The 72089-nt window shown below is 34.4% G+C and overlaps 7 protein-coding genes across 7 annotated transcripts in view; 3 read left to right on the top strand and 4 right to left on the bottom strand.

The window, feature by feature from the left end:
• Positions 1 to 7710, bottom strand: part of LOC132047764 (uncharacterized) — an 8180-nt gene extending 470 nt beyond the window's left edge. The window contains exons 1-2 of the mRNA XM_059438762.1: positions 7276 to 7710; positions 5059 to 5359 (exon numbers count right to left, since the gene is read on the bottom strand). Coding sequence (XP_059294745.1) covers positions 5095 to 5359; positions 7276 to 7532 — 522 coding nt within the window. The 5' untranslated portion in view covers positions 7533 to 7710 and the 3' untranslated portion in view covers positions 5059 to 5094. The remainder of the gene's footprint in view (positions 1 to 5058; positions 5360 to 7275) is intronic.
• A 17410-nt stretch (positions 7711 to 25120) lies between these two features.
• LOC132047753 (uncharacterized protein At5g01610-like) lies at positions 25121 to 25976 on the bottom strand. Its single transcript, XM_059438755.1, has one exon. The coding sequence runs from the start codon at positions 25767 to 25769 to the stop codon at positions 25281 to 25283; it is 489 nt and encodes a 162-aa protein (XP_059294738.1). The 5' UTR covers positions 25770 to 25976; the 3' UTR covers positions 25121 to 25280.
• A 5899-nt stretch (positions 25977 to 31875) lies between these two features.
• LOC132047744 (uncharacterized) lies at positions 31876 to 32530 on the bottom strand. Its single transcript, XM_059438747.1, has one exon. The coding sequence runs from the start codon at positions 32481 to 32483 to the stop codon at positions 31977 to 31979; it is 507 nt and encodes a 168-aa protein (XP_059294730.1). The 5' UTR covers positions 32484 to 32530; the 3' UTR covers positions 31876 to 31976.
• A 1933-nt stretch (positions 32531 to 34463) lies between these two features.
• Positions 34464 to 37211, bottom strand: LOC132047733 (exocyst complex component SEC15B). The gene has a single exon (XM_059438740.1). It carries the CDS (start codon positions 37105 to 37107, stop codon positions 34717 to 34719), a length of 2391 nt encoding a protein of 796 aa, XP_059294723.1. The 5' UTR covers positions 37108 to 37211; the 3' UTR covers positions 34464 to 34716.
• Positions 37212 to 39842: 2631 nt separating this feature from the next.
• LOC132047723 (large ribosomal subunit protein eL18y) lies at positions 39843 to 42731 on the top strand. The gene is given in 6 exon segments (XM_059438729.1): positions 39843 to 39927; positions 40020 to 40109; positions 40886 to 40902; positions 40904 to 41012; positions 41980 to 42162; positions 42416 to 42731. Coding segments are annotated over 6 exon segments (561 nt in total). The 5' UTR covers positions 39843 to 39924; the 3' UTR covers positions 42575 to 42731.
• Positions 42732 to 60789: 18058 nt separating this feature from the next.
• LOC132047714 (uncharacterized) lies at positions 60790 to 65421 on the top strand. Its single transcript, XM_059438721.1, has 3 exons — positions 60790 to 61379; positions 64494 to 64735; positions 64913 to 65421. The coding sequence occupies exons 1-3, from the start codon at positions 60915 to 60917 to the stop codon at positions 65157 to 65159; spliced, it is 954 nt and encodes a 317-aa protein (XP_059294704.1). The 5' UTR covers positions 60790 to 60914; the 3' UTR covers positions 65160 to 65421.
• Positions 65422 to 71955: 6534 nt separating this feature from the next.
• The window catches only part of LOC132068668 (RING-H2 finger protein ATL2), a 1024-nt gene continuing 890 nt past the window's right edge, over positions 71956 to 72089 (top strand). Inside the window, exon 1 of the mRNA XM_059462338.1 lies at positions 71956 to 72089. This exon is cut by the window's right edge and continues 890 nt beyond it. The gene's annotated coding sequence lies outside the window, so the exon portion shown is untranslated.

The following is a 72089-nucleotide window of genomic DNA, read 5'->3' as shown; positions in this document are numbered from 1 at the left end:
TAAACACAGCCTCCCAGCTTATACAAATTCTATTTCCCTAATCATATCTCTTCTTTTTTTTGTTGTCCTACATGTCACTCAAATGATGAATAGGAAGAAAGTACCCTGGACCCCAAAGGATAGCTCATGAGGTGAGAGCCCAAGACCATATGGGGAGACAATAACCCATTTCCTCAACCAATGTGGGGAATATTACTACCCTCACATGTCCATGGACAATATAACACAGGGACCTTACTTTGGAAACCAAGAACATGAATGGATCTTGGGGCTAACTCAAGAGCAAAAGCTAGCCTCACTAGGTGAAGATCGCCCAACAAGATCATATAGAGAGACAACAACCCGTTTCTTCAATCAATGTGGGACAGTTAACAGTGTCAATACATTAGCAAGTTGAGACCTATGTTGCTCGGATTCTCCTAAAGTGTTGCCACATCTGTGTTGGATCCTCAAAAAATGCACTACTTTTTGGAGGATCTGAGATGCACCCATCCACATTTTTGAAGAGTCCGAGCATAGATTGAGACTACATGCAAGTTTTTATAGGACTAAATGGTGTTCTCAATTAATTTTTGAGGACCAGACATCACCCCCTAGGTTTGCCCATCAAAGTTTCCTTTACCTTATTCTTAATTCTGTTTTCCACGTAGAGATTTTTTTCCATATGGACAGTAGAAGGACAATCAATACAAACAATCACGAACCTATATCATGGGTACATACAGCTCTTTTCTCCTATCTCTCTCTTGGTGTCCGTGATGTTCTTATTAGTATTTTCATGCAAAAGCTTATCCAACTACATTAAAATCAATTGCTTGATGGCACTAGTAAACTAATCGCAAGACTCTTATTCTCTTGTTTCCAAATAAACAAACTTCAAGGAAGAACAGCAAGAACCAGAGATCCTTGTACTCATGCTTTTCAGCAGCAAATCATGGTCCAAAGTGTTGGTATACCAATCTGTATCAGTTGATTTGTTTTGGTAGCAGCTCTTACAGTTGTGATTTTGACAAATGGCACCATGGTGGTATGTGAAGTCATATAGTTGCAGTATATCAGCTACCGTCGCGGTGAACCAGCAGCAGAAATGTGTTCTGACTAGCATGTAAATACAGGGAAAGTTCTTGCAAGCATCAATAATTGACCCCTCATTTTTTTTTTTTTTGATGAAGTGGTTGTATTGAAAAGCATCAAGTAGATGCAAGAAAGTTACAGAGAAAAAGTAGGTGATAACTCCACAAAAAAAAAAAAAAAAAAAAAAAAAAGAGTAAGATCTGGGAGTTAAAACCTATAGCAAAAACTCAAGGCTGTCATTGAGAGGGAACTAATGAAATCTAAAAGGGAAATTGCATCATTTACAGGGGAAAGATTGCTCCAACTAAAAAGATTCAGTAAGCTTTTAGATCTCAGGGAGCAGTTAGGAGTTGAAATCCCATCAAAACACCTGCTGTTTCTTTCCATCCAAATACACCAAAATATACAGGCTGGATCATTTGCCAGATTTTATTGATGGATCTATCCACTTTCCTTAGACTCCAACTTGCAACTGCTAATTGACTAGAAGCACCAAAGAAGGGAGAACGCAACACTGAGGAGCAATCTATCGAGAATCAAATGCTGATCAATGCATGTTTCAGAATAAAGAATAAAGATCCGTTCAGCCCTCAGGAATAAAGTTTGTAGGTTTAACCGTGTCCTGTCCCTCTCCCGTTCCATGACAAAGAGAGGAAGAGGAGGGGTTTTTTTTTGTGTGTTTGGTGTGGGGGGGGGGGGGGGGGGGGGTAAGAAAGGGAAGAACAACAAGCTCAATAGATCATTGCACTTTTTACGCCGACAATGGAGAAAGAAGTCTTTTAATTGCTCCACCCCCAAAAAAGAAAGAAAATAGAAAAGCCAACACTCCCTGTCTGACTTGAGGGTAGGTTTCAATTGCTTCAAACTATCAGCATATATTGCAACAGGAATGAAACTTAACCTAGAAACTCTGTGCATTTACCATACGAGAGGTTTGGTTACCGAGACCCGGATGGTAATCAACAACATACCCAGTGTATTCCCACAAGTGGAGACCCGGATGGTAATCCCGGTATACAACTGGGGATTACATTTATCCCGTGTTTGGTTATGGGTATAAGCTAATACTGGTGAAATTATAATACCAGGAACCAAACGACCCCCAAGTGTTTTAGCTAATATACCCCAGGCCTTTGGTCTAGTGGTAAGATCACGGCATGTAATGTATGGGTTATTAGGCACACGTCACAAGTTCAAACCCTGTCATAGAGAAAAGCCAAGTAATTAAGTGGAGAATGGTAGAAGGGTGGACCCACTATCCAGCAAGTTTCGAATCGCGCACCATTGGCCCTCTGGGATTTCTTGGCTATTAAAAGAACGACCCTGCACCTTTTTATCTCTCCCGCTTGTTTATTCGTATATGTATTTTACATTTATGATGAAATTTTTGAAAATTGACCCACCATTTCTTATTCTGGACAAATGAATCCTATCCCAAAAGGCTTAACTTATATTATAAAGAAGTTTGAGTTTTTCTTATATACGGTAGCACCCCCTGCACTCCTTGTTCAAGTAGATTAAGGAAAATCCTTAATATCATAAAGGAAGTTTCAATCCCTTTAATTTTCTTGTTTTCTTTCATTTACTGAAACTTCATCTTCATGAGATCGTCAATATTGTGTTTGATAAGGTATCAAGAGGTATTTCCAGCATTTCGCTAATAAAGGAAAGCATGAAGCGGTGATAGAATACATGCTTAACTCATTGTTCCCCAAACCGGTCGCTGGTAGACTCCAACCAAGGAGGAATGCATGGTTCCCTGGCGCTTCATGGGACGTACATTCGCGGTTCCTTCTTTTCCTAGAAAACGTCCAATTAAATCTTAGCGCATTGACCTTAATCGAATTGTTTGGGATTTAGAAGAGGAATAGATCACTCTATCTACCTCAAGGTTGGAAATTAATAATTGTCTCTATCTATAAAGATTGAGGGGCTAAAATGAAAGTGTTCGCAACACATGCCGAAAGGGTGCACTTTTAAGTTCCTTCAATTCACACCAGCGTGTGGAGTCAGTAAGTCACTCGACTGAAAGGAGAGGGAACAACCACAATGCTACACCCAAAAACTATACGGAGCCTTCCGGATGACCTAGACTATAGTTTACTAGACTCTTTCTTTATTTGATTTGCATTTTCTCTCTTCTTTCACCGGTGAGTGGTGCCATCGCTCGTCAAGGGCCTAAGCTTTGTTGATTTCCCTTCCTTTAGCTACTAGGATGTTAACCTTGACTTTTCAATTGTAGATTTGTAGTCAATATCTTATTACGAGTAATTCGAATTCTCAAATAGGATTGAATCTAAGATGAACGAGGTTCTACAGTACGATGCCAGTAGCTTCATCTAGTGCCCCAAATCAATGCATTCCATTCTTGGCAGAGGTTCCTTCCGTAATGATTGTTTGTATACGCGAGCTAAAATACAGTTAGATTCAAGATTGGCTTTTTGTGCAAGTGAGGGCCGATTCCCGATTTCCCAACCCATTATTCATTCTTTCCCAGCTCGCTAATATGGAGTCATGGACAACGTAATTCAATTAAAAGAACACCTACATGATACGTGCTGGTAGTTTCACATGCAGGGCCAACGCAAGATGGTCTCACTTTTGCTTTATAGTCCATTTTAAAGTTGTTTCACTCTTTAAATAGAATACCCCCCCCTACCACCACATGCTTCAACTGAATGTTTCTCCACCAGTTGAAATGACCTGCTACCATCCTCAAAAATCTTAAACATGAATAAAAGTAATATGTCACTCTACAGGTGGACCATGTTTTCTCTACAAAACCAGATAAATGTAACTCTCGTATTAATCTATGTATCCTATTTTTTTTTTTTTAGTAAAACAATTAATATGTATTAATCTATGATGGGGACATGGTCTGTGGATTTTGGTCATCAAAGTTAGATCTTAGATCAAGCTCTTCTTTTGTTCTTTTTCCTTATCATCATTCAATCGAGTAAAATTCTTTCATTTAATTTCAGGCCACGAAGTATTTAGATGTTGACCTTATTAGAGGATTAACATAATTCACATGAGTGTACAGAACGTCACTACAGAGCACAACCAAGGCATCAGTATCAGCTTCAATGCTCACACCACTACAGATGATTTTGGGAGGCAGCAAATAATGCTTCATGGATCATTCTCACAAATTCCATGAAAAATCCAACTGCCTAATCTGCTAGAGTCCCGAGCATCTTCTGACCAGCGTACAGACGCAAAGACTTCTCACAAGAGAAAAGGAACACTCACAACTGAAAGTGATGAACCATCTACTGATACACACCCCACCACAAGATCAGGGATTCCAATCACCATCCACAATAAGACATGTTTATTCTTACTTGAGGGGTGGGTTGGGGCCGGGAAGGAAGAAGGTAGACAGTTTTTTTGGCACAGAAATTTAAATGGCGGAGCGATTGAAGAAACACTTTGCACTACCCATTTAGTTATAAGCAACTGTAAGAGTTACCCCGATTTACATCAGAAAAGGAAATCCCTTTCCTGGTACACACCTAAATGACATCATCATAGAATAGTATTGGATGGTAGATTAAACATTGATGAGATTTATCGTAAACATCTGTCTGCTGATGGATGAATTGAGGTTTACCAACAGACCATCTCTTTCCTGATAAGTGATAAGTGACAGTTTTATCTAGTTGACTAAATATGCGAAGCTTCAAAAAAATTGCTTCAACCGGTAACAATTTCACAAATCAAGGGACCTAAACCATATAAATATTCTTGAAACTAGTAGTGCTTCACCCCAAATTGAAGTATTAAACATCTAATAACTTCTCCAAGTGGATCAATTATCAGTTCAGGGAGGAACCAACTAGCATATAATCAGAAATATCGCATGCCTTTATAATAATTTCTTCTTTCATAAATGAGCAAGCGAAAGAAAAATTTACAACAAACGAGCAAATTATCATCATAATAAAAAATGCAAGGATCATATATTCAAAGCCTGAAACTGACCTCTTTCAGCAAACTCCCTAATCGTTTGGCATGCAGCTAAACCGAAGAGACAAGATGACTGTTTCGAATCTTTAGAATTTGTCCATTGCTATTGCAATTCAATCCACATCCACATTGCGGACAAACCAAGAAATTGTAAAGAGGAAAGCTTGCCGAAGCAATCCCAACAGAGAACTCAAGATTTTCACCATTCTTAACAACCTCCCCAATGTTAAGCCACAAAAAGAGAACTTTCACACTAACACCATATAGGCTTGTAAGCCTATCTTTAGCTATGTACCCGCCAATCCTCGATTTATACCTGTTGAAAAAAATAATTCAAAACTTGTAACAAACGAAAACCGGTTAGAATTTGGTATTTTATTTCATGTCTAGTTAGGATTTTAGTCAAATTTATATAGTAATAAGTTTTCCTATTTTGAGTTAAAGTAAGTTTCGTACTATTATAAATAGGGGTGCTGCTAGCTATTTTTATAGAGTGGAGATTGTAAAGAACTTCCCCTCTGTCCCAATTTATGTGATAGAGTTCCGATTTCGATTAGTCAAACTTCTTTATTTTTTACCGTGAATTTGTACTTACAATCTTTTACGTTTTTTGAAAAATTATTTACCTATTTGGAAACTACATAAAAGTACTACAAGTCATAATAATTAACAATTTAAAATATTTAAAGGGCATACGAATAAATCGCGGTCAAAGATTTTCTTGTTTCTCTCGAAATCCGAACTGTATCACATAAATTGGGACAAAGGGAGTATATTTAGAGTAAAATATTTCACATAAATTGGGACAGAGGGAGTATATTTACACTCGGTTTGGATGATCGTTACCCATCGTTTCATAAAGCACAGTATCGTATTGTATAATATCATATTGTATTGTATTGTGCTGTATAAATGAATACAATGTTTGGATAGAATGTATCGTTTGTTGTGGTTTAATACTAACATTTTTAAAAGTAACCCCACAAAAACCACCAAATCCGTGGTAACAAAAATTGAGCTTTTTCATGGTTATGGTTATATTTGGATGGTTGTTTCCCGTGGTTCATTAATGTGCAGTGTGGTATGGTACAGTATAGTGTCGTATTGTAGTGTACTGTATTAATAAACACAATGTTTGAATAGACTGTATCGTTTGTTGTGGTTTAATAACATTTGTATTGTTTGGTTTGACTGTATGGTACTGTATAATAACTTATAAGTTTACTAAAATATCCTGAAGTCTTAATTAGAAATTAGTTTATATATATTAATAAAACTCAGGTAAAGAATAAAATAGAAACTTTAAAAAATAAGTAGGTAGTGGGTGGGGTAGGTGGTGTGAGGTGGGTGGTTGTGGGATGAGGGTGGGGGTAGTGGGTGTAGGGTGGGGGTGAGTGATTGTGGGAATGGTGTTGGGTGGTGGCAGTGGCGGAGCCAGGATTTTCATCCAGGGGGTTCAAAAATTTCAAAAGGTAAATATACGAAGAAGTCAGGGGGTTCAACATCTACTATATATACATAATAAAATAATTTTAACTTTGAAAATACACTGTAATTTTTCGCCGAGGGGTTCATCCGAACCCCTGGACATAAGCTGGCTCCGCCCCTGGGTGGTGGTGCAGGGTAGTGGGTGAGGGGGTGGAAGGGTGGGTGGTGTAAGGTGGGTGGTTGTCAGATGAGGGTGGGGGTGAGTGGGTGTGGGGTGGGGTTGGGCGGTGGTGAGAGGTAGTGGGTGGTGGTTGGGATGGTGGGGGTGGGTGGCAGAGGAGTAGGGTAGTTAGGCGTGGGGGTGGATAGTAGGGCGGGGGTGGGGTGGATAGTAGGGCGGGGGTGGGGTAGGGTGGATGGTGGAGGGTGGCGAGAGGGTAGGGTGGGGTGAGTGGTAGGGTGGGGTGGATGGTGAAGGGTGGGTATAATGGAGAAATGAAATACATAACCACGGAAAAACCACCAAATCCGTGATTACAAAAATTGGAGCTTTTCATAGTTATATAACTATGGGATGAATCACGGATTTACAACACCATACCACATAATTTTAAGAGCAATGAAAACAAACATGGTTTCATAGAAAACCATACATTAATGAACCACGGGAAACCACCATCCAAACAGGAACAGTCTAACACCATACAATACTATAAAAATTTTAAGAACAACCGAAACAAACATGGTATCAATGAAAACAATACAATAATGAACCACGGGAAACAGAATATTTTCATTTAATACCTAAGTTGATAAGAACCTTCTAGAGCGAAACTGCACGAGCCGTTAAGGTAAGCACTCCATTTTCCGGTACTGTTATCCAGATCATAACCCGTAACACCCTTAGGAAGAATTCCAACAGGAAAATCATAGCTTGCCAGCAAGTCGTAAGCGGAGAGTGACGTGTCACCGTCGACGTCAACGGCGGTGATTAACGGCGTGAGAAAGATGATTAACAGAGGTAACGCGAGAGTGACTGCGATTTGACGTGTAGTAAACATTGATGATGCCGTTAATTGTGATAGGATTTGGATTAAAAGGATGTTTAGATGTGATTTGATTTCTCCGATGATAAGCCGGCGATGTATGCAATTGACTTTGGGAATGTTTGGCAAAGTCGGTTTGTTTTTTATAATTATTTTTCCTGTAGAAGACGATAGAAGACGTTATTTGGGTCAATGAAGTTGATGTCTGTCTTGCACAACAATTACCAATTTTCCCAATCAAGGGGATTATGTGTTTTGAGTATTACTCCCTCGTCTTAAATTATTTATCGCGATTATTAAAAATAATTATTTTAAATTATTTATTATTTTAAAAATTCAAGACATGATTAATAATTTTTTGTCATTTTATCCTTAGTGAAATTTTGTCACTAATGGAAATAGCACATGAATAGAATAAATATTTAATTGAGATAAATTATAACTTAGATATAAATAAAAATAAACAGGTCAAATACCCCCTACAATTTAATACCATACAAATTGAGACGGAAGGAGTATTATTTCTAAAATAGTTTTAAATTGTTGTGTCACCTGAAAACATACTCCAATTTGTTTACCACTGAATTTGTTAAAATAACAATTAAATTTATATAAAATGGATAAAGATAAATAAATCGTAATCTATTAAATTATTTTCTTATGGTTAACCCGAAATTATAAGTAAGAGCAAGAATATAAATGGCATGAACTAAAAAGGTAAGAATCTATATACAAAATAAAATTAGGTATGGACAAGGTGATGTGTCACCTATCTATGAACTCCATTGCTATTCTTTTTTCTTCTTTTTTTTTTTTGACAATTTCCCCCATTTTTCTATTTTCTTATTATACAAGAATAATTATGGCAATTACTACTATTCCATTCATTCCTATAATTTAATGTAATAATTTAAATGCATAAAAAATTAATACTTCACTAATTCCCTATAGGTGCTGACAGTCTGGGACGAATGGTCACAACTCACCATTAATGAGTTGAATGAGTCTATCACGTATATCACATAATATGAAGGAGATTTTTCAAATCATTAGACCTTGAAAACGTACTATATAAACAAACCTCCTCATCATGTGCTTCTATTTGTAAGTGATGAATACAACGCATTTCTATTTTTTTCTACATTCTCATTAAGTCTAAATTTTTATGTTTAATTCGTGCATTTGATTGATAATTTTCTGCTTTTTCAGGTGCAAGAAGAATGCTATAATCTCACACAAAGAAATAGTTGTGTTGTACGTTTGGTGTTGCGGAATGATGATCAACTCTTTTTACTCCAAGACGATGCAATATAAACGATTTTGTAACTATATACATTAGAAGTGTTTCAAAAGACTTAAGATCGGAGGCGGAATCAGAATTTCAACATTACACCTTATATTGCTGAATATTACAGTTAATCTTCAATCGAGATACAGTATTGCTGCATAGATTTTGAATCACATGTGAAGTAGTTAAGCTGTGATGGTCCCTACATGAATAAAATCATTCTTTTTCATTTTATATTAAAGTTACTAAAATTGCAGTTATTTGCTAACAAAATATGTTGCATTATCTTTCTATTCATTTTTTCTTTTCTAATTTGGAGTTTATTGTTGATTTTTAAAATATCCCTTGACTAAGGGGATCAGCCTGATTATTGGCAAAAACATTTATGCTTCGTTTGTTCCTTTTTTTTTTTTTTTTTTTTTTTTTTTTTTTGGAGTGCTTAGCCATGGTTTTTCAAACAAAAACAAAACAAAAAAGGTAATAGTCTTGCTCTTTAAAAAGGTTCAGCTGAAGCTAAAAGAAAATTAAATAAATAATAATGTTATTAATGAGTCTCATATTGAAATTTGAAATAAAAATTTGGAATTATCAAGTTTTATTACTCGCTAACGCAATTTGCCTACCAAAGTTTTCTTTTGAAATTGAAGATAGGGTGTGACGATTGAAAATTATACGTTAAAAGAAAATCTTTCAAATAATTTATCAAGAATATACTGAAAAATAGTAATTGTATTTTTGGAAAATAAAAGTGATTTTCACGATGGATTTTATTCATTTTGAAGTTAAAGTGACACTTTTTAAACCAAAAGACATATTTTTTACTTTTTTTTTTATTTTCTCATTAAAGCCCAAATAAATATGATTAATGATAGACTCACATTTTTATGATATTTAATTTTATTTGTGAAGAACTTTTAAACATGAACTGAATAGAGACGTCTCACTTATTTTTATCTCCATGGAAGAATCCAAATAAAATTACTAAAAGAATTATAATTTAAAATTACTAATATTCTTATGATCATTATTTAAAAGTATGGGAACTGGGAAGTCAAGATGATGTACATAAGCCCCGAAGATCTCTATGTACAATTACTTAACTTGTTAGTACAAATAATAAAATTACTAATTTCTTACTATTAAATTTCAAAAACTCTAAATATCATTAATAATAAATATTATTATTTACAATAACTAATAGTATTGTTTCGGAACAACAAATATAATTATCAATAATATTTTTCTTTATCCCGAAATTCCTAATACAACTAATGTCTTCTAACAATATTTACCTTATGATCGCGCGAAGCGCGAATAGTTAGAAATAAAATGGAGTGCTTGTGGTACTTCGTATGAGCTCATAATGATGTTTTGTTACAAGAGAATGAAAATGCTCTTTCTTCTATGAGAAGGTATATAAATTTATTGGGTCGAGGCTAAGACTTTTCAACTATGTAAAAGTACAACCCAACATGGCAAAAAGACTACTCAACAAGGTAAGAGTCCTATTAAACTGTCTTAGAATTGACACTCAGCTTCAGGTTGAATGAAGTCTGAAAGTCGTTGTGGTCCATACTAGTCGGAAAATGCTCCCCGGCTGCGGCTTTGGATCTGATCAAACCAAAAACTTCCACGTGCCGAATTCTATTTGGTTCACCTACCAAGGCCGTATTTTATGCCATATAATATTGTAGATAGTAATCTATAAAAAGTGAAACTAGTGGAGTACTTTAAGAGTAAATATAACTTTTCTTATAATTATTAGTGTTTATAAATCAATACTGACGCGATATTCCTTTTTTTTTTTTCCTAATAATCAAGTAGAAATACTAAGATATACAAAAGAGTTAAATATCTTTATTTTAAAAAAAAAAAATTAACATTGTAGATCTAACTATTAATATATGAAAAAGTTGTATGCTTTGCGATTTTAAAATTATTAGTGTTTTGCATTTTAATCAGTGTAAATATTCTAAAATGATATAAATAATATTAGAATACGTATATGATGAGTTACACTAATTTTGAAAGGAAAAAATTGACAAGTTCAAACTGATGAATAGTGAATCTGTTCGACCGGTTGGATTATTCAAAATAAAGAGATTAGATATTATTTGGACCAACGAAGTTGGCCAATTAAAGTTAGCTACATTAATAGAATACGTGTAGCGATATTTAATTTTGACATTAATTGTACAAATACATGACATGATCGTGTCTCAGCTAATACTTTCTTACAATAATGTTGATGCATTTATTATTACGTTCGTTTGTTTTGAACACTCATGTTACTCTTGAAATTGCAAGTCAATGTGATTGTATCATGACATGAAGTGTTTCAGCTAATACTTTCTTACAATAATATTGGTGCATTTAATATTACGATCGTCTGTTTTGGACACTCATGTTATTCTTGAAAATACAAGTTCATGTGAGATAAATTATGAAAATACAAGCTAATTTTGAGGTTATATGACCTTGTGATTTATTTATTATCATGTCAAAATATAAATGTATTAGAAAGTGCTTTCAACTAAATTTAAAAAAATATCCTTCATCTTCAAGTGCTAAAAATTACACTCCAAGGAAAAATAAGCATTCTTTAGTACAGCTTCAATCACTGTTATAGAGGTAGCTTCATACAACCAATTGAATTGGTATCACATTTTCTTACTAGGTTACAACTCAATGTATAGTATACCATTATGTGTTGTATTAATTATACTATTAATATTGTTTTTAATACGAAAAAGTAAAGTTTTGCTCCAATTATGCAGTCCTTCTAACATATCAATTATTCAACTTGGTTATGTTCTTATTTTTTTTAATTATATATTTCAACAACATGTAATTTACATATGAATATTAATTACATATAGACTTAGGAGTATTTATTGCTTATGGTCAACTACATTTACATTTAGGAGTATTAAAATGTCTTTAGTTAGTCACGTTCACTTTCAACTCTATTTTTGTTTAGGGCTAATAATATATATTATGAAAGGTTTTGTTTCAAATATATATATTTAGGGCTTTTGTTTTGTATCAAATCGAGATTTGCGATGATTAGTTTATGCATTATTTCTTGTTTTAATTTTGTATACTTTATTAGTCTTCAAGGTAACGAGTATTGACTTGATTCTTTGTAAATTTTATTTCAAGCGAACGTACACTAGAATCATTACCTTCTATTGATGGAGGTTGACCTTGATCAAATAATGGCGATGTTGATTACTTAAAATATTGATTTAGTGGCAAAACTATCAATTTCAGTTTTCTTCCATCGCAAATTTCAAGTTGTTATCTTCTACCCTACCATACTCCTTTCTGTTATTGTTAGTTTTTTACAAGTAGTTTTGTTCTATTATTATGCTCATATATAATGTAGTTTATTTTTTCTTTACCTTAATTTTTTAAAGTGTATTTGGTATATCAATACCAACGCACTTTTGACTTCTGATATTAATAGCAAAATTTTGTTTGTTGCATTTAAGTTTGCTCCTTAATTTTTAGGGTGTCAAGGAGGTGAGTTATCGTGTTCCTCTTTAATTGTAACCCTAAATTTAGGACCATACTCCTTTCTATTATTGTTAATTTGTTACAAGTAGTATTGTTACATTATTATGCTCATATATACTACAGTTCGTTTTTCCTTTACCTTGTTCTTTAGAGTGTATTTGTGTGTATCAATCTATATATATATAAAATCGGACAAATACATGTTATAAAAAGAAGATTGATATTTATCTTTTTCCTAGTTTTTTTGGATTTTCCTCCTAATTTCTCTCTTTAATTATTTTAAAAACCTAGCAACATGCCTCTCTTCGTAAGGAAAAAGACGCCTCTTTTACTTTTCCCAAACGCAGTCTGTCTCTTGCTCTACTTTCCCCCACGGTTTATTTTGCTATATCCTGCCTCATTACTCATTCACACCGCGTATCCATGTCTACCATTAAATAGCCCTCTCTTTTAAGTACCTATGATGCAAAGATTTGGTAACAACCAGAAGAATTCCATCACTTCTTCCCAGAAGATTTGCTCTTTCGAATGCTGCTGAGGGGAAAATTTTGTGCTCAATGAGTGTTAAAGGTATATTCTATGTCATCGGAATTCAGCCATGGGTTCTGGTAATACACAACTTCTCATCAAGTTCAATAGTTATGCGGTTAATGTTCGGTTTCGGTTATATATTTGGTTCGTTTTTGTAAATTTATGTCTGTCGCGTATGCGGATATGGAGGGTTATGGGTTTGAGTGTTCGGACGAGGGGCAGGACGAGCAAGACGTTGACTTTGAGAATAAATATTACAACTCCAAAAGTTTATAACTTCAATTTTGAGATTTTCCTGTAGAATTTTTGAATGTTCGATGCTGTAAGTATAGCGATGTCTTTAATTATTCTCAGTGATTTTCACAGTATTATTCTACTTGCTGAGTTGCGCTCATGGTGTGTTCCATGAAACGTTTCATTGTTTGGTTACCTTGTATTGGAAAACGTTCTCTCTAAGGAGATTGTTTCATTTTAAAAATATCTTGATTATAATATGTATCCTTGATTCAACTATTATTTTTCACATTGTTGTCAACATTTATAAGTTGCCATCTGATCGACGTACCCACGAAGATTCGTACTATAATTTTGTAGCAAATGCTAATTGGCGGAAAGTCTGATATACTATCATCTGAGTGAACCAATAGGTAACAAGCCATTGGATTTTACAAACAATAAACCTCAACTATTAGCAAGATGTGTCATGAAAAAATAGAGACATATTTCATTGCTCCACTGTAAAATAAGAAATCACATATCCAGGTATCATTATCTTCTCCTTCGTCATGTTTTCTCTTCCTCTTCAAAATCAATGAATTTGCTATTTATGATTTGTTGCTTTTGTCCCTATCAATTTAATCATTTACTTTATATCTATAAATGAGTTTCCTGATACAATCTCTGCAAGCGTAAATGACTTTGGCTCTCTCCACGTGGATTCCCAAGAAGCTAAATCAAACAATGGAATTCCACTCTTTTCCTTGCTCATGAAGTTCAGTAATGAGTACTTCATGAATTTTTTAATTTTTTGGGGCTCAAACATCTCAAAATATCGGATGATTTATTTAACAAAGAATTATATATAGATATATCTGGATTTCTATTAAATTCATTTCTTGGTTAATTTTTGAATGGTTTAGTGACTGGACCCATAACCCATTTATTTAAGAAATAAATCAAACTCAATTATGCTTTAAATCTGGTGTTTTTTAAAGTAATGTTGATCATTGCTTAAATTAGCTAAGTAAACTATGATGCGTGCATTTGTTGTGGCATGTAATTCTTGGCTTCAAGTTTAATTTCTTCTTTGGCAGTGCATTGTAGTGTTTACTGATGTTTATTATTGGATATGTTATTTGAGAGTTTGGTTTTATCCTTAGACTGTTAATGTTTATCTAGACCAGAATTCTCAAACTTGTAATAGAGCTAACTTTGATCCTTGTAGAGTTCCGAGTGCTTAAAAGAGAGACTTACTTTCTGAGAGTGATATGAGGGGGAACTTTGGAGGTTTTGTTTGAAATAAGCCTATGTATAGGAAATATATAATCTTGAGACCTCAATAACCGATAATCCACTTTGATCCAGCTACAAGCTTATTTTTTCTTACTCCAAATAATTAAAAACACCATGTCATATGCAATTAACGTCTTGATTTCCATGCATCTTTTACACACTTGAAGTAAAATGTGCATCTGCATTGGATTTCCTTTTCAATCCAAACTAGGTACTGGAATTATTTCAGGGCGGCAATGGCAAACAAAAACTCTGGGGATAATAGGACTTGGACCTCTCTATCAATATTTGTAATAGTTGGTCCATGCTGCTTATTCTATTTACTTGAAGCATGACAAAGAAGTGGTTTTCGGAAAGGAGAAAGTATAGCTCTGGCAGTACCAATAGGTGAGAATTGTGATATACTACCAAATCTCAATTTTGAGGCTCGACATGTTAACAAAGCAGGCATGTCGAGTAAATCAAGCCATGTCAAGATCAAAATATGCAATGAACTTCCCAAGGTAAAGTATGAACTACCAAGAAAGGCATTGTCCACCTCAACAAGAGAAGTTACAATTCCTTATTCCAGCACCTAAGGGATATGTCGGGATTCGTTCCCTATGCCAGTGCTATATATAAGAGCCTGACAGTTGAGAAGGCCGTTCAAAACAGGGTTCAGGAAGAGAGTAACGTGTTTAGGTTCCCAGGAGGCGAGACAGTTTCCTCAAGAAGCAAATATCTATATCGACTAGCTTGCTTCAGTAGTCCCAACTGAAATGGGACAGTTCAGGCTGCTTTGGACACTGGTTGTGGGGTATGCTCCCTCCTTTTTAAACTTTTTTTTTCTGAGTGTGACTTGAGTTATGAACACACTATAGCTTTGTAGCCTTGTGAATGCAATCTGCCGTAACATGTGGGGCCCAAAGCTTTGTTAGAGAATGTAAAGACTAGAAAGTTTTGTCTTGATCTTTGCTTTAGTCTTTTGCAAAGTTGGAGATTTATGAGCTACATATTCCTATCACAATCGAGGAGTGTGTAAGGATGGATAGGATGCCGTGTTCTTTTTCAAACGACCTTACATGGTGCAATAGTGAGAAGTTAATTTTCCGGATCAATGGGTTCCGAATAACGAATGATTACACAAACAAAACACAAACGCATACTATTAATATGGTTGCTAATGTACATCTCCATATACATGTCACTTTAGACTGTAATCCTTCCTCTAATTACTACTTTTCATTTTAGGATTGCTCTTCTTTTCTTGGACTTAAATTATGTGTTTCTTTTGAGAACAAATATCTCTTATTACAAAAACAATAACCTCTAAATAGATATACCAATAAACATTATTATATATAACAATAAAATTTATTTGTTGGACAAAATATAACTAGCAAGGGCAGGCTAGAACACTTGGTACGTATTGTTTTCCTCCATAAAATGAAGGTTCACTTCCCTATTATGTGACACTTTTATATGTATGTATTATTTTCATCCTTTCTATATCAACTAAATTTGTATCTTAATAACTAATAATATAATTTTGACTTCTAATATCAATGGCAAAATTTTGTTTGTCATTTAATTTTGGTCATTAATTGTTAGGGTGTCAAGGAGGTGGGTTATGATTTTTCCCTTTAATTATAACCTTAATAAAAGCATGAAGGCTCTTAGTGAAATTTCTTTCGCCTCTTTTATATCCTTTAAAAATTAATTCACACATGAGATAAAATAGTCATCTAATTATTTTTTAATAGTCTGCTAAAATTTTGATTATTAAATTTTTTCTTATTTAAACTATGTAGAAGTCCTAAAATAAAATAATTTTTTGCCTTATATGAATCCTTTCCTAAAATTTAGGACTTTAGGAATTTAACGTGTTGTTGCATTTGCTTAGAGTTCTGAAATCGATTTAATAGTAATTTGTTGTAGCTTCATTCTAAAGTGTTTTTTTTATTTTTTATAAACCATTCTAAGTCTAATACTAGGAGTTTATATGGGAATTTCATAATTATTACAAATTGGTAAAATGCAAATTTAAAATGACAAGAATATAATAGTAGAAAATAAAATATATTTTAAATGAATTGTCATGTTTTTTGCTACAGTTATTCTAACAAATTATACTATCAATATTCTTTTTTATATGAAGTTATTTCACTACTAAACAAACATGAATTAACGATGGAAAGTTAAACAATAAAATTCATTGCCAATCCTATTTACAGCTGGATTTAGCGATGAATTATATAAAAAAAAATGTTAGTTACAAGTATTTTAGGAATCTAGAGTTGCCTGTCGTTCCAACCCAGTTCCAACAATGCATTTCTCGGATCGAGAAAGAGGAACTGCTTGACGTTGCATATTAGAATTCATTAAAGCTAGATTCGCATCATTATGTTTGATAAAAGGAATGAGAATGGATTAACAACGAAGTTCGTAGCTAAGTCTAATTTTTTTTTTTTTTGGTAGTGTTTGTTGTCAAATGAGGTACGTGGTTTAGTCATGCGCAAAACGCGTACACTAAAACTAGTATAATAAAATAAGCCTAGGCGGCTTGAGCTCGGAAGAATCTCTCAATAAAGATGAATCCAAATCAATTCAAAGTCTTGAAAAACAATTTGTATCCGGAACAAAAATTAACGAATTGTATTATAACTTGCTTGAAGCGTAAAGTGTAATTTGTTAAGTTAGAATTAGATGTGATAACGCCCAAATCCACTCCTCAAAGAGAAAGTGTACACGGTTGTATACAATATAATTTACCCAACTATGAGTCGGGGTCGAATCCACAAGGAACAATATAAAGGCGATTAAAAAGTTAAGGATTTCTCAACAACTAAGCTAAGCCAAACACTTTTTCGATATTTGATTTTTTTCATTTAAAAACTAACAAAGATAAAACTAACTTGAAAGCGGGTAAAATGATCAATGGCCACAAGCATGGATACAAGGAATTTTACTCTCAAGTAACGATCCAATGTATTTCACGATTTTACAACTAAGAGCGAGTTTATGTTAATAAATAATGATTTCTAAAATCTCATTGAAAGTCTTCCAACCAAATCAATGAATTTCACTCTAAGTTTTTTCAAGCCTTAGACTGTGATATTAGGCACAATCAATTTAAACTCAAGTAACTATCCTATTTCTAGCTCAAGTTATTAGATGGGTTTAAAGTCGCGAATTCTTGTTAATTAATCTTTTCCAACCTCAATTTTCCTCTTCCGAGCTCAAATCGAAGTAAATAGGCGAGTCCTAGGGTTAGCTAATCCCTTAAGAAACATTAAAGAACAAGATTAATTAAATAAACAACGATCCACTTCATTAGAAATAAACTCATTCAATACATAAGCATAACAAGAGTTTCAATCCAAAACTTTAACAATATATATTTCCATAAACAAGTTTCAAGTAATGGAATAAAATACTACACACTTAGATATTCAATACATAACAAGGAATTGAAGAAATGAGTAAAAAAGTAAGAAATTTCTCATCAAAGTCTTCAAATCTTCAATCCCCAAATGTGAGTGTAAGAACCCTAGCTCTCCAAGACTTATATGAATGGCCAAAGATGACAATATTTTCTCTCATGTCTTGTTTATATAGTTCCACAATCTTCCCAATTAAGATATGACAAAAACAACCCAGATTTTCACATTTCAGATTTAGGATTTTAGCCACATTTTGCGCTTCTAGCCACTTTTCTCAATTTCTTCAATTTGGCCTCTTTTGACTTGTTTTTCACTTGGTTTCTTCCCGATCACTTCTCAATCACATCAAATCTGTAAAATGGGAGTAAACGACATTAAAAACACTATTTTATCAACAAACTTGGCAAAAATTTAAGATTAAATAAGAGATAAGTTGGTACAAGATGTCCTTTAACACTAATGTTAGGCTCCCTTTATATGTATCAATTTAGTAGCCAAAGGTCGTGAATCGCTCCCTCATTATGGACAATAATCAATAAATGCTCCTTAATTACAAATGCATAATTTTTGGCTGCATATCTGGTCCGGATATGTAACGTCTGACTCTCATAACTGCTCTGTGACAATTGATTCGGACTCTTTGCTTCGGACGCTTATGGAACAACTTCCTCTGGTTTCTCGACTAAAGTGCACCCTAATCACTTCTGTCTGCCAAATGTTAACACCATTCCTTGCCACGTGTAATGTCAGTTTTTACCCTATACAAATAGTCCCCACACTTTCCGATCAAATATTAATATGTGATCGAAAAGTTAAAATGATCTTATCTACGATTCGTTACAATTTAGAAACCACTAGTCTTTATGGCGGAAAAATGAAACGTTTCCACTTCCCTCTAATTTGATGTATATATCCTTTCATTACTAACGTTCCGGACACGTGTCGCATGTGCTTGGCCAATGTGGACGGTTCGGGTTTCAAACTGTTTCCGTAATGATGACAAACTTTTCAATAAGAACCCCCAATCCTTCTTATGTTTCTTTTACGTTCTTCGATCTTTAACCCAAAACTCTCTTGCTAAAATTTTCCTTGCTCCCATCAAACTATGAATTTCTTTGTTTCTTGTTCTTTGATCAAATCCGCAAAATGACAAGAACTAGACCTTCTTCTTCTACTACTCGTGATGTTCCTTCTTCTTCTGGACCACTACCGACGGTTGCCGGCAATGGTATCAAAGTTGAAGAGGCTCCATCCGAAACCACTGACACCTCCTTCTCGTTTCTCCCCGACTTGTATAATTTCAATAATGATTTTTCCATTCTTGCCGCAATTACTCAGAACGACCGGGGTGAAATGGTTAAAAATTACCCTTGTTCAATCACAGCTTCTACCCTCGAGATGTTCCAAAAAGGATTGTCACTGTGAATCCATTTCTCAAATCATTATTCCCGGCGAAAATTGTTATATCCCGTATTTTGTACGTTGGGACATTCCGAGCTAATCACGAAAAGTTAAAGACAAGATTGTCCCGGGATACGAAGTTAAGATTTTTGACATCCGACTTTGTTTTAAGGCATAGGTTGCTTATGATTTTATTGGTATGGAATATTAAGAAAAATTTGGGGTTAAAAGTGAATTATGGAAAGTTAATTAATTTTCATGAAATAGCCATATATGGCCATTTGGCCGTGTGGCATATAAGTGGGGCACCACCCATGGCTTGGCCAAATTAAATTCATCCAGTATTTGTGGGCCATGGCACACATGGATGAAATATATATGGCCATATTAGATGACAAGCAAGGCCAATTCATCATCTTTTACCTCTAGAAATTTGAAGAAACATGGAGAAAAAGAAGAGGCCATGTTCGGCCCAGGGAGAGCAAAATCAAGGTCCAAAAATCTTCACCAAAAAAATTATTTCTTCTAGGTTTTCAACTCATTGGAAGGTCCTAAACAACATGGAGCAATTGTTATAGCAAGCAAACCATTCATCCTTACAATTCTCAACCCAAGCCATGTTGAAGAACTAAGTGAAGGAGGTAAGTTTTAATCTCTTTTTCATATGTTATGGATGGTTTATGTGTGTTGTAGTGTGTGAAAATGGATGAAATTCATAAAAATAAGGTGTGTTGGAGTGTGGCCGTGAGGGCTGTTTTTAGTAGATTAAGATGAACAAATTTTTATTTAGCATTTTTGGTTGTTGTTGCATGGATTCGATGATGAAAATGATAGTTTAGTGATGCAAGTTGAAGTAGAGAACGTTTATGGGCTGTTTTTGAAGCTAATGTGAATTTAGTGTAGTTTCTTGTATTGTTGATGTGTGAAATGTTGGTGTAGGTTATGAATTTGGAAGAAAGAAATGTGTTGTTGATGTTCCTATGGAAATTGGAAGGTTTCGGATTTGGGGTAGGTTGGTTGAGTCGTTTTGAATATTGTGTGGATTGTTTGAAATGTTCTTGAGTTTTGTTTGAATGGTTTCGGATTGGTATTTGAATGTATGAGCATTGGCGTTGGCTTAATTGTATGTGGTGATTTGAATGTAAATGAAATGCCGTCGAATTATGTAGAAGAGTCATTGACGTTAGAATGCATTTTGAATTAATTGTTGATGTTGTTAGTATGGTTGTTGGTATTGTTGTTAAAGATTTGACCAAGTTGAATTCTCGGATTGTTGAATTTACGTGAAATGCTTGCCCAAATTTCTCGTAGATAAAGTGCTAGCTTAGAATTGGATTCTAAGCGCTTATGACTAATGTTTGGTATTTAACGATGTTGTTGTAGATTTTGGGAAGCCGAGACTTAAATTCGGATTAGCTTATAAGCTTTCGAGGTATGTGAAGCTTATCTTTTCTTTCTTTTCTTTCATAGATGGACTCGGATTGGTTTGATACTCATCCGTGAGCCCCGAGACTTTCCCTTGTAGAACACTAGCGACTTTTGAAAGGATTTAGTGTGATTAACGTCTTAACCTTCGAGCGTCGATTACTTACTTCTCTATCGAGTTTGTAATGACGATTATGCCCCTAATTTCCATAAGCTATTTCATATGGTTTGATACGTATCCATGATTCCTAAAGTTCTATTTGATATGTTCTCGAGCGACATTCGGAAGAAACTTGATTTGATTATCGTCTTGGTTTTTAAATGATGGTTCACTTTGATTATTCTATCGAGTCTTTGAAAATGTTTTTAAACTGCATATAGTTGCTCACGACTCTGCTCGTGCATATAGTTATTACCTCTTTTTAGTCCCGGCCGGTTATGTATCGTGCGCACTGGTGTTATTTTCCATTTGAGACACGTGTTACGGTTCGCCGAGCCCTCACTAGAGGGCGGTTTCCGTTTATATTTGGTGTTATGATGTGTTATGGCGTTATGACGTGTTATGATGTGTGACGGGATACGGAGATATGAAACCTTCCGGTGTGATGCTGTTATGGCGCTAACGATGACCATAGTTCACAGCTTCCCATCTGATTTATGTTTATATCCATTTTGATATTTTGGATATTGCATTTACTTTCGCACTTCGGTTTTGATTATGATCCCGTTTCAAACCGTTTTTTCCGTTTGCGTACCGACATATTCGTCTTAAGACCCCAATTCCTTTAGCCGCGTTTCATGTCGCGGGGCAGTAATGATACTTGTTTGGATCTCCAACCCAAAGGTTCTCTGTTCGGAAATTTTTCCTTGGAGCGCTCCCTCGTTCATCAAAGCCTATGTTTTAGCACTTTTCCGATGCATATGTATATGTCCGTTGATGGGTACGGCGGGAGCCCGTCCCGTTATATGATTTTGTTATGATTCTTGGGGTCCACATATATGTGTGGTATGGGTAGTCAATGGTCATGTCTGTGATTTGTGATTTGGACGTCCCCCGTATTCCGATCCTTCGTTTGTGCGATATCATATATATATATATATATATATATATATATATATATATATATATATATATTTGTGACGGGGCGACGTTTCTCATTTCGTATGTGCGAATGGTTATGCCGGCGGTCCGATGTTTGACTTTTGTATATGTCTAACTGTTTGTACGCTTGAGATGGTTAATGGGATGTGTGCCCGTGCTCGGCATTTCAAATCATTGGGTCGTGACAAAAATGATGACATTACCACCCAAGGCTTGGTTTCTCGAACGCGTACACATATCCGTTTGCACTTGGCTTAAATTTGGGGATCAATCCTGCGATAATCGAAATGGGCAAACGATACAACGTTTGCCTTGCTCAAGTCGGTCCATCCATATGGAGAGTGGTGGCTTGCATCCGGTCATTGGCCAACGAGGCCAAATTACTTTTCATTTTAAGCCATCTAATTCGTCTCTATACTCCTAAATTTTTTTCGAGGTGGAGTTATCACCATTTCGAAGCGAGGTAAAACCTCGTTCATCACCAGTCTAGACGAAGACAAACAGAGGCTGGATGGAAAGATTTGTCGTTGTTCCTACAACGAAAATTATTCCAAAAGAAGATATGCCCTTCCCAGAGGCATAAAACTTATCTCGTTAGTATTTATCTTTTATGAATTAGCAGACACAATTTTTCTGTGACTATTTCTAACCCATTGCTTCTTCCAGCTGCCAAGTAAACCCCTAACATTCTTATGACCCTTCCCGATCAGGTTCAAGCAATTTTGGACATTTCAAGTTACGAATCCTGAAATTTGAAAGAAATGCCCCGCGATGGATAGCAAAGAACCGCGATAAAAATACTTCCTTCTTTTATTTTATTATAAATTCATCATCTTTTCCTCATACAAATTTAGTTTACCAGGTTTGCCCAAAGAAACTGTTCGCCCGAGGGTGATCATGTCGACCCTATTCTTAACCTGGCGGCTTTCGCTCGCCGAATCACCCGCAGAAGATGATTAGTTTACAAGAAAACTTTATCTACTACATCAATAAAAGTTAGTTTTTTGCTATTAAATCTTTCTATGATGTAAAATCAATTCAAGTTTTGAGTTATTTGCTATTAAATCTTTCTATGATGCTAATTTTTTTTTTCCGCCTTTTCTTCTTTTATAATCCGTTTTTGTTAGATCACATCCTAGATCTAAGATCTGCTAATTTGTCATTTTTAAATCAATCAAGTTTTGTTATTTTTGCTATTAGTTCTTTCTACGAAACTAAATCAATTCTAGTTTTTTTTTTATTAATCTGATCCTGGATCTGAGATCTGATAATTCATCTGCTAAATCAATCTTTCCTTCATTGTCTTAACAATTTTCGGCTAGACATAATAGTGGCCGTCTCAGAGCACAAATTTGAAGCCTCAAAAGTTTTAATTCACAATTCTTGATTAGCCAACACCCATTGTTTCTTTTGCCATTGCCGCTTGTGCATCAAGAGTAAAATCTTATCTTGCCACGCAGGCGAAAAGGCACAACCCCAGGACCATTAGAGGGCTAGAGCCTTGTTGGAAACTTAAGCATATAGTTTGACACCTTTTTATTAAAAATAAATAAAAATTACTTTAATAAGTTATTTCTAGCGGATGACCATTTGAGAAATTGACTCGACATATAGCTTGTAGTTATTAATGTCTATTTACATTAGTAACAATTATTTCACGATAACAAGATGATAGTCGTGTATTCATAATATATTACATTGGACCGCATTGTCAAAAACTTTATTTATGAATATGAAAATTTGAGTAGCTTATTTCAAAATCTTAAAATATTAAGCGAATTTCTATGGAAAACTTAAGAAATTAAAATAAATAAAAACCATGAAAGGAAATTCTTATTACGTACATTCTTAATGTCACCATATACAAGGAAATAATTAAAGAGTGAACTGCTTCTAAATTCTGTGTTAGGTTTCAGCCACTAAGTACTTCTTATGTGTGTGTCCCATAAAGACAAGTACTCCACGTCTTAGTAGCGTTTGGCCGTCGGAATTAGAGAGTGTGATTTCATATTTTAATTTCAAATCAGCGCTTGTTTAAAAAATCTGCATATAAATTTCAACTTTAACTTCAAACCATGATTTCAAATTCCAAATTCTCTCAAAACGTAAGATTTAAAATTCAAATCGTCATTTTAATTTTTTTTTTTAAATGTAAAACTTGACCCATAAATTTATATTTTATAAAAAAAAATCACCATTTTATATTTTTTTAAAAAGATTCATGCCGACGTGAAGAGATTGTTCATATCATGTGGAAGAATTTTATTAAAGAGTAGTTAGTTACTACTCTCTCCGGATAAAACAAAGAGTCACTTAGCCTTTTTTTTTCTTGGATAAACAAAAGAGTCCACTTAGCAAAAAAAAAAAAAAAAAAAACTAACCTTATTTTTTCATATTTGCCCCTATTAAGTGTTATATGATCAAATTCCAATGCCTGTTTAATTAGGAATAGTTTAGTCAAATTACCTATTTTTATCTAGGAATTAATATATTTTTAAGGGGTGTGTAAATGGCTAAGTGAACTCTTTTTTTGATCCGGAGGGAGTACTATTGATGATTTTCTGAAAGTGAATCTTTATAAAATTATTTGCATTTGAAATTTTATAATAACATGTAATCGCGAGCATTTATTTACAAAGAAAATATGAAGATATGTAATTTATTAATGTAGCGGCTCAGGATATTTCGATACCTTATTTATGAACTATAATTTGCTCATTTGTGTAAATAAGAGTTGAAATTTTTTTGATAGTTTTTACAAATTGTGAGTTTTCATGTTTACGAGAAAAAATACAACTTAAGAAATTCAAATTGCATATCTAAGTAAAATTTTAACTGCAAATCAATCTAATTTCAAATCATGTCCAAACGGACCATTCGTATATATTTTTAAATATTAACTTTTTATGTCAAAAATAAAAAATTGAAGAATCTATTCCAAATTCGTTAAAGAAATTAAATAATTCGACCTTCCAAGCTCTGAAAATGAAATAAGACAAAGGAGTAATAATCACCAAAATAATCCGGCTATTTGTCACACCTACCAACATATCCCCGAAAAGCTTATAAATCAACAAAACAATAAAGTTTCTAAATGAATATGTTGATAGTGATTGAAATTGTAAATACGCTTAAACAGATCTTTTTCACAAACTCCCACAAAGTAAGGGGCGGTATCATCCCAAAAGAGCCAACGAATAAAAAAAGCATATGCTTCCGGTTCCGTGGGATTCTGAAATACTACAAAATGGCCCTAATTCCAAAATGGAGCATTATTGTGTTTTATTGAATTATATTTGGATTATTTTGATAAACACAATGTTTTATATCGCTGTGTGGTGTTACGGTCACATATCAGTAATTTGAAAGATAAATCTACGAGATAAATAGGGAGGGAGTAAAATTGTTATAAAAAATGATACAAAACTATAGAATTTAATGATACGATACAATAAAATTTAAATAAAGAATAAGTACAAACATTATTTTTAAACTAAAAGCACGATACGACAGGTAACAACCATCCAAACAAGCTGTTATTACAGTGACCCCAAACTTAACACTCAATTTGAAGAGATAAGCTGCTTCAAATTGAACTCACCAGAATTGACACAATCAAATCCACATCCACACTGTGGAGACTCATAAAAATTATCAACACGAAAATCAGCAGAAGCAATTCCAACAGAAAAATCAAGCTGATCTCCATCACGTGTAACTTCAATAATATTAATCCAAAAGAAAAGCACTTTCACCTGTACACCTTTCAAGTTCGCAAGCTTATCTTTGGAAATTTTACCAGTAATTTTACTCATATACTTTAAACTGTAACCACTTATACTAAAAGTGCACGATTTATTAAAGTAAACAGCGAAATTGCCTGTAGTTTTGTTAAATTCGTACCTTGTTACGCCTTTGGGAAGTAGTCCTACAGGAAAATCGTATTCCTGTAGAATTTCGTATGCTGTTGGGGATTGAGAGGAGTTACCAGCGACCAACGGAGTAGCTGCATAGATGAGGAAGATGCAGAAGGGAAGAGCTATAGAAGGCATGTTGATTTGTTAGTGAACCAAACTAATTTGAAATTGAGATGTTAGTCTTAGTTTTGGGTGGCTTGGATTTGAAACTTGTACTAATGACTAGCTAATGGTGTGAATTGTGAAACACGTTGGTTAAATTCGAAAAACTGTGAGGGCTCTCCTAAAAACGTAGAGGAGATGTGGTTTTATCTTTTCTTGCGGAGGGTGACCCAACTTATGCACTAGTTAGTCAAAAGAAAATGTTGGTGAAAATTTATTGGTAGTTTTGCAAAGTTTCCTTAAAAGGATATAACGATTTTTTTTCAAATTTGAAAAAGAAATCAACTTCATTGAAAACAAAAATGAGCACGGCAGTTTGGCGATGTAATTTGGATTAAATTTGGAATTTTGATTTGAAATTTTTATTTTAAATCTCAAATTCACCTAAAAGGGGGAATTTCAATGCCAAATTTATGATTTCAATTATCTTAAAATTTAAAACTTAACCAATGAATTTATATTTTGCAAAAAAACCCGATAATCTTAAATTTGCAAAAGAAAGATCCATACTTTACGTGAAGAGATTGTTTGTTCCATCAATCATGTGAAAAAATTATATTAACCACGATTGTTAATCTATTGGATCAATGAATCTTTGTAAAATTATGTGATTTAAAAATTAGTTCTGTCATGTAATCGCGATATTTGGTTATAAAAATAACATGTAGATATGTGATTCATTGATATGCGGTTTATTAATACACGCCTTAGGATAATCCAATACTTTACTTATGAACTATGATTTGTTCATTTAGTAAGATTATATAAGAATTAAAGTTTTGATAATTTTTATAAATTAAAAAATTTATTTATGAGAAAAAAATACAACTTCTAAAATCCAATTTGCATGCATGTGGAAACAAAATGGCAACTTCAAATTAACCCCACCTAAATCAATCAAATCACAACTTGAAATTCAAGTCCAAACGCCTCCTAATACAAAATACTGCTTGTGAGATGACTAATAATGAATGAATTAATACTTATACCCTCGTTAATAATAGCACAATTGTTGTACAAAGCTTACATACTTTAAGAATATTTTTACCTTTTAGTAATTTAACCATCGCTATCGATAATATATAGTTCATCACACATTTTATTTTATATAAAATAATAAAATTCTCGAATAACGAGTACTATATTATATTTAATGCGGTCAGCTATGGAGTAATTAGTATTTTTATTATGCAGGCAACCGACTTCGCATTATTCTATGCAAACTTTCGTGCTGAAATTAATTACGCCAATAACTTAACTTTTCTTAATTGGATAGGGTATTACGACTGACGAGTTAATCCTTTTTTTAAAAAAGTTCATCTGTTCCAACTTTTCTTTTTGTTTTCACGTGGCTTGAAAACGAGAAGTTCCCAAGTTTTGTGAAATAGTACAGTTTTGTAGAAAATATCAGATTAGTGTGTCAGTGTCTAAATGCAGGCTCGAGCTTATCCTCTACAATACAGTTCAATGGTTCTTATTTGTTCGTCATTTCTCGGTTATTAAATATAAACTGACAAATTATGCTCGTGCAATATACGGGATCTAATATAATTAATTTGATTACTTAATTTAGTTAATTTTTATGATTTGTATATTTTACAAATGATACTATAATTTTCTTTAGTGAGTTTTCATATTTTTTTTTCTTTTCCTCTTATTTTTTTCTTAATTTTTCAATTATTTTAAAATTTATGTACTTTTACAAATATTGAGTAGAATTTTTAAGGCTCGAATTCTAACCGCGTGTTCCTGGAGTGTACGTACTATTGCAGTAGCCCCAGGATGGACCAGTAAGTTCTTTCCATGATATTCATATGTATAAATTTCCAAGCAATTCAGCAACACATGTAGTGGTCGTTTGGTAGGTAGCTAAAATTATTTTGGAATTATAATCTTGGGATTAATTTATCTCATTTTTTGGAATTATTTTAGCCCATCTCTCAGATGGTATAAAATAATCTCAGGATAAGTGGGATAAGGCGGGATATCTCACCCTTAGGATAAGGCTTCATTTTGTTCCGTGTTTGGTAGGAGGTATAAATTTATCTCAGGATAAATTTATACCTCCTACCAAATACAGTATAAAAAATTAGTGCTGGGATATCCCAACCTATACCATGCACCAAACGGCCCCGTAGTGTCTAGCTGACTTTTTCTCCATATCATTCAAAGTTTTTTTTACGCCTTTTCAAATCTCGACCTCGTTGATTGAAGATGGACAATAGTAAGTTTATAATTACAAGATTTAAAGAATATTTTACTATATTATACATTTTTAATTTAGAATCATAAGATTTAAAAATCTAGCTTTATTTCTTAAACTCCGTATCTAGTCAAACGTAGATACTTAAATTGAGACAGAGGGAGTATACGCTAAATGAAAGAAATGAAAGGACAATTGAGACACGCGGAGACTTAAAAAGTAAACACACAAGAGCGATTAACGTTAAACTTCTGAAATGTACACATGTTAGTCCCGGCTTAGAGTACAATTTCATTTGTTTTTTGTACAACTTATTGTTGATGTGTTTGTCCACCTTGGGTGTTTGTTGTGTAATAAATAAAAAATTATCTTATTTTGGTTATGTTCGCTTCTTTTTATATTTAGTAAGTTGACAATTCAAATATCCTACATGTCAAGTTTATAATCACAAGATTCAAAGGATATTTTATTATATTATACACATTTTTAATTTTAAACAACAAAATTTGAAAGTCTATCTTTATTTCTTAAATTTCGTGTTTAGTCATACATAGACACTTAAATTGAGACAAAGGAGAGTATATGCCAAATGAAGGAAATGAAAGGACAATTAAGACACTACGGACCCGTGAGGACTTAAAAAGTAAACACACAAGAGGTAGAATTAATGTTCAACTTCTGAAATGTACACATGTTAGTTGCTGCTTAGAGTACAATTTCAGTTATTTTTTGTACAACTTATTGTTGCTGTGTTCGTCCACCTTGGACATTTATATATAATAGGAAAAATATAGGATAGAAAAATAGACATATATTTTTAGTAATGTGGTCAAGTAATATGGGACGAAGGGAATACTTCATTTATTAATTCTTAAAGAACGTAAAAAGTCAAGTAATTTAGGACGGAGGGAGTACTTCATTTATTAACGTGAAAAATCAAGAGTAAACAAGTAAAAGTACACGGAGGAAATAAATATGTGTCGGAGAATTAAAATTGAAGTGCATACTGAGAAAGGAATAAATATTCAGCAAGAACGTGAAAAGTCAAAAGTGAACAAGTAAAAGTGCACGGAGGAAATAAATATGTGTCGGAGAACTAAAATCGAAGTGTATACGTGTATACATGAGAAGAGAATAAATATTCAGTACTATGACATATGTCCACGTGGGATTTATTAATTCTTAAAGAACGTGAAAAGTCAAAAGTGAACAAGTAAAAGTGCACAGAGAAAATAAATTTGTGTAGGAGAATTAAAATTGAATTGCATACGTCTATACATGAGAAGAGAGTAAATATTCAGTAAGGACGTGAAAAGTCAAAAGTGAACAAGTAAAAGTGCACAGAGAAAATAAATGTGTCGAAAAATTAAAATTGAAGTGCATACGCCTATACATATGAAGGGACTGAATATTAAGTACTATGACATATGTCCACGTGGGATAAAAAAGTAGTTGGTTAAAGTGTACAAGTTATATAACTTTTGGTACAAATATTCATTGCGTGTACAATTTATAAAGTTTTTGATACAAACCGTCAAATACTGTGTTGATCCCTCTTTTACACTTATATAATAGAAATATAATGTTTGTGTTGCATAAACATTCATTACAGATAAAATGAAACGTTTAAAAATATTGATTGCAAATACAAAAATACGTGTATCTTTGTTACTAATAAAAATTTAAAAGTAACGTTACATATAATGAATTAAATTTTATTAGATGGAGTATGGATTACTCATTTTAACCCTATCACAACTCCTTCAATCGAGGGGATCAAAAACCATTCTCGAAAACTCCTCTTGGTGATGCCTCAAAAAGGTTAGAAGAAGAAAAAAGATATTTGGCAACAAAACTTTTTTTTATTGCTGCAGGTTAATTATTATTGCAAAAAGTATCTTTGACAATAAAAAACAAAAAAATGTTGCATAAACTTTTTCCAACGGCTGTTATTGCAACGACGTGCAATATTTTTTTTGTTACCAAAAGTACTTATTGCAACAATAATCAATACCATGACAATATAATTAAATTATTTGGCAATAAAAAAGTTCATTTGCCGACAATAAAACTAAGTTGTTGTCAAATATTAAATTTTTTGTTGTCATTTCTATACTTTCTTGTAGTGTGTGGTGGACGAATAAAAATTCTTCATTCTCAAATATAAATTCTATTTATTTTTAAACAAAACTTTTGAGATCAAACTTTGAATATTGAGAGAACGAAAAGATAAAAGAAAAATTGAGAGGAAACACTTCATAAACGGTGGAGGAGGAACAGATGAAATACGGAAAGAGACTGATTGAAGCCCTTCGGTAGAATGAATTGTTCTCATTAGTGTATCGTGTCTTCTTTTTAAGCTACAAAACAAAATTTAATCAAGAATTGCATCTTTAGGCCCCCACTTTAACATTTAATACTTGCACCATCACCATCTTTTCGCACTCAGGTCCACAGACTAACCAAAAGCTCAATTACTTTGGTTCACAACTTCACAGGTTAATTATACGAAGATTATAACGTAGAGATTTTTTGGACGAGATTATAACATCATGTAAATATTATTTGTACGGAAATGAAAGGATTACCGTGTAATCATTAATATAGGGATATTTTATAGGGATTATGATACACAAACGCAAAGTCAATCAACACTAAATAAAAAATAACCACAACTCTTAAACTTGTTCCTAAGTCACTTTACGATTGTCGATTCGCTTGATGTTCTGATATCCTGACGCAAGGTGACTATAAACTCTCTTGTTAGAGAGTTGTTGCCTACCTCTTATATTAGAGATTATGGATTGGATATCTAATTTATTGAACCTGAATCAAATGTTTACTTTTTCTAAGTGATAGAAAGAGGATCAGAATGTGACGCAGAAGACAAAAATGAATTATCAAGAACGTACAGGAAGTAGGATACGGAGGTATTCAGATGTATATCTAATAAATATGTGTCGGACATTTGACGAATGTTTTACTCGTTTCATGGTACTTTCATCTTACATGTGGGAAAGAGGTTCAAGTAAGCCCTGCAAACAACTTGATGTACTATCTCCCTTCAAATCCAGTTCAACTTGATGTACTATCTCCCTTCAAATACTAACTTGATGTACTATCTCCATTCAAATACTTTTGCGCGAAATACGGCAGAAGGAACAGAAGAAAAAAAACAATTCATTCATAACCCAACCCCATCATCTCCGCTCATAGGAACTACGAGACAATCTCAAGGCGCCTTCGAGCGAGGGGCCGTGACCGATCATAGAAACCCATTCAATAAATAGAACACATTAGAAGGGCAATGACTCATTCTTTCTCGCCTATCTTGCTTGCAACACAACTTAGTCCTAATATTATTGAATACTACCAACCAAGCACTACATTAGTTGTGCAGTGATTTTGGTTATGCATAATTATTCTTATATGACCAACCAAATACATCATCTTACGTGAATTTCATGCTAGGATATTATTTTTGTATATTCAACCGCATGACCCCTTTATCGTATACTGCAATTATTGGACTTGATTGCCCCCTTAGAGGAAAGATTGGAGTTAGAATATGGACTCCTATTTAACTTACTAGACCTTCCATTCTAGATTCCCACGTTGCCACATTGCCTCGTGTGATATTTGCCTTCTATGGATAAAAATCGTTTCTCCAAACACAAGCATATCTATCAATGCAATTACCGTTTCTCTTAATCTCCTTTTCTTCTTTTACTTTTGTTCCAATAGTTGGTTCTTCGAGGAAATGCAAGACTAAGTGATCAATAAAGCTCACTTGCATTTAGTATAAATCATGTATTCCGTCTCGTCTCGTCTCAATTTAAGTATCTTACTTTTCTTAAAAAAAAAAAAATGGATTAAAAAAAAAAGCCAAATTTGACAAGGCACCTGTCTTTGTTCTTATTTCTTGAAGATATTGTTACACTAATACAGTGACACATAGGAAAATCAGAGTACCTACTCTACGAAGAAGATACAAGAAAATTCTGCCCAAACTTGTTCTCCTCTTCATCAGTACAATCTAATCCACACCCACACTGTGGGCATTCCTCAAAGTTGTCAACCGGAAAATTCGCCGACGCGAGCCCAACTGAAAACTCAAGATTGTCACCTTTTCGCTTAACTTCAACAATGTTGACCCATACCAATAACACCTTAACACTTACACCACTCAGTTCTCTAAGCCTGCCTTTGGAAATAACCCCTTTTATAACAGGCTCGTAATTTAGCTGATACGAGTTCTCCAATCTGAAGCTGCATGAAGAATTAAGATAAGCTGCGAATTCACCTGTTTTTGTGTTTAATTCATAGTCTTTTACCCCTTTTGGAAGAATCCCCATTGGGAAATCATAACGCTGTAGCTCTTCATAGGCTGATGGCTTCTCATTTCTTGAAGCTGCTGTAGTTGAAAAGAAGAGGAAGAGGAGGTAAAAAATGTTTGTTAAAGACATGGGTATTTCTCTGAACATAAAAATAAAAATAAGTAATGAAGTTTTAGGTTGTTCCAAACTTCACCGTCTTATAAAAGAGATGACATGACATAAAATGGTGGCACTTGAGGTTGACAGATGTTTGCTCCATAAGTATGACAAACTAGTTTGTTGCTCTGTCTAGTTGTCCACGTGCAGATTGATGCATGCCCTTACTCTATTTAGCGATTTCTTTTTCCTTTATCCATAATTTGTTACAGCAATATAGTTCATTGGATTGGTAGTTGGAAGGACGTGGACATTATGAACGGTTTCATCAGTACATGGTTGAATGGACAAAGGAAATATGATAACATATTTTGAAAGGAGGTTTTAAAGGTTGTTTTTTCAATTGTTTTGAATTAGATACAATTTTGTCCATTTGCTCATAAGGATGTGCTCTAATGATTAATGAAAGAGTCGTAAATTGAGATATTTCAAATTTAAATTTGAGCGTAGGCAAAAAAATTTAACTAGTTAGTAATTTCTTTCAATCTATCAAAGCCCTAATATCTAATATTTATAATGGTGAGAGTTTTTTAAGTATTCTGTGAATTTAGTCAAGGTACGAGCAACTTGACTCGGACACAATTATTATTAAATAAAAAAAAAAAAAAAAAAAAAAAATATGCTTTCTAGGGACCGAAAAATCCGTCTAGCCTCTTTGGGCCAACCGCATCATTCAAAACTCGGGAATGATGAACCCATCTCTCCATTCTTCTTCACTCAAATATTAGATTCAGTTTGTTAAATATACGACTCAAACTTGCAACATAAAACCATCTTGTTCTCGTAATTCAATCTCTTAATAAAATATTATTCCAATAGGATCACAATAAATATAGAGCATTAAAATAAAGTACTTACATAATTGACCACAAACTTTTAGATTGAGGTTTCGTTAACTGATTGATTAAGAAATGGGGCACGTATATGGCATTTACAGGCGCACATATAATTTGCATATGATTCGGCAGAACTCAATAATTTTGATCCAAATTCTATAAATTATTTAATGTAGTATAAATTATAAATTTAGAACCTAATACTCCAAGACTAAAATCCCTCCACATTGACGAGAACAGTGAAATCTATTTATACAACATACCCAGTGTAATCCCACAAGTGGGGAGTCAGATCTATTACTACTGTTTAAGAAGTCTGTATCATCCTGTTTTATAGTCAACCCTAATCCTCCCTCCTCCCTCCTCCCTCACCCCCCCACCCCCAAAAGAAATCACCTTTATCAGTTCAGTAAGTAAGCAGCAGCGCTTTCCACACAGTGATTGACAACTCCACAAGCAATCTTCCCCAGTATCAAACATTTTTTTTTTTTTTACAATCAAGAAATTCGTCTGGAGCTGACCCTTTGGGCCAACTGCAGCCTTCAAAACTCGGAGATGATGAGCTCACCCCTCTACCCTTCTCCGCTTAAATACTAAAGTTAGTTCACTTGGTGCAAAGCCAATCAAACGTGAGACCTAAAACCCAAGTCCCTCGACCTTTGTCAATCATGCTAACCCTAGGCGCAGTATCAGCATTTTGCTTCAACATTATCTCCTGCTTCATCCCCACAGCTCCTCCTATTATTAGGAGAGCAGCTTCTCACTGACATGCAGAAGCCACTTATTTCAATCCTCTCTTTTCCTCCAGCGAATTCAATCAGTCAGCGGTTGAATTAATAAAGATACCTAGCCATTTTTTCCTTCTTGTTTCATTACATCTGGTGTAATTCTCAATCCAACTCCAGAAGAATATTATATGCCTAATGCAAAGTCTTGCAAAGTTAAACAGGAAGCGTTTGGTCAACCCATGAGGCACAGTAACAACAAATGATTGAAATGGTATAGATACAACAGAGCCAATATGTCATTATAAAAATAAAAAACAACAGAGCAAATAAGCAAACAAAAGATGTAATTATACCACCAAAAGAAAGCACAGGAGAAACTTGTGTTATGTGGAAACAACACTAGAGACTAAACAATGCAAGAAATTACTACTACATGAGAAAAACAGACTATATCTGAGTTGCAAAAGAATATGACCACAAAAAAGGAAAAGAATATGCTCTGAAGAATAATACAGCAATCATGTGGAACTATGGAAGTAACAAAAGTGAAAATGGAAAGCAATTTGCAGTAAAGGAAGCTAGATATGATACCAACAAGTAATCAACACAACTACAATATGGAGATCTCCCAAGGAACATAACATACAGAGATTTGCTGACTCAGTTAACATCCTTCAATCTTTTTATCAATGCATCAAGAGATTTCTTCTTAGTGTTCTGCTTAGATCCCCTTGTGCCAAAGGACCCAAAAAGCCTGTCAGATTGATCCTTCATCTTTTCTGAGATAGTCCCAACTTTGCGGTAGTCCAAAGCATTATAACTTCGCTCTCTAATAACTGGATTCAGGAAATTTTCTGGATGATTGCTCAAGAGTAGATTAACCAACTGCCTGGACTCGGCCAATGACGCTTTCAACTGACTAGCATCTGCCTCAGATAAGAGAGGAGCTTGGTTTTCAGCAAATGATTCCAACATTCGGATATCGACATCAAGACCCATAACAGCATTCACGTTAAACCTTTTAACGTTTTCCGCTAGTAAAGCCCCAACAATCATCTCTGATATATGAAAGAGAACATCTTGCAAAACTCTCTTGAGAACTTGAACAGGCAATATCTGCTGTGCTGTAGAAACTAGCGTTTCAAGAAAAATAATCACCTCATGCACATATTCATTTCCACCTTGTGGAGGATCATCGATTATCCAATTCACATTCTCAATCAACAAAAGGAACCCATCAACCTTTTGCTTAAGCAGACTTGAAAGCATCTCTTCAGCAGCATCACGCGCTTTAATCAAAGGAAACAGTCTCCTCCCCCTCTCTGCCATTCTCAATGGTATCCCCGAAAGCTGTGCAGCATGACGAAAGAAGAAATCACAAGCACGTTCAAACACAGCCATATTAGCCGCCATCTGCATTGCTTGGTTAACACCACCGATAGACGTATTAATGAGCTTCAACAAAGCTCCATCCAGGACTTCATTCAAAAGCCGATCCAGGTACTTCTTCACCACATCATAGAAATCAAGCTGACCACCATGTGACATGAAACTAACCGAATCCTCAATAAACGACCGTACAATCCTACAGCAATCAGGCACTGTACACGAAAACGGCGCAACATAAGGAAATGCAGGCATAATATTCGACGTCTGTAACTGAAACGACAACACATTCATGTTATACTCATATTCCTTTTTCATATACATTTGCTCAAATTTATCCGCAGCGAGAGCCTCAGTTATCTGTTTTCGACAATCAGATAAAAGGAGCTCATGATACTTATCCCTATGCTTACTCAACACATCAAGCAAAGCCTCCACAGGGTATCCATATCTACGCAACGTAACACCAAGCAAACTCACATAATCCTTAATTAACAACAAATGATTCGCAGTTTGCATTCTCGAAAACTGATCTTCCAAAACAGAACACATTTTACTCATAGCAGTATCCCATAAATTCTCAACTTCCATTTTCGAAACCAACCCACCACCAGTCCTCAAAACTCGATCTTCCACGATGAAAAAACCAGCAATTTGCGCGAAAAACGTCTGATGAGATTCTAAAAAAGGCGTCATCGATGATACCTGAAAATCCGAAGTCAATTGAAGCTTCCTATTCTCGAAATAATACTGCTTGAATCTTTCCTCAAGTCCTAGTGTTTGATTTATATGATAAGCCCTATATAACGGCGTTAAATCAAACCCTAACATCCCATTACCATCATCATTAATCCCATTAAATCCATCATCATCTTCTTCTTCAAGTGCATAAACACAATCCCTTAAACTTAATCTACTTTGTTCTTCAGCTTGTCTTTGTTTAATTCTAAGTTCTTCTTCTCTTTGTCTTGAAGCTGATGCTTGTCCAATAGCTAGTTGACCTAAATTACGACTAACAACACGGATCTCAACAAGCCAATCACCAAACTCTTTGTTGATTTTCCTTTCAATATGTGAACGAATCTCAGGGATCTGTTTCTCAAGCATTCGTTTAAGAGTTGAAGACGGTATTTTGTTAGTAAAATCTTGTTCAATTGAGTCAACACACTTCAACGCCATGTAGAAATTGTTCTCTTTAAGATGACGATTTGATCTAGAACAAAGCTCCATTATGTTAACACAAGTACGAAGAGATTGTATAGCAAGAGTGATGTTTTTACACTTATTTCTAGCTTCAACGAATGAATCGAGAGTGGATAACAAAGGTATAGCGACAGATTGAAGTTGAGAGTTTGAGTTTGAGAGAGATGATTTGAGTGAATCAACGTCGGAGAGAAGAGATCGGAGATCATCAACGGCTGTGATGAAGTCTTCATAATGTGCTCTACAAACATCTTCGATTTCAGATTCTTTGGATTTCGTGAAGTGACGGAGGTGATGAAGGACTGTTTCAGGTTTACCAGAAGCGAATGCCTTGCGGACAAAAGGGGCAACGTCTTCGCCGTTACAGATAGCGGCGGAAAGGAGAAGTTGGTCAAGTTTGTCGCCGGAATCGGCGGTTTCTACCGCCGGGACGACTTTCCGGCGCATCTTTGACGTGTTCATTGGTGACGGAGCCGTTAAAATAGATAACTGCTAGATTTGACGGAGGGGATGTAGGAAAGAGGAAATGAAGATGGAGAAAATTGTTTGACGGGGAGGCAGTGTTAGTTTTGGGACATTGAAATGAGAAAGTAATGATAAATGGTCTTTCTTTGCCTATTTTACCCCTTTCCTAAAGTCCAAAAGACAGTCAGCCGGTCAGCCCTCTCTATAAGATATATTCTCGCATAACACCACCTCTATATATAATAAGTAGTAAAATTTTAAGAATCGATTTTTCATGTTACTCTTATATTTTATTTTTCTTTAACAATTTTTTACCGATAATAACATAATTAATTTTAAAATAGTACGTTTTTTTTAAACTAACAACTATTTTGATTTTTTTGGTAATATAGTGATTGACATCATTATAAATATAGAAATTTTAAGATTATCTATCATGGGTCTATAAATTTTGACCAGATATTTTGATACTTCTATATACAATTTATAACAAACAATATTATATAAATATATATCTTCATCATCAAAAAAAATTTCTTCGTTATACAAAGTGTGATTAATTTTGAAATTTGGCAATGAAATAATAAAATTAGATTTTATGTATATTGTTTGCCTATAATAGCGAAATATTATTTAAATATCAATGTTATCATAGATGTATAACAGTCATTCATTATAGCAGCAATTTTTTTTTTAATCCAACGATAGTAGAAAAGTTTGACTGCATCTGGTTGAGAAAGGGTTATAATAGCAACTAGAGCCAATCTTTTTGTAATAATTAGACGCATGTATTTGGTGATTTATGGAATAAATAATACTAGTGCAAGTAATATCGTTTTACATTCTAATTTTAGGACGGTGCTTCCGTAACTTTTCGGCGCATCTTCGACGTGTTGATCGATACTCCGTTATCTAATCCGGTCACCGTTAATAAAATTAACCGCTAGAATGACGAAGCCGTTAAAGACGGAGTGGATATAGGAAATAGGAAATGAAGACGGAGAAAATGGTTGACAGGAAGATATTAGTTGGGACATTGAAATGAAAACGTAATGCTAAACGACATTTCTTTGACTGTTTTACCCCTTTGGTAAGTCTAAAATAGAAGGGCATGATAGTAAATACAACCAAATGGCAGACTTTTTGTAATAATTAGAGGCGATTAATTGGTGATTTATGGAGTATTATTAGAGCAAGTAACATCATTTTACACTCTAATTTTAGCTACGGTGCTTTCCATGATATAAATACAACGAATCTACAAATCAAATGATTCTTATCACTTATTACTAGTTACTAGATGACCCTTGCCCGAGTTGAGCACGGGCTATGCCTAACATTGCTGTATAAAAGAGGTCTGAAGTCTTCTATTGAAGGAGCAATCAATAGCCTCTATTGAAGGAGCAATCAATAGCCTTAGGTATATAGTTGGAGGAACTGCAAGCTGTGGAAGAACATATGTCATATTTTATAGTGAGCAACCAACAATAACTGGAAAATCTGCTAGTTTTTCGCCACGAGTATTGTCAATCCAAGGCAAAGTAGCTTTTGTCCACTGTCCAACTTCAAGATGAATACCAAGGTTGCTTTGTCAACTGTTGGCCACGAATGGACGAGCCCTGGAAAGAGAAATATAGATCTGTTATGAAAGGACAGTGATGTAACTATAACTGATTGATTTTATTTCTCCAAATAAAGCACATAGTAAGTTTTAATCAAAAGACAAGATATGATTCGATTGTAATTGTAATGGATTGGGAAACTATAGGTAGAGATTAATTTTATGTATATCCAGTGAAATTCCACAAAGTGAGGTCCGGTATGTATAAAAACAGTGATACATTGTTCAGTGAAGGGATATCGAAAATTTTCACTTACCAAAAAAGTTGTTCAATTTCCTTTAATATATATTCATAGGTGTTCAGTGGCCGTCCTCGTCTGCCTTGTCTTAGCTGAATCAGATTAGTTGCTATTTATGCTAGAAATGTATGAAGCAGATTTCACTTGTGACAGTGAATGAATTTAATATAAATAGATATAGTTTCTTAAAGCTATTTTACAATATTTGATTCAAGTCAATGACAATGAATACTACATGTGTGATCCGCCAGAGAGAGATCAAACACTTTGACCTTTGAAAATTATCTTTTTCTGATTTTTCAATTTTGATAACCACAAATAATTTGTCAAGACCACCTGATGGTAGAGCACAACAAATCACGAATTCACGTAATTTGTTGTTTTGGATTCAATAAAAGGTACACTAAATTGGAAAACCCTTCATATCCTACTTTAGAGATAGGGGTAGGTATGGTACGGTATTTGAAAATTCGGTATGATAATTTCGGTTTTTGATTTCTAACGGTTCGTCCGGCCATAAATACTGGTGATCTATCAATGTTTGTGAAAAGATAAGCTTTGCCAATTAATTTGAAAATTTATAGTCAAATTTTAGCGATCCGTCAGGATTTTATTCCAAATCCTGACGATCATTGCAACAAGACAAGTTTTATCCATCAATTTAAAATCATCAAAATTTTGCTGCCAATTGCTGGTTGTGAATGTTTTTTTTTTTTTTTTTTTTAAAGGGGACAAAATGGCACTGAAAAATCCTATTTTTATAAATCTCCCAGAGATATATAGTGCCTTGGGCCTATTGGGCATCGCCTAAAACTAAAGTTAGAGTGGTCCAGCCCATTAAAGTTGGTGGACTAGGGCTTGATTAAAAGGAGTTCCAAAACCTTTCTTCTTCTATCAGTCGAACACCTCAGCATATCAGTAGCAGTCGCAGCGGGAAGAGAAGCAGAAGCAGCCATGGTGAACACTTTTTTTTTAAGAATCTTCCGGTAGCTTCAACACATTATTCACAGACACCATTGTTTGACTTTGTTATTTTGTGTTCTCTTTAGGGTATTGATCTAGTTGCTGGAGGTAAGTCCAAAAAGACTAAACGCATTGCCCCAAAATCCGATGATGTTTATCTCAAGCTTCTCGTCAAGGTAATTTTTTCACTCTTTATAGAATTACTGCATTTTTTTTGTTTGATATAGTGTAAAAGTTTATTTATAAGGTACCAAGATGGTACGGAACGTTATAGAAAACAACCCAGAACACGAAACAAGAATTACATCCCACCTAACAGTTTGTTTACTGCATTTTTGGTTATGGAAAATTATGCTCTATGTTTACTGGAAAATAACATTTACCCGGTTTAGCCCAGTTTTCCCTTAATTACCCGGTTTATCCCAGTTTAACATTGTTTACCGTAAGCGTATTATGTTGTATAATGTCGTATACTGTTGTATAACGTGTGTGTATAAGCACTGTTGCGAAAAAAAAAGTTGGTTATGCGAATTTAAACTGAAAATATGGCTATGTAGGTGTTATATATTATGGGTATAATACATAAATAGACCCTTAAACTTGGTCTCAGCTGACAAGTATGCCCTCCAACTTTGGGTGTGCACAAGTAGGCGCCTCAACTTGTCTTGAGTTGAACATGTGAACACAAATGCTGCCATGCCACTGATGTGGCACACAAATTTTGGAGGGCCATGTCATTTCCACATAAGCATTTGTGTTTACGTGTTCAACTTTATACAAGTTAAGGTGCTACTTGTGCACACCCAAAGTTGGAGGGCATACTTGTCAGCTGAGGCCAAGTTTAAGGGTCTGTTTATGTATTATGCCTATATTATGTGGGGTTGTATATTTTTGTAAAAAATCCTTTTAGTTAGTGTATTGAGAATTGGATGGTTTATTGTGTAAATAACAGCTGTACCGGTTTCTTGTGGAGGACTGGGAGCAAGTTCAACGCGGTGATACTGAAGAGGCTATTCATGAGCAAGATTAATAAAGCTCCTTTGTCTCTATCACGCTTGGTTACTTACATGGATGGAAAGGTATTGTTATGCAGCCCTTTGAGCTCTGTTTCCTGGATTTAAACACATTTACTGTGAGTAGTTGTTACTAATGCTCTTTCTTATTGATTTTAGTGTGGTTTTTCTGGTATGAGTCAAATTGTTCCTTGTCCCGTTCCTTGCGTATTATACTTGCTGTGCATCAGTGGACCTTTGGTTCAAAGACTATGTGTATGTTTGGTATGGAGGAATTTTATTCCCGGAAACTGTTTTCCAATTTTTCCATGTTTGATTGGTTGGAAAACAGCTTCTCTAGGGAAATAGTTAACAACAACACACCCAATATAATCCCGTCAGTACTTAAAAAAATAAAATGACTTTCCTGATGAAAATAGGGAAAACAAGTTCCGTCAGTTACATTCTAAGTTTACCATTTCCTCTCCACCCACCAAACACCCCCACCCCCACCCCCACCCCCACCCCATCGAATATTCTACACCCGCCACCCCCGAACCCCTAGTCCCCACCCCATTACAGTCCATGGTGTTTTGCTAGATCAGTAAGAAAACCACTGGTTTTCCAAGAAAACATTTTTTAGGAAAATATTTTCCTTCGTACCAAACACACCCTAGTTATGTTAGCATATATAATAATGGAATTGCGAAAAAATAATTCGATGCGGTGAATAGAGTAATAAATTTCCATATCGAAGTCAAGAATATAGCTTAATCCTCATATTTCTGATACACGTAGTTGTGCTCCTTATTCCATAATGTATAAAGTAATGCATAGATTTGCGTATACATCAAAGTTATGTGCTGGGATTAGTCGCGCAATGCAAACTTCTCTACCTCAACCATACAGAGTTTTATATCAGAATCCAAATGTTAGATTGGTAATGCAGAGTTATATGCCAGGATTTTTCATTTTATACAGCAAAGCAAATAACCTCTTAATGTTACTGGCGTACTACATAGTTTATCTGAATTTGCTTGTGTATTATGATTAGGAGGACAAGGTTGCTGTAGTTGTAGGAACTGTTACTGATGATGTTCGGGCTTATGAAGTCCCTAAACTCAAGGTTACTGCATTGAGATTCACCCAAACAGCTAGAGCTAGGATTGAGAAGGCCGGGGGAGAATGTTTGACCTTTGACCAGCTCGCTCTCAGAGCCCCTCTTGGTCAGAACACGGTAAGGAACTTTGTCCTCCATCAGTTTTTGTATTTATGCTTTTTTTCTTGTATTTATAAGGTCAATAATTAGAGCGAATGCTATAGTGGTCTTTACTATAATAAATTGATGTGTCTTGAGATGTTTGGATCATTGCTTTCGGTATGTTACATATGAAATAATGCATTCATGGTAGAGCAATATTGCCATTAAACATTAAAGACCTTTTCACTGCTTCTGCGCTTTCTTGATATTGTTGGATGCGTTCTCTCAGGTGTTGCTTAGGGGTCCAAAGAACTCGCGGGAAGCTGTTAAGCACTTTGGTAAAGCTCCTGGTGTCCCAGACAGCCACACAAAGCCTTATGTTCGCGCAAAGGGAAGGAAGTTTGAGCGAGCAAGAGGGAAAAGAAATAGCAGAGGTTACAAGGTTTGAGGAGGTGCAGATGTTTGAATGCTCATTGATAGAATTTCTTTTAGAAGGTTTTCCCAACCTATTTTTGCCATTATAGTTACTTGCTGTTGGATTTTTTTTATTTCACCCCTGTTTCACTAAAACTCCAGCATCATATTGCTGATTTTTGAGTGTGTTATCCCATTTTTTTTTTTTCCTCCACAATCAAATAATTTCCCTTATGCTATAATAGTTGTGCTTGTGCGGATTAATTAGTTAGACTGGATTTAAGTCCAAAATATTTATTCCCGATAAAGGTTGCTTGGAGTATGTTGTATCGATGGGCAACTTGGTGGTACAACATTGGTTAATCAAAAGCAATAAGTTTATCTAAAAGGGAAAAGGGTCAAATATACCCCTCTACTTTATTTTATTAATTAAATATATCCTCCGTTAATGAAAGTTAATAAAAATACTCCTGTCGTCTCCAAGTTTCACACTTATATCCCAGATCCTCTCAAATTATCTAATTTTAAAAAAATTACCCACTTTTCTTTTTTACCCGAGCCGCCTTTCATCATCATCAAGCTTTAATTTCATTTTTCTTCACGGAGAAAAAAAAAAAAAAAAAAGCAAAGATATACTCAAATGATAAAATTTCAAAACTCACTTCAAATTTCATCTTTAAATTCAATTTCAAATTTGGTGCAGTCAATACTTGAAGTCAGAGTAATTAACAAAGTATAAATCTTTGAATCATAGAAAAAATCTATTCTTAAAAAATTAACACCGACAGTGAATACGAATTAAAAAAAAAAAAAGGAAGTTTGTCTATGTTTGACGAGGTATTATATTTTTATTTTTTATAATTATTTTTTTAATTCTTGATGTAATTTGGTATTCACTGTCTGTATTGGCTGCACTAAGATTTGGAGTTGGATTTAAAGATTAAATCTGAGATGAATTTTAGAATTTTATCATTTGGGTGTGTTCTTGCTTTTTTCTTTTTTTCTCCATAGAAGAAGATGAAACTAGAGCTTGATGATGATGCTAGGCGGTGATAACAACGAGGTTAGGGAAATGCTAAATTTATAATTAAAATATAAGAAGTGCGGAAGCAAATATAGAAAAGAATCTAAAAACTAGAAAATAAAAGATATGGGAAATTCGAAGGAACAATTCACGAATTTCCAAGAACGTTAGTTCTAAAGTCTTGACAAGATCCAAGTAACAACGTATTGATTTATAGGAAGAAATCTAACGCCTTTACTTGAGATAACAAATCAAAAACAGTAGATTAGGATCTTGACCGCTTTGTAAGTAACTTAAGACAACAATTAGTATTTAGAACTAATCGCCTTCGAAAGAATACCAAAAAGAAATCAAAGATATCAAAGAAGAAATTATCTTACTACCTTGAACTAAGAACTAGTTAGGTTGAAAGATAAATCCTAAAGTAATGCCACAAAGGTTCAAAAAAGAACTCTCAATATAATATATCTTCAAAATCTGATTTACAATGAATGACAATCACCCCTTTATATAGTTGTAAAGGAAGGAACTAGTCAAAATAAAAATAAATGGGAATTATCTTCCCTAGAAACATAGAAGACTTCCCACACTAGGACCAATGTAGTCAACATGGATTAAAAAACAACCTGAAAATCTACCCACACTTGGACCAATGCAAGTCAATATAGATTAAAACAACAATTAAATATTTGTTCTAGAAACTAATATTTGGGCCAATTTGGGCCTTTGGAAACTTCTTTTGGGGCTGATTTGGCCTATTTCATCTCACTGGACTTTAATTTGGGCCTCCAAATAGGTGTAAGACTTAAGATAAAAATATGAATAGGGTGGAGGTCTTACTTGCATCACAAGACAATTTTTTTAATTGCTAATTGAAGCCCGTTGATCTTGACATAACATTTCTTTGTCCTTCAATGGAATTGAGCTTCCATGTTTGCTATCATTCTCCCCCTCTTCAAAGAAGATTCGTCTCGAATCTTGGTGGTGACCTTATTTGCTATTTAATGCATTTGAGCCTTCATGGTTGCTATCATTCTTCCTCTCTTAAAGATGATTCTCGTCCTTGAATCTTGATATTTTTTCAACCAACATGATAATCACAATAAGTAGAAAAACACAACAACCACTGGTATGAGTAACACAAGGTAGGACCATGCAACCATTTAATCCACTTATTATTTTTATGCACAAACACTCCTTTTAAATGTCCAAGTATAACATCGGCTAACGGAAAATGTAATCACCAACACAAGCACTAAAAACACAATTCATAAGCTCTTTAAAAAGCTGAGAGGATCATTAGCTAGACCAAAGCGTATGAATACAAGGAAAACATACCATATTTGCTCTTGCTAAATAATTTAACCTCACCATTAGATATACCATAATCAAGATATGGATCAAAAGTAATTTCCTCAAGAAGTGGCTTGGAATAAACCTGCAAAAAAAAGGATCGACGAAACAAGATAAATGTCACGCCCCAATTCTGATGGGACGTGATGGGCACCCGACCCCATATTCGGAGCCGAGCGAACCCACAGGCTCCTATTGCACCCATAAATTTTTTCCAAATCTCTAAACTGAATAATCATCAAATACATAATGAAGCTTTCAAATTCGACAAAATCTGTAATTATACAAAATTTATTACATAACACACATCGACATGTCGGCTGATGGAGCCGCTGACATACCATACCCACAACGCTGTCTGCAAAGTCTCTAACGCAGATCCAGAAAAACAAATCAGACAGACTTTGACTCGGCAGTACTCCGGGGAAGATGGAGCTTGCCACCTCTGCTGGAACGTCTTCTATAATCACATCAGCTAAATGCAGGAGTACTGCGCGGCATGAAACGCGGCCCCGAGAAGACAGGGGGTCAGTACGGAAAATGTACTGAGTACGTAAGGCATGCAATACAAATAAACAAAACTATAAGCTGAAACAGACGGAACTATCAAGTAAATACATATAACTCCGAGTACCAGACACATACCTTTCAGGCACAACTCATACATACCTGTGTCATAAGCCAAAAGTGTACAGAAGAAACAAATGGTCAACCAAAGTACCTAAAATGCTTACTTTGCGTTCACGGACCGCATGTCCGAAGAGGTGCAGGAGATACAGAGCGCCCGGTAATGTCACACGTCAGACGGAGCACAGAACGTACAGAACATTCAGATGAGATCATATATCGAACGGAATACCAAACGTACAGAATGTTCAGATGATGTCGTATATCAGACAGAATACAGAACGTACGGAGTGCCCAGATGATATATCATATAACGGACGAAATACGTAACATACAAATCATACGAATCTTCGACATACATCGGACGTGTACGAACGTACAGAAGGCTCAGAAGATGACATATGTCGGACAGAATACAGAATGCATGTCAAAATCATAAATCTCATATGTGTTTGACGTGTCCCGGCCCTTCGATGAGGGACTCGGTGAATAGGATCATGTATAGCAAGGAATCGGATGTCATATATGCAAACAACGTGTCCGTACCCTTTATTAAGGGACTCGGTAGATAAAATCATGCATACCGAATCATATGTACATAACGTGTCCGGCCCTCTCTTGCGGGTCTCGGTGAATAATAATCATGCGCCATCCCGGCCACCATCCCCACAACATCTCATCATAATCACGTACGGATAACGTGTCCCGGCCCGCAAGTACGAGGGACTCGGTGAATAATGCGAAAAGGTGCGCACGAGAACATGTCTGGCCGGGACTCGGTGAATCGAAATCGTATCGTGACGTACACACGAGATCATAACATGCCCGGCCGGGACTCGGTGAAAGATACATTGAGTCGCGCGCGAGCGAGTAGTGCAGAAACATATGCATATGAAATCAGACTCGATGAATACATACACTTATTGACATCTGAAGATTCAGAACAAGTCTCGGGTTCTTCCGGGTTAGCATCGGAGAGTTATAAGCATTTAACATACAGAAACCTCTTCGGACTTTCCAAGCGATCCAAGGTCGTGCATGGAGAACATTAAGACTTACAGAGAGTATTCATATCAACTTACTTATACCCAAAGCTTATATATCACCCTTATGTTTGCATACTTATATCGAATTTTCTATTTCAGAATATTTACATCAGAGCGCTTATACCAAAATATTCATATCAATTCATTCGTATCGGAGCGTTTATATCCAGATAGTCGAACCAGAATGCTTATATCTGAGTACCGAATACTTATAACAAACTCAGAACATTAGTCAAAAGTTTCTATTGAGAATCGTACGGAAATAAAGCAAATAAAGTAATATACATAGGTCTCGGGTGTTGTGGGCCCACCTCGGGTCAAGTCGGGTAACGAACCTAAAAATGTGGTCATTATGTCTCATTAAATCATCCTCGAAGATTTCAAGTCATTTCTCTTTCGTTTTCAAAAATTATGAGCATTTGAACATTTATTTACAAAGAAGCATAAGCCATTTAATTCAATTTTACTGAATGAATAGTAACTAAATTCAACCTCGGATTTCTAGAATTAGAGTGATCCCCGAGGCACATGTTCAAGCCTATTACGTCTAAGACATGCCAAAGAAGGAAGGAGAAAGCCTTACATACCTTTCGGACGTCTTGCGCTCGTCCCAATCACGAATCCCGTTTCGCCCCCGGAATTTGCAAATGGTCATGCCTACCAATTGTCAATAGTGAACCTTTTGGATTTCAAATCTCCAATTCCTCACTTGTCTACAAAAATACGGCGACATCTCCCCTATAAATACACCGTCCCGAGAATATGGCTCGGCCCAAATCAACATCAACAGCAATCCGGGAATTCAACCCGGCCAAACTATCAATCATTACGAACACTATTCTAGCAACATTTTCACATTCAATCCATTCCATTCAATTCATATGACTTTCAAAATGATTTAATCAACATACCATACCACCCGAATCCTTGACTTCAATAAGAACATTAGCAACACAGGTTTCTTCTTTTCAAGTTCATAAACTTCATCGACATCCCACACATTAACAACATTAACCACCATATCACCAACACATTTTTATTCTCCAAATCCATAAACTTCCTCAACAATACACACCTTAGCAACATTAGACTCATAAATAGAGAAACGACACTAACATTATATTCAACTTCCAAATCACCCATAACAATTCCAACATCAATTTAAACCATCAAATTCTCATTTTTGTCATAGAATACACATCAACAACAATCAAATTACTACATAGAAATTTATTCATTTTCCTACACAACATATATACTACACGGCCAACCCACCAACATTCACAACCTTAACCAAAATCATCAAACTTTCATTGCCAATATATAGAGTCCACAACAACTACAACCAAAACACTTAAATAAGATGTTTGAATCACTACTTCTACACACATACATGCACGGCTACATACATGCATACACGGCCACTATGCCAACATCCACATTTTCATGATTTCTACTCATTTCTATATCCCATAACATAAACAAAACCTTCATACCCATAAAGGAGGTTGAAACCATACCTTTCTTCTTCAACTTCTTCAGGTAAAATTGTGAGTTTGCAAAAATGAATGATTTTCTTGCCTCAATAATCATACCATGTTAAAGAGGACCCTTGACTTAGTATAAATACAACAAGATAATAATTTTTGGAACAAAATCTCAAGGGGCAAAAATTAAAGAGCTTGGCCGAATGGCCTAAGCTTGTTCTTGCTTTCTTCTTTTTTTTTTTCCAAGTTCATCTTATGTTAGAAGATGAATGAGCATATATATATATATATATTCTTCACAAGCATGTGAGGGGCACATGCCCTCCTACACTTTTCTAGATTTTTCTTTTTCTTTTTCTTGAATTTTTTTTTTCAAATAAAAGATGACTTATTTTGTCATCTTCTTTTCTTCTTTCTTATTTTTTTGTCACATGACCAATATGGCCCCCTTGTGCGAAATTCCCATTTTGCCCCTCGACTTTTATCAATATTACCATTTTGCCCCCTAGCCTTCCGCATTATTTTCATTGGCCATTTTGCAAATTTCTCTTCTTACCCATGGCCTTTCCCAATATTTTCATTCTACCAATGTTCATAAGTAATATTCCTACCAACTCGTACATTAAAATAATTCTTGAAAATGATCTTGTCCTTAACTTGCCACGACTTTCTCGAATTATCCGAATGCATGAAATACGGGATATAACATCCTCTCTTTAGAACATTCGTCCCCAATGTTCAACCGATCTCATGGGTAGTATAATACTCCTGAGGATCCCTCTTATAATTGTCCTTTTTCCTTCATACTCATTCTTGTTAAGTCCAACATAACATATTCTCCCCCCCTTTAAGGGGCTCCTTACACGCCAACAATCTTCACGTTGGGACACACGTGTTTACTAATTCAATCACGAATGAGGAATCATACGCATTCATATGTACATGCATAATTATTATTAACTAATCCACAAAATACTTCCAAACGTAGTTCAAGCCTATCCAAATTCCAAGGCCGTAGCGTACTTCTTGTTTCTTCTCTAATCCCACCTGTCGCGTGCTAGGTGGCTCCTTTTATAGTCTCCAATCATCTTGTACATTCTAATTTCTCATTTGTTTCCTGGATCTACCTTTGTGAAAGTTTTCAGTAAAACTTCCCAAGGTCACCCATCATGAACTCACTGAGCACGCTTAACCCGAAACTTTGGGGATTTAGTGCCTTAATGCGATATAATTGCATCCACTTCCTCATATCTTTACTACATAATACGGGGCCAGCCAAAGTTTCGCAAATTCTAGGCATTTTCGTAACACGTCCTTTCTTGTACAATTACCGTTTTGCCCTTTTCAATCTTCCATATCACCTTCATTAAATTCTTATTATCCGAAATATATACACCGCGAATGCCATCAATACCTTACGGGAATATATAACTTCATATCACCTTCTTGCCATCCCGAACTCGCCGGTCTCGGGTCGGTCAAATGTATCCACACTTACCTCCTTCCGTCGTATGTAAGGCTTACGGATGGAATTTCTTATTTCATTCTCCTATGACTTGGCTCTATCGCACGATCTATGACGAAGAAGAAGTCGTCAACAATTCCTAGATGTCCGTAGCCTCCTCGCTTATAAATGTGGCGCGCTTCACATCATAAACGGACTCTACCGGACACGACTTTGCAGACAACCCCACCGGACGGACCTCGCTCCGATACCACTGTCACGCCCCAATTAGACGGGACGTGATGGGCACCCGACCCCATATTCGGGCCGAGCGAACCCGCGGCTCTATTGCACCCATAAATTTTTTTCCAAATCTCTCTGAACCGAATAATCATCAAATACATAATGAAGCTTTCAAATTCGACAAAATACGTAATTATACAAAATTTATTACATAACACACATCGACATGTCGGTGATGGAGCCGGCGTGACGACCGACATACCATACCCACAACGCTGTCTGCAAAGTCTCTAACACAGATCCAGAAAAACAAATCAGACAGACTTTGACTCGGCAGTACTCCGGGGAAGATGGAGCTTGCCACCTCTACTGGAACGTCTTCTATAATCATATCACCATCCGGGAGTACTCGCGCGATGAAACGCACCCGAAGACGGGGTCGACGGAAAATGTATCGAGTACGTAAGGCATGCAATACAAATAAACAAAACTATAATCGAAACGTACGGAACTATCAAGTAAATACATATAACTCGAGTACCGCACACATACCTTTCAAAGTAACAACTCATACATACCCGTGTCATAAGCCAAAAGTGTACAAGAAACAATGGTCAACCAAAGTACCTAAAATGCTTACTTTATTCACGGACCGCATGTCCGAAGAGGTGCGAGAGATACGTAGCGCCCGTAATGTCACACGTCGGACGAGAGCGTAACGTACGTAACATTCGATGAGATCATATATCGAACGAATACCAAACGTACGTAATGTTCGTATGATGTCGTATATCATACATAATACGTAACGTACGAGTGCCCGACGATATCATATAACGGACGAAATACGAACATACAAATCATACGTACATCGACATACATCGGACGCACGTAACGTACGAAGGCTCGGAAGATGACATATGTCGGACGGAATACGAATGCATGTCAAAATCATAAATCTCATATGTGTTTGACGTGTCCCGGCCCTTCGATGAGGGACTCGGTGAATAGGATCATGTATAGCAGAATCAGATGTCATATATATATGTTTGGATCGTCGTTTTAGGGGTTGTAAAGTGCCTCGAAGTAAGTTTGGAAATTTGTTATCTTTAAGTTTTTTTTTTTTTTTTTTTGTACTTTGACCGAAGATTAGTCACGTTTCAAAACGTCAGAATATAAATATTTTATATAGAACTTAATATTTTTTTTAGCGTACAATAATATCGGCTCATTACATCAAGTATACAGATGCCGCTTTACTCACATAAATAAAAAATAAGGACAGGAGCATAGGTAGAAAACTAGTTGTAAATTGTTGAAATTTTAAATGGTCATAACTTTGCGCTCAGATGTCCGATTTATGCGATTTTTTTTTTTTGACCCAGGGTATTTTTTCGAGATCTAGCAGGTCAAACGCCGCAAGGCGGTTTGGCCAGGCCGATTTTTCAAAAAACGCCCATTACCATTTAATTTGAATTTTCCCCCAAATTGGTGCATAATTTTCATTCTTTCTTGATAAAAATCTAATGATAAAAAATCTATTTCGAGATGCTAATCTCGTGGTAATGATGTTTTGAATGTCAATTTCGAGGTTCGAAATTCAATTTATGAAAACGAGTTAAATAGCATTAGTGAACATTATAAAAAATAAAAAGTGTCTACTTTGTTGCATTCACCAAGTTGGCTTGGTGGTTTAGCCTCTCTTTTTTACTTACTTCTTTTTTATGCCAATAACATGGGATCAAACCTTGGTGGGAGCATTGAATGAGATATATTATACCTTGGTTGAATCTCTCGTATTGGATGAATTATTTTTTAATATAATATTTTTATTTCAAAACACTTAAATCAAAATCCTATAAAATATGACACTTAGATCTAAAGATGACAAGTTTCCAAGCAAACAAAACTTTGACAAGTTTCCAAGCAAACAAAACTTACTTTGGGACACTTTACTACCCCTAAAACGTCGATCCAAATGTTTAGGTATACTTGATGTAATGAGTCGACGTTATTGTACGCAAAAATATATATTAAGTTCTATATAAATATTGATATTTCGGAATTTTGAAACATGGCTAATCTTTGCCCAAAGTATGAAAAAAACGTGATTTTGATAGCTTAAAAAAAGAAAAGCAAAAAAAAAAGTTACAGTTTGGTCTTTTCACGCATAGATTCTGTGCGTGAAGCCTAGTTTGGTTTTTTTTTTAAAGGATTAATTTGGTTCCAAAAATTATTTTTTGGGTTAAAAAAGTTTCGGGTCTGACTGATTAGTATTCTTTTGGGAAAGTTATACATTTGGGCCCTCCCAAAAAATAATTTTTCATGGCAAATCCAGAGTATATAGTGTAAAAATGTATAACTTTCCCAAAAGAATACTAATTAGTCTTATCTCATGACAAATCTAGAGCATATAGTGCAAAAATTCCGATTCTTTTGGAACATCACCATGAGGAAATGAATTGGTTTGTATATTGTAACTATCTTCCAAAACTCAACAACACAACGTTAGTTCGAAGTGATTCGAAAACATATCATAACTATATTCATTTTTGTCCTATTTAATTCGAAACATAATTTTTGAATAAAAGGGATTCAATTAAACATCTTTGCCAACATCTAGCTCAGCACTTAGTTCCAAACCCAGGAAATGAAATGGTTGGGGTATTCTAACTATCTTCTAAACTTAAACAACATAACATTACTAAGAAATTGATTTATAATAGCTTAATATATAGTTTACACTCAGTCTTATAGCCAAATTTCCTTTTCAAACTTTTACTTTTATGGTTTTAAATATTAAAAAAAATTCAAATATACACAATTAATTTAGTTACGTGGGTGCGCGTTTTTAATATATACTTCCTTCGTCTCAAATTATCTATCACTTTTTTGCTTTGAAGCCCCTTTAGAGGGGGGGGGGGGGTCTTCGACTACAATACCCTTATTTATGTTTAAGTTATAATCTTTCTCCATTAAATGTTTATTCTATTTATGTGTCATCTCCACTTTAATGACAAAATTCTACTAAGAGTAAAATGGAAAAAAATGATTAATTATGCCTTGAAGTTCTAAAACTATAAATAATTTGAGACAACTATTTTTAATAACCAAGACAGATGATTTGACCCGGAAGGAGTAATTAAAAAAAAAAAAAAAAAGGATAAATCTATTCATCACAACCATTTTCATCACGACTCATCATAATTGGAGATATTAAAGTAATTTTAAACAACTTTTGAGGGCACTAAAGTAATTTCACAAGATTTTTGAGGACATAATAGCCATTTACTATTTTTTCTATACTAAAAATGCCCTTCTCTGAAAAAAGAAGAAATGAAAATTCAAACTCACTATCTCTGTTCAAAGTAATCATTATTTTTCTTCCCATTGTATTTACTTTGATTCTCTCTCTCTCTCTCTCTCTCTCTCTCTCTAATATAATTACAATTGTTTTTCATTTTTTTCATTGGTCATCACATATGTTTTAGTTGCCGTTTCACCATAAAAATTATTCACTTTTTTTCGGAATTTTTTTCACTTTTTTCACTTTTGGGCATTTGGCCATAAATATTCCAAATACAACTTGAAGTTGTATTCCGGAATACCAAAAACTCAAAAAACTTATTTTTAAAAAAAAAATCACTTTTTTATAACTACATTTCACCAAAAACTGCAATTTCAAAAACTATGGCCAAACACAACTCCAACTCCAAATTCAAAAATTTCAAAAAAAGTGAATTTATTTTTGGTATCTATGGCCAAACGCCTACTTAATGTCATAAAATTAAAGATAGGAGAATATTATATTCTTCTTTTTTTTTTTTTATGGTTTTTTTTTTTTTTTAAAAGATTATGAGGAAACAGAATTCATATTTAATATCGATGACCAAAATTCATTTACCCTCTTAGCTCTTTATCTTTTATTTTTTTCATTTCTTTCTTTATGATTGACTTTAATTGAAACATTAAATTAACTCAATTTAGCTAAACAATAGATATAATTGAGAAACAATTAAAAAAAAATTCATTTAAGTCAATCAATTTTTTTTTTAAATAGTGGATGTAACAACTCAACATTATGGTTGAATTAAATTGAAATATCAAAATGGTTCAATTTAACTAAGTATTATATACGATTGAGTAAAACAAATTGATAACTATTGATTCAATTTCATAAATTAGAAAAATGCAGATGTAACAAGTAGTCAACAGTATGGTTTACTATAATTGAAACATTGAATTATCTCAATTTAGCTACGTATTAGATAGAATTGGTAACAATTAATAAGTTTAGATCTACCTCAATCAATTTTTTTAAATAGCGGATGTAATAAGTAGTTCGCATTATGATTGACTTTAATTAAATTTCTTTAATTTATCTAAGTATTATATATGATTGAGTAAAAATTAGCAACCTTTGATTTATTTAATCAGTTTTTTTTTTATAAATTTAAAAAAAGATATAACAAGTTGTCAAAACTGTGGTTGATTTTAATTGAAACATTCAATTATCTCAATTAGCTAGTAGCAAGTTTAGATCTAATCCAATCAATTTAAACAAAAAGTGTATTTAACAATTAGTCAACATTAAAGTTGACTTTAATTGAAACATTGAATTTCTTCAATTTATCTAAGTATTAATATAATTATTGCGTAAAATGTTTGTAGCAACTAGTACGTTTAGATCGAATTTAAAAATAAAATAAAAGCAGTGGATGTAACAAGTAGTCAAAACTATGACTGACTTTAATTGAAACATTGAATTGCTTCCATTAATATTAAGTAAAATGTTTGCTAAGTTTTGATTTAATTTAAGATAAAATGTATATAAAAAGTAATCAACACTAGGGATGTTCAGCGCTTAAGTTAAAAAACGGACTTAACCAAAATCAAAACCAAACTGATTAAATAAACCGGTATTTACTTGGTTAGGTTTGGTTTGGTTTTGAATTTTTAAAAACTCGTAATATTTGGTTTGGTTTTGGTTTAACTAAAAGCAAACCGAACAAAAAACCGAACCGAACAGACACACACACACACACACAATATATTAGTTTTTATAAATACTTTTAAATAATTTATATACTTTTTAAGCAAAATTTTATTTATCTCTAATAGGCTAATGAACTTTATACTTTAAGCCAATTTAAAAAAAATAATCATGAATTCAAACTCATTTATTCAAAGAAACAACTGTATGAGACTTTCCTATTTTTTGTCACGACCCAAACGAGTGGGCCATGACCGATTGCAGGTTCATTTGGACACTCGTATTAACCTTCTAGATATAATCGATCGAAATTAAGGACAATGTGAAAAATTTGTAAAAAGTATCTTGTAGACTCTAGTGTCATATAGCATAATGAACAACTCCGTCTCGAGTCACAACTAACTAAAACATAACAAAATATGCAAGCGAACAAGGGCTGCCACTATATCGGGATATCCAAAACGAACTACGTCGATATAGCCGACCAAAACATATATACAACCCACACATGTCTACGTACCCCTAAGAGTGTAACGAAGAAATATAACGGGACGGGCCCCCATTGCACTTTTCGGATATGCATAAGTCTATATTAAGATCCGTACCAAAACGACTCAAGCTCCGAACAATGGAGCTCTCCCGACGGTGACCGAGCGAAGTCCTAGTGGAGGATCACCAAACTAAGTGTACCGTACCGCGGCATAAAACGCGGCGAACCGAAAGGGGTCATTTTAAAAATGTACTGAATATGTAAAGCATAAGAACATCAAGTACAGACGAACATCATACTAGCTTCTTATGTCACCAGAGGAGTTCGGAATATCCTTTTCTGAGTCTTACATGCATTTATATATATTATGTTATATATGGATCGGCCCATATGTTCCTCAGCATTATTATATTATAAATGGATCAGGTCGTACGTTCCTCACAAAGATTATTATATTATATATGGATCGGCCCGCACGTTCCTCGGTATTATTATATTATATATGGATCGGGCTGTTCGTTCCACAAAGACTATCAATTATATTATAATATATGCCTATCATACGCATGTAGCCGGGCCGGTCATATAGAGTTACGCGAGATATTCTCGTATGTTAGCCACGACGCATTCAATTATTGATACCGGTTTTTATGATTCATCCGTACTTGTTCTTATGTACGCCATATTACATATACATTTTCCGTGCGGACCCTTTTCTTCTGGGGTCGCGTTTCATGCCCGGTGCGTACACTTAGTTTGGTAATCCTCCACCTCACAGACTTCGTCACCAAGCGGGAGAGCTCCATTGTTCCGGAGCTTGAGTCGTTTTGGTATAGATCCTTTGATATAGACTTATACATATCCAGGAGTACGGCGGGTCCCTGTCCCGTCATATTTCTTGTTACGATCTTAGAGGTCTGCTGTGTGGGTTGTATATATATTTTGGTCAGCTATATCGACGTAGTTCGTTTTGGATATCCCCGTATATAGTGGCAGCCTTGTCGGCTTGCATATTTTGTTATGTTTTGGTTAGTTGTGACTCCTCAGGAGACAGGTTCATTCTGCTATATGACACTATGAGTCTACAACATACTTTTACAAATTTCCATATTGTCCTTAGTTTCAGTCTGATTATATCTAGCAGGTTCGTATACGAGTGTCCAGCTCGGACACTGGTCATGGCCCATCGGTTTGGGTCGTGACATTTTTATTTTATTTTTTATAAACTTTATTCACTTAATAAAATCTTAAGACACTTTGTCCATAATGCAAGAAACCATAGTTACCACAATAAAAAGGTAATAACATATTATAAGTTGGAAAAGGAAAGAAAATTCTCTCCTAATTGTAGGAAAAAACATGAAAGAGCGAAATACGGTTAATTTTCTTAAAAATCGACTCAAACTGACTACAACCAAATCGATAGACATGTATTATATTTGGTTTGGTTTGGTTTGGTTTGGTTTGGTTTTAATAATTTTAAAAACCAACTAGATTAGTTTGGTTTTGGTTTTAACTTAAAACCGACCCAAACCGATCCATAAACATCCCTAATCAACACTATGGTTGATTTTAATTGTAATATTGAATATTTCTCAATTTAACTGAGTATTAGATATGATTGAGTAATAATAAGCATGTTCGAATCTAATTCGATCACTCTAAAAAATACAGTGGAAGTACCAACTAGTCAACATTAGGGGTGTGTATAGTTTGGATAAACCCGAAATTTAAACCGAAATTCGAACATTTTGGACTTATATTCTAAAATTTTCAAATTGTGGATTGGATTTCAGATTTATTTTTTAAATATTTTGAATTTTGGATCGGATTTCGGATTTGAAACTTTGAAATTTTGGATATCTGAAAATCGAATTTCTTATACTAAAGCCTACCCGACTATCCTTTAGATATCGCATTACCTATATGTCCAATCTAATATGTCAAATAAAAATATTACTAAGTAGCTTGTACGAATACTTTATTTATATGATTGTTATAGCAATGAAGAACTATATATTAAGGCAATTTGGTATGAATATTTTATTTGGTTGTTCATTTTGTAAGAAGAAGAAGAAGAAGAAGAAGAAGAAGAAGAAGAAGAAGAAGACGAAATTCAACTTATAGGCCGAACCGAGAATTCGAATTATCCAAACCGATTTATCAAACCGAACTTAAAAAATTCGATCCAATCCGAACATATTTGGATCAGATTCGGATTACATTTGGAAAAATTCGAAAACCTAAATTATAATCCAGAATATGCTAAACCAGATTCGATCCGATCGATGAACAGGCCTAGTCAATACTAAAATTGACTTTAATTGAATTGAATTGAATTGCTTTCAATTACTTAAGTATTACACATGATAGAGTGAAATGTTTCCTAAATTTTGATTTAATTCAATCTTCATTTAAAAAAAAAAATAGATGTAACAAGTAGTCAATACTATGATTGACATTAATTTAAACATTGAATTATCTCAATTTCAATTAGCTAAATATTAGATATAATTGAGTAAAATTAACAAGTTCTGATTTATTTCAATCAATTTTCTCTTTAAAAAACAGCAGATGGACCAAGTAGTCAAGATTATGTTTAACTTTGAATGAAAGATTTAATTTAGAAAAAAAAATACAGATAAGTATTATATATGATTGAGGAACAATTAACAAGTTTTTATTTAATTTAATTAATTTTTTAAAAATGGCAAACAATACATGAAACAAGCAGTCAATATTATGATTGACATTAATTAATACATTAAATTAATTCAATATAGCTTAATCTTATATCGAATTGAGTAAAAGTTTTTACTAATTTTTGATTCAATTCAATCATTTTTCGTACAAATAAACGAAATTTCGTCAAGAAGTAGACATTTTAGAGCGAAAAATAAAAAAATATTTGTAAAGTATCAATTTATGATTTCTCAGTGTTGGAAGAATAAAAAGATTAATCATGCTAAGTGTAATAAATGCTTTGTCTTAGAGGGAAAAGATTTGGAGGAAAATATTAACTATGGAGCCAAATCTCGTTAAGGGCACAAGAGGCTTTTTACAGTGATTGTGATGAATTGTGATGTTTGTGGTTGTGATGTTTAGCACTAACCTAAAAAAAAAAGCACGTTATTTGTTTGTTGTTATGTAGTGTTCAATAGACGACAATTGATGAAACCAATGGTCACAAAGGAGTCTCCACATTAGCTTCCCGTGAAAAGGAGAACAAAAATCCAAACTCCAAAGCCTGTCCTTCCTGTGGCCGGCTAAAAAGACCCAACATGTTTTGACATACGAAGATTAATTAAAATTTGAATGTATATTATGGATGTCATTGTTTTTCGTTTTCAAAAATATTAATCGTATATTTTAAAACTAAATTTAAGAAACATAAATCATATTTTTTCACAGCAAACATTTATAAAAATAACTGAAAGTAGTTACTCCCTATGTCCCAATTTATATGATACACTTTTCCTTTTTAATTTATTAAAAAAAGAATGATATATTTTTATATTTAGAAATAATTTAACTTCAAACATCCCATTGTATCCTTAATGAAATGATTCACAGCTACACATATTTATGACTTGTTTTAAATTACACGTTTCAAAAGTTTTCATTTCTTTTTTAAATTTCATGCCTAATCAAAATATATTACATGAATTGGTACGGAAGGAGTAATAAAAAGAACTATTGAGCAACTTCAACTCCTCGGAACATGCTTTTCTAACTTCAAGTGGGAAGAAGATTTATTAGGACAGAATACCTACCAATCATAGGATAAATCAATTTAAAATCACTGCCAAATTGCTTAGAAGTTTCTGCTTTTGTCGAAACTTTTTTAGCTGAATAATAGTGTCATAAAACATAGAAAATTGTAAGTAGGAGTTTAGGCAAACGAATGAAAATGTACATATTAGAAAAAGGAAAAAAAAAATGAAGAAGAAGGAGAAGGAGGAGGAGGTAGAGACTAAGGAAGGGCGGCTGGAGTGAACTCTAAGGGAACGTTTGGTATAGATAAGAAAATAGTCACTTTAATAAAAATTTAGATCACCTTATCACTTGTTTATTGCACGACCGGGATAAGTTATCCTAGTCTTAAAAATAGTATCGGAATAACTTATATCCATCAGAGGGCGGAATAATAATCTTGGATAACTTATCCCAGGATAAAACAAGGAAATTGACTAAAATAGCTAGGAATTTTAGTCTTAATAGGGTGGAGGGTATTTTTGTAAACAAACAACTTCTTCTTAAATTAGGCAATGCATGCTATTTCTAATACAACATACCAAACAGTGGATAGAAAATAAAACTAGGATAAGTAATCCCAATATAACTAATCCCAGCATTACTTGTCTTCAAACCAAACGGCCCCTAAAACTTTGGCGATTATTCAATTTCACAAATATGCAGTGGCGGACCCAAAATTTAAGGGTCGTGGGTGCCTTATTAAGGTCTTTGTATACTTTATCCTCCTCAGATCCCACATATTTTTCTAAAGACACATGATAATTTTTTTTCTGGCGTGTCGGGTTTGATTTATTTAAAAAAAACTCTGTGACTTTAAAAAAATAAGTCTACCCATTTTTTTAAACAAACCAGACCCGAAGCACCAGAGACTTTTTTTTAAAGTCACGTGGCAACAACATACCCAGTAAAATCCCATAATGTGGGGTCTGAGGAGGGTAAAGTATACGTAGACCTTATTCCTATCTTGAAAGATAGGGATTTTAAAGTCACGTAGCATTTTTTTAAATTAAAAATAACCTAAATGATTTTTTTTTAAAAAAAAATCGTCGAAAAAGGGCATATTTTCATTATTTTGTAACGACAGGGGTATATTTGCACCAATTGTTAACGACAGAGGTATATATAGACCACTTTTGTAACGAGAGATATATCTGCTCGAAATCCCAAATTTGAGGGGTATATTTGCACTTTTGCCCTTTAATTTCTATAAAATGATGATCGTTAATGAAATTTTACTTTTTCAATTTATTTTAACTTATTATAATAAATTGCCTCTTATTTTTAGGTTATTCTTCGCAGTTATCACGAACAATATGTGTAATTATGTTTAGGAGTCTAAAATCCATCCTCAGTGCAGAGAATCTTTACATAACTAGCATTTAGACAATTCACTTGGAAGGTGATTGTCGGTATCTATTTAAAATATATATATATATATATATATATATATATATATATATATATATATGGAAGGTGATTGTCGGTATCTATTTAAATATATATATATATATATATATATATATATATATATATATATAAGTTGGAATAAATGGTAATTTAAAACACATAAATTATATAAAAAATTCATTATACTGATTATGTAGAGTACTTAAATCCTCAAGATAATTATGAAAAAGCCTCTATCTTAATTATAAAGTAATAGTGTTTGAATAAAATAAAAAATTAAAATAATTTTTAGATGCTTTTAAACACTTGCCAAGAATGTAAGTTAGAATTGCCGTAAGCTATAAGCACGTCCAAAAGATACTCCTAATCTATTTTTATCTTGTTAAGTAGCTAATAGTTTAAAATAAAGTTGTAATCATTCCAGAAAGCTTTATATAAAGTCATACTCTGAAAAAGATTGGGAAAGTAGCAAACCAGGGGAAGCGAAAAAAAAACACAGAGGAAATGGAGAAAATACAGCACAAAAATGTATCAGTTAATGGCATAAAAATGCATGTAGCAGAAATTGGTGAAGGTCCAGCAGTTTTATTCCTACATGGTTTCCCTGAACTATGGTATTCATGGAGGCACCAAATGTTATACCTTTCTAACAAAGGTTACAGAGCCATTGCTCCTGATCTTCGTGGCTATGGTGACACTGATTGTCCAACAGATATCAGTAGTTACACTGCTTTCCATATTGTTGGTGACTTAGTTGCTCTTTTGGATGTTCTTGGTTTAGAGCAAGTGTTCTTAGTTGGACATGATTGGGGTGCTATAATTGCTTGGTATTTCTGCTTGTTTCGTCCTGATCGTATCAAGGCTTTGGTTAATCTGAGTGTTGCGTTCAATCGTAGAAACCCTTTAAGGAAACCAGTGGATAGCTTGAGAGAGTTGTTTGGTGATGACTATTATATGTGTAGATTTCAGGTATATTGCCTTTTCTTTATTGTTTCTTTTGTACGGCTGAGCCAGAAATTTTGTCAAGGGTGTTCGAATTTTGAAGAAGTAATATATATAATATATATGATTCAGGGTGTTCAATATGTAGTATATATCTGTAAGTAATAATTAATATGTCGACAGTATAATTTTTTAGCGAAGGGTATTCGATTGAACACCCTTGCTGGGCTGTGGGTACGCCACTGCTTCTCTAACTGAACCAGAAAAATCCCTAAGACCTATGTTATTGTTGAAAATTGCTTCTGTTACAACAAAAAACCAGAATAATAAGTAGTTTAGTTATAGGAGGGGTCTTTGTTTATATTTAAATTTAGTTAGATAAGTCTAGTTGAGATACTTTAAGTTACAGCTCTATTGCTCCTGGCCTTTGTGGCTATGGTGACACAGATTGTCCACAAGAAATCACTAGTTACACTGCTTTCCATATTGTTGGTGACTTAGTTGGTCTTGTGGATGTTCTGGGCATAGAGCAAGTGTTCTTAGTTGCACATGATTGGGATGGGGGTGCCTTAATAGCTTGGTATTTCTGCTTGTTTCGTCCTGATCGTATCAAGGCTTTGGTTAATCTAAGTGTTGTGTTCAGTCCTAGACATCCTTTAAGGAAACCAGTGGATAGCTTGTGAGAGTTGTTTGGTGATGACTATTATATGTGTAGATTTCAGGTTTGTTGCCTTCTTTTTCTTGTTTCTTTTTTACTTTTCTAACTGAACCAGAAAAATCGAAGATCTCTATTATACTGCCTCAGATTAGTTCAGGAATTGAGCTATTGTCTCCTCATGTGGTCTTGGCCAATCCGTACCTCACAAGCTAGCTCTTGGGAGTTGGGACTGAGTTAGGCTGAAACTCTTTTTCACTATCATGGTATCTGTGCCAAACTGTAAGGGTCGTTTGGTTGATGGTTAGGAAGTGAATTATTCATGTACTAAAACCAGCATAAGTAGTACCATGTTTGTTAGCATTTTAGTTTCTATGTATAAAATTAAGCACCCCAAATATGGTATTTGGTCACCAGTTTACAATCCTGCATAACAAATACATGTATAAGTTATGAGAGATTCTATGTATCACTTTATGCAGGGTAGAAGATGGACAAACTAATACATGAATAACTAAACCCTGCATAACTCTAACCAGCAACCAAACGACCCTAATGTGTTTCCAAATGTTATGTTATTCGGGCTCCAGTTGTGCCCTGGGCTTGCGGGGGGTGTTATAGTGTCCTACATTGGTTGAGGGATTAAGCAGTTGTCTCATTATATGGTCACCTTGGTTAGCTATTGAGGTTGAATTAGGCCCAATGTCCATGTCCTTATCACTTATGCTGAGAACTCCTCTAACAGGAATTTATTAGTTCTCTTTCCATTCTACTTTTTTGGTCTTTGGATGAAACTATAGTGGACTCTGCCTATGTTAGCTTAGAATAGCTGGTCTTAAGTTTGGAAAAATTAGAACAGTTGCTTTAATACATTGACGGCAGTGTCTTTAGAGGATTCATATAGTCTGATTGCAACTAGTTCGAGGTTGAGCCATAGTTGATTGATTGAATGTGTAGTGAGTTAAATATAGTATAGCAACTTGAAAAATATTGCTCAAGTTAAAGGTCTCTAATTTTGTTTGTTTTTAGTTACTTCATGTTGTTTATCAGTCTTGATTCTAGACCATCTTTCTAGTAGGGAAAGAAAAAGCAGAACTTATAACTGTGTTCAGTTTCATATCTGGAGGGCAGCTAATGTGACGGATGCTATTAGTATCCTCAGATCCGCAAATTCTTTGACCACTTGTGCAGCTCTTTTCTTTAAGTAACTAAAGTTGAATCCCAAATACAAGTCAAACAGGAATAGGAGCTTTGATATCTGAGTCACTTTCAGAATGTGGTCATGTTTTAAAACTATGGAAGGCAAATGAATCCTGTTGCCAAAACTCATCCTGGATTTTAGTTTCAAACTTACGATGATGATACTATGGCTCCTTAACATGATTTGATCAGTTCTTTTAACCTCTTTAAGGAGTCTATAGATTCTTGTTTTGTCATTTTGTATCAGCTGTCACTTTCAAGTTTGTAAGATGTTATCTTCTCCAACTGAAGAGGAGAAAACAGTTGAATAACATTCTTAAAGCGCATCTTATTCTTAAGAGTCACGGTTACTTTTTCTTGTTTTTATTAGTGTTCTCTAGCCTCTAGAGCAGGAATAATATATCCACATAATGTTAGATATGTTAGGGTTTGCCCTGAATTTCTTACCTTATTTAGATTTTACCATAATTGTGTTTTATTTCAAAAAAAATTTCTCGATGGAAAAGGCTTCCTTGGTGGAAAAGATCTCTTCCATATTTGAATAATCTTTTTTTGGAGGAAAAGTTTTGGACTTCTATAAATTGGAGATCCGTCTCTCACAAAAAAAAAAAAAAAAACACAATAGCATTCACAATAGTCATTAAAAAGTATTATTCTCTCAGTAGGATTTTATGCCTTTATATTAGTTTTCCCATATGTAGGCCAATTGGCCAAACCATAATAGAATAATAGGCTTCTTTTAATATAGTTTCTTTGTTGTCTGATTTATCGCTGTTCAAGGTTTGCAATTATTAGCTTCCGTATGATGCCCTGATTGTTTCGATCCCAACAAGGTATTTGTTGCTTGATGTGACTTTTATTAAATGATAACATGGTTGCCAGAGTTTAATTTTGGTTTCTATGTTTGCCTTTGAATGGTCTTTCCGTGAATTGGAGGGTCTTCCTTTGTTTACTGAAATTACAAGTATCGTGAAGCGAAAAACAGTTCGGTTCTTACATTTATGCTGGTGCTTGCTCTTTTTGGTGACATCTTATACAGTGCCACTTATTTCTCTGATGCCTATTGGAACTTTTCTTACTTGCTATTACCCATCATATAACTGCCTTTCCTTGAATAGAGCGGTTTGAGAAATGAAATCCTACCGTAACATCAAGGTCCCACTAATATTCAAGTAACCGTAATCCGTTAATGTGAAAATAATGCAAGGTGACTCGATCAATGTGAAATTTAGTTTGAGTTTGCAGTAGCCAACTGTTTATTTTACTGATGCTGCTATTATATTTAGGAACCTGGGAAAGTGGAAGAGGAATTTGCTTCTGCTGATACTGCAAAACTCATTAAAGGATTTCTTTCTTCACGTAGTTTACGCCCACCTTGCGTTCCCAAAGAGATAGGCTTTCAGGTCATTGCGCAGTCACCAGAGACATTACCCTCATGGATAACAGAGGAAGATGTGCATTATTATGCTGAGAAATTAAAAAAAACAGGCTTCACTGGAGGATTGAACTACTACCGGAATCTGGACAGGTATGTTATATTATTTTACTTTTCTAGGATCAACTAGAGAATCCAGGAATTTCTGGTGCTCATTATTACTTAATCTGCTGCTTGTGTTTACTTGAATTTTCTTATTTTAGTAGCAGTATATTGAAATTGGAAATATTAGTACATTCAAGATTTTGATCATCTATACTCTAAATGCAGAAATTGGGAGCTTACAGCACCATTTAGTGGATGCAAAATTCAAGTTCCAACAAAGTTTGTGGTGGGTGACCTGGACCTGACGTACCACGTTCCTGGAACCAAGGAGTATATTCACAATGGTGGTTTCAAGAAAGACGTTCCTAATTTGGAGGAGGTTGTTGTAATGGAGGGAGTAGCTCACTTCATCAACCAAGAAAGGGCTGATGAAATAAGTGCCCACATTTATGATTTTATTCAGAGGTTTTAATCAACCGAGGCCCTCTTTGTCTTCCAGGTTTCTGCAACTTCACCACTTGGAATAAGCACAGTATACACTGTTGTAATGCTACCACTTGAATGTATCTACGATTGATACTGCATTTTACCTTTCTATAAATTACTGGAGGGCTTAGGCATAATTTGAGGTGAACTTGTTGTCATTGAAGTTTGTGACAAAATAAGATCCAATCAGATTTATGTGCCTGAAATTGAAAATTTGATTTATGGAAAGATGATATTTGCCACTTAAATGGTATTTTTCAAACCTGAAAAATGCTATTCTTGAGCCGAGGGTCCTCGGAAACAGCCTCTCTACCCCCACCAAAGGTAGGGGTAAGGTCTACGTACGACATGCATTTTTTTCACTATAAAGAAGATAAATGGAAATAAGAGGGGTCTTTCTTCTCACATGTAAGACAGCTGGTTTATCCTCTAATATGTATTCAACCTTGGCGTAGGTGGCCATAATCTCTACCTGCATCCTGGCAGAATACAACGTTGATTATTGTTTCCTCTCAATGGTAATCTACGAAGTGTACAAACACTGCCATCTTTTATCTAAGCCTTGAAATGTTTTGACCTTCCTTAGAATGTTGCTGTATACTTGTACATAGGAAAGTGCAGACTGATGAGAATTGCTAAACTTTTACCTAGATGTAAGCATGTAAACAATGATTTTGAAGGGAGATCCAGGACCAACTTGGAATTAGAATGAAAAGCCCAGAAGTAGTTCCCTGCTGTGTTGGATAAAATATGCATAAATAGATCAGGAGGAACGATAAAGTATCATGTAAAATTCAAGTAAAATGATGAGTACTTTGTTTAACAATGAGATTTTTTTTTTTGCAAGGAGAGAATGTATTTGGTTTTAGCAAAAGGTTAAAAATGATGACAACTATTACGCCTTCGACCATGTTACTCCTTATAAATGACATTGCTGAGAAAATGAATAGCGGTGCACAGCATTGCAGTTCAGGATTTATATATTGATGTAAGTGAAGGCGATGATCTCTTCCCTCCAATAAGTCCTTCACAAAAATGCCCATGGACGTCATGTTAGAGATATTTGGCGACGAGTATCATGGGTGCAGATCAGGTACATTTCCTGCCTTCTTCAGTCCTAATAACTTTAAACCCATGACTGAGTTGCTGTCCCTCATTTTCAAACTCCTTATGAGATAGATTGATTTTCTTTAGGCTGTTTCTTTTTCTTTGTAATTCTCTTTTCATGAAAATGCAATATGGTAATTCAATTTCTCTTGCTGCATGAACTGGAATCTACTTATTAACGAGAAATCACGGCTAGGTCCATTCCCATTGCTTTACCCAACGCTGGACTGACGGACTTTATTCACTTTTTCAAATTTTGTTGTTTTGCTCTTCTTCCTCTATCATTCTTGGCCTTGAAATAGTAGTTCGTTAATTGAAAACGAAAACAGGACATTTCACCAAATGACAGATTAGCTAATTTAGCCATTGAACGAAAACCGACTATTTGATGATAAATCATGTGTTTGAAACTCTGTCAGTTCAGTCAGTTCTTTAAGGCATTGTAACTTGCACCTCTATTTGTTCCGCCTTGAGATAAAAATGATAGAAGAGCGGAAGTTTATATTGAAGATACAAGTAAGTAAATAAAGGTGTGCATTCTCTGAAATTTAAAGCTTTTAGATGGGATGGTACACATAGTTGAGCATGGTAAGGAACCAACTCTTGGCATGCCAATTCTCACGTTGGTGCATGGTCTCCATTAAAGTTCACTTGTGAACCACAAACTTGATTACGCGTGTAGGAGGAAGGTCTTCAGTTATAAAGGTCCTAAAGGTCCACAGGTGTCTAAGGGAGCTCTTGGGGCAGTCCGCTCATTGCATTGAGGTTTTTGGCTTGGGCACACTGATTTTTTTTTTTTCATGTGGTATCATATATAGCTAAATTTTGGTAAGTCCATTTTCACAACTTTTTTTCTACTTGTTCATTACGTGTTTGACCCATAAACTAGAATCAGTCTGCACGTAAGGGGCATGTTGAAAGTATAACTAGGTACATAAAAGTGTTCTTCCTCTAAAAGCTTAAGCTTTTAGATGAGGTGTCATATAATTTGATGGTGTATATAACTGACTCACATTTATCATATGTGTGTATGTCTACCTATAACAAACCCATGTATTTCCCTCTCTCAGCTTACAAACCCTTCAAACCATTTCAAGGATTTTTCCCGTCTTCTCTGTGGCTAACCACATTATACATGGCGCTTATTTTCAAGTAATTCAAAATAGTAAAAGCAAAAATTAGACAAAAAGGATCATCGACCTTGTAACATATGATCTTGCTTTGTCAAGGTAAATTATTTTTGTCATACCAGTGTATGTGGCAGTAACTCTATTCCGCTAGAAATCTGGGGAAGTGGAATGAGGTTAGCCAACATGTAGACAGTCATAATTTTGAAGGGGTTTCTTTCAATTCGTGATCCATTTCCTCCTTGTAAAGTTTTAGGCTTTGGTTCAGATACCAGGGATGCTGCGAATTTTAACATGCCTATGCCAGTAGAAAATGTAAAGAACCTCTAATACTAGTGAAATTTATTATTATTAAATAAGAGTTGGACCAGGATGGGCTTTAATGAAGCAATGTGGACAGTGAGAATCCATATGACCGATCTCAACTTGCTTGGTTACCTTGGTACCTAGCTTAATTTGTTTTCCATCACTTAGAGTTAACCCATAATATGAGATAGTTTGGGCATGTGATGCGGAGAGACGCAAATGCCCCAGTGCGGAGGTGCGAGAGGCTGGTTAGGACGGTTTCAGAAGAGGTAGAGATAGGCCGAAGAAGTATTGGGGAGAGGTGATTAGACAGGACATGGCGCATCTCCAGCTTACCGAGGACATGACCTTAGATAGGAGGGTATGGAGGACTCAGATTAGGGTAGAAGGCTAGTAGGTAGTCGCGTTTATCCTTTCTTGCGAGTAGCTGCATTGATCTTTAATTTCTTGTCCCTTGATTTCTGCGAGTATCTCACAGTTTGTATGCGTAATGGTTTATCATGGCTTATTCACTTTCGTTGTTTTCATTTTCATAATTGCTTTGAATTGTTTGCTTGTATCTAACCTTTCCTATGCTTTTTCTTGAGTCGAGGGTCTTTCGAAAATAGCCTCCCTACCTAAGGTAGGGGTAAGGTCTGTGTACACTCTACCCTCCCCAGACCCCACATTGTGAGATTCATTGGGTATGTTGTTGTTGTATGTTATTGCAACCACTTTAATGTATGTCCCACTTGCAACATGAATGATTTCCAAACAAGGCTTAGCTAGGGAATTCATGGTCAAAACTTGATGTCTTCTTGCCCTCCGTCCCCCGATGATTTTGCCCGAAGAATTTAGAGCAGTCTGGTTATGCTCCTCCAACAGTTCAGGCCAAACGTTGTACTTCACAAAAGGTAGAAAACAAAGAACCAAATCCTGAGCCCAGTTTTTACTTCTTAGTTAATACACCCTTGGGTTCTGGGTGGACCTTTTCACTCTATTTAATGATGTACGCTTAGCTTTGTTCGGTGTCTGGGAAAAAGAAAGGAATTTATCCGAAAGCGCTTACAGCCCCTTCACGATATAAAGGACAAGCATGAATTAGACCAATAGGGCACATGAAAAATGAAGTGTATGATATTCTTGTGCTGATACTGCAGAACATATTTGCACAAGAGGGGGAAGCAAAATCATAATTTTCTAGAGTGGATATGTTCATTACTAGAAAAAGAGGTTTTCCCCACTGACATTCAGTAAAAAATTTATGGTATAAAACATGATTTTTCCACTTCATTCCTACCGAACAATTTCACTGGGAAAATGCATGGTGAGAAACAAGCCCATTGAAACGTTGGGAAATTTCATAATTTTTCCAAGTGAAAATTCTACTATATTATGTTTTTCCCACCGGCATTCAATGGGAAATAGCTACTAAAATTTTTTCAGTGAGAAATTAGTGGGAAAATAGTGATTTTTAGGAGTTTTTTTTTTTTTCCCCTTTACTCATTTATTATTCGGAAAAGGGCCAAAATTACCCCTGAACTTTGAAAAATAGTTCATCCATACCCTTCGTTATACTTTAGGGCCAATTATACCCTTACAGTTATACTATAGGGGTCAATTATACCCTTCAGTAACTATTGCCACGTGGCATCATCCTAGCCCTTCAAAATTATTTTACCCTCAAATAATTTTTTACCCACTAATACGAATTTTTTTTTTTTTTTTCAAACTAATACGAAATTATTAATTTTTTTTTTTGGAAAAATTATCCATATTATTTTTCTGAAATTTTTTTTTTTGGGTCGGATTGAGTTATTTTAGTGGGTAAAAAAATTATTTGAGGGTAAAATAATTTTGAAGAAACTTTGGATAATGACGCACGTGAATAATTACATAGAAGGGTATAATTGATCCCATAAGATAACCTGTAGAAGTATAATTATACTCAAAGATAATGCGAAAATGAATTTAACGAACTATTTTTTAAAGTTCAAGGTAATTTTTTACTTTTCCGTTTATTATTTTGTGTTGGAGGGTATTACCTCATGAGCTTCTAGCTTATTTTTAAATGTTTTAGGAAGGATCTTCGAAATGTCTAAGTCTGGCATCTTTATTGCATTTGGGGGAGTGACAATGTGTGACTTTCCACTTTTTTTTTTTGGAATTTTCAAGTTGGAGTTGAGTTGGAGGTAGAGTTGTGTTTGGCCATAGTTTTTGCAAATAATATTTGGTTGTTGAAGTGTACTTTTCCTAAAAAACATGAAATATGATTTATACTCCCAATTTCTAAACTTGCAAAATCAGCCAAAGCAATTAATAAACATAACCAGTGCGAGAAATATAACAATTATACTTGAGATCAGCATATAGAGTGCTCAAAACTGATGATTTCTTTCCATCAAAAGGCTGGAACTAGAAGGCTTATTGGTTTACACAAAAAATATAGCATCTCTAAATATGATTTTGTTGCAAAATCCCACCTGCTTCTTTTCTTTTAGAGGCTTTTTAGCACATGATGTTCAACGTTGTTTGAGTAGAGAGCAACTGAGCAACATAAGTTTTCCTCGACCAAAGGGAAAAAATTGTATGAACTTTTATGGTAAAAATTGAGCAACATAAAAAAATTTAGGGTAAAAATTGAAAAAAAAAAAAAAAAGTAAAGGTCTAAAACAGAAAATGAAAAAAGTGAAAAATAAGTTTTTGGTTGTTTTTTAATCTCAAATACAACTTCAAGTTATATTTGAAATTATTCTGGAAAAAAGTGAATAACTCATGGCCGAACGGGTCCTATTAAACGAAATCTTGAAGATTGAGGCGAATATGAGCCACTTGAGGACAAGTGCCAAAGTGCTTGATAACTATATATAAATAATTCTCATCCGAAACCCATATTATCTAAATATACATGCATTCACATCAACTATGACATTGTAAATTTCGTTCTGCCCCTTACACCATTTGATGGGGCATGTATAACATATTATTTGAACTTGTACTATATTAGAAAATTAGGAAGAGACTATTAGAACAATAGTTAAAGTTGCTTCGATAGCAAAAAAAAGAAAAAAAAAGAAAGAAAAAAAGATTCATATTCGAGTGGCTTGAACTAAATTGTAGGAAAAATATGAGGCCTTATCCTTTTTGTTTATGTGTGAGGAGAGTACATCGTATTGTCGGCCTGTTATGAATAGACACTTTTTATAAATAGAGATAAATTATTAGTATTATCATATTTTATATGGAAAAGGCCCAAATATGTCATCGAGCTATCGAAAATGGCTCATTTATATCACTCGCCAATAGTTTGGCTCATTTATGCTATCGAACTATCGGAAATGACTCATTTATGCCACTCATCAATAGTTTGGCTCATTTATGCCATCGTCCGTTACTAAAATGACTCATCCATGTCATTTTTTCATTAACGCCGCTTTTACAATACCAGATATGACACGTGGCCTCCAACTAGATTATGGTTGTAGGTGGGTAGGGTGTATGGGTCCGATTTTTTATTAATTTGGGATTTAAAATTGGGTTGATTTAATTAAACGACGTAGATCTCTAATTAGAGGTCACGTGTAATATCTGGCATTATAAAACCGACGTTAAAGAAAAATGGCATGGATGAGTCATTTGGGCAACGGGCGATGGCATAAATGAGCCAAACTATTGATGAGTGGCATAAATGAGTCATTTCCGATAGTTCGATGGCATAAATGAGCCAAACTATTGCTGAGTGGCATAAATGAGTCATTTTTAATAGTTATATGGCATATTTGAACCTTTTCCGTATTTTATATATTTCATTAGTACTTTGGAAAGTATTCATTGATTATCCATCTCCGTAATTAATTCATCAATACTCAGTATGTAGAATTAATAGTTATGAAAGATACTTTCAAACATCTTATTATTTCTCCTAAATAGTCGAATTAAATGATAAATATTTATTTAACCCACCATAAACATTTTACATTTTTAAGGACATCATGTTAAAATATTGAGTCAATAGTCAAAAAACCACATATGTACAATCATTTTTTCGTGACTTTCATATCTCAACTATCAAATATTCCATTTTTCTTTACCTAAACTATCACCATTTATATATTACTAAAACATACCCCAAGTTGATTAGGCTAACTGTCAATTGTTCCCTTTTCGTACCTGAACTATTACCTCAACTTAACTAGGTGTGTTTTAATACAAAGATGTTGATACTTCAGGTCAGAAAAAAGAATAATTGATAGTTGAGGTGTGAGTAGCATAAAACGTGATAGTTCATGTGTGCTTTTGACTATTATTTCTAAAATAATATTTAAAATTATTCTAAAATAATTTCTTCAGTTGTTCCTATTTTGAGATCCATATGAATGGCAGAATATTTAATTTTT

Source organism: Lycium ferocissimum, chromosome 1 (genome assembly GCF_029784015.1).
Source record: "Lycium ferocissimum isolate CSIRO_LF1 chromosome 1, AGI_CSIRO_Lferr_CH_V1, whole genome shotgun sequence".
Lineage (NCBI taxonomy): Eukaryota > Viridiplantae > Streptophyta > Magnoliopsida > Solanales > Solanaceae > Lycium > Lycium ferocissimum.
Note: the sequence above shows the minus strand (reverse complement) of the source record. Positions and strands in the feature narration are given on the sequence as shown.

Coding starts and splice junctions, on each gene's coding strand:
- LOC132047753 (XM_059438755.1), bottom strand. CDS start 25,769: ATGCCTTCTATAGCTCTTCCCTTCTGCATCTTCCTCATCTATGCAGCT.
- LOC132047744 (XM_059438747.1), bottom strand. CDS start 32,483: ATGTTCAGAGAAATACCCATGTCTTTAACAAACATTTTTTACCTCCTC.
- LOC132047733 (XM_059438740.1), bottom strand. CDS start 37,107: ATGAACACGTCAAAGATGCGCCGGAAAGTCGTCCCGGCGGTAGAAACC.
- LOC132047714 (XM_059438721.1), top strand. CDS start 60,915: ATGGAGAAAATACAGCACAAAAATGTATCAGTTAATGGCATAAAAATG. Junction 61,380..64,493: donor ATTATATGTGTAGATTTCAG/GTATATTGCCTT, acceptor TATTATATTTAG/GAACCTGGGAAAGTGGAAGA. Junction 64,736..64,912: donor TACTACCGGAATCTGGACAG/GTATGTTATATT, acceptor CTCTAAATGCAG/AAATTGGGAGCTTACAGCAC.